The sequence below is a fragment of the Lissotriton vulgaris genome, chromosome 1_1, assembly GCF_964263255.1.
Source record: "Lissotriton vulgaris chromosome 1_1, aLisVul1.2, whole genome shotgun sequence".
Classification (NCBI taxonomy): domain Eukaryota; kingdom Metazoa; phylum Chordata; class Amphibia; order Caudata; family Salamandridae; genus Lissotriton; species Lissotriton vulgaris.
Window position 1 is genome coordinate 1,412,295,409 of NC_141685.1, and position 72,089 is coordinate 1,412,367,497.

Consider the following 72,089-nt stretch of genomic DNA (forward strand, 5'->3'; position numbering starts at 1 on the left):
CTGCGTAATTCCCATGTGAAGGAGGGAGTAAGTTGGATAGTCTTGTATGTGCTGGTCAAAGGGCATGCACTACAAGACCCGCAGGTGTAGTGACCCTGAACTGGTGGAAGTTGCCACAGGGTGGGCTGTGTCCTAGTCTTTTGTGTTTTGGGTCTCGTGTGTATCAAGATATCCCTCATGTTCTGTGACCTTTTGAAGGCGAATCTGGGCGGCTCAAACACAATGTTGCCGGTATTGAGAATCGGCCAGTGAAGTTTCAGTGCCTTTTTGCACCGCGTTGGATGCTGGTGTATATGTGGTGACACAAGTCATGGGTTCTTGTTTCTCGGGGTCTGGTATTTTCCTTTCCAAAAGGGCATCCCTGTTGTTATTCTGAGCTCTCTTTCTGGCTCTTGCTACATTAATAGTTGGATAACCTCTGTCCAACAAATTCCTAGAGAGAATATTAGACTCAGTCTTTAATAGTTGGATAACCTCTGTCCAACAAATTCCTAGAGAGAATATTAGACTCAGTCTTGTAATCAGCCAGCTTGCTACAATTATGTCTGATCCTCAGAAACTGGCCTACAGGCAAGTTCTCCCGGAGGGCTTTCGGGTGGTGGCTTTTGAAGTGGAGGAGGCTATTTCGGTCTGTAGCTTTTCTGTACATGGCGGTCGTAAGGTGCCCCTCTTCCATCCTAATGGTCAGATCCAGGAATGCTATGTGAGTGGTGGATGCTGACATAGTGAAGTGTAGGTATGGATTGAGGGTATGGATCCAATTGAAGAATTCCTTGTACGACTCCTGGTCGCCTTCCCAGAAGACCAGGATGTCGTGTATAAACCTCTTCCATAATTTGATGTTCTTGTGGTATGGGTTGGTCTGTGAGTCAATGTGCTGTCTCTCAAAATTGGCCATATAGAGGCAGGCCACACCAGGGGCAAATGTGCTCCCCATGGAAGTGCCCTGGGTCTGGTGATAGTATTGTCCATTAAACTCAAAAAAGTTTTCAGTTAGTGCCACAGTCGCGCATTCCATGATGAAGGCTGGTTGAGTTGGTGATGTCCATAGTTCAGCATTAAGTACCTCCTCAATCACCTGTAGTGTGTCCCTCTGTGGGATTTTAGAGGGCTTCCACGTCCAGAGTGATGAGGAAGTCAATGTTGGTATGCTCCTCTATGTTTGCCATCAGACGTAATACGTCTGCGGTGTCCTGGATATAGGACGGTATTTGTCTAGTCACAGGTTGGAAGAAATGATCACAGAACTGTGATAACGGTTCGAGGACAGAGTTGATGCCAGACACAATGGGGCGGCCCGGGACTGGTGAGGTCCCCTTGTGTATTTTAGGCAAAATATAGAAGTAGGGGACTCTGAGATCTTTCTTTGTCAGAAACTCTGCCTCTTTTTTACTTATCCAGTTGTGACATTCGGCAGTCTCTACCATGCCTGAGATCATGCACTTGAGACGTTCTGTTGGGTTAGTCTGGATCGGTGTGTAATATCTCCTGTGTGTTTGAGTTTGAGTTTAAAACATTTTTAAAGCGCACGTTCACCAGGCGGTTTCATGGCGCTGTGATGTACTGAGCCCAAAAGGACAGGAAGATAGGGAAGGAGGGGGAGAATAAGACGGTTATGATGGGAAAGCTTTTGAGAAAAGGAATGTTTTGAGCGCCTTTCGGAAATGCGAATATTGAGTGGAAGATCTAAGGTGGGCGGGGAGGGAGTTCCAAAAGGCAGGGGCAAGTGTGGAAAATGTCGTGCCCCCCCACATTTTGCGCCTAAAACGGGGAACTGTCAACAGTTGTTGGGAGGATGAGCGTAATTCCCTGATGGGGGCATAGGCTTTGATTTCCGAGGAGATGAAGGCAGGGGCTGCGCCAACCCAGGCCTTAAAAGTGATACACCCCACCTTGAACTGAGCTCGTTCTCGAATAGGGAGCCAGTGCAAGGACTTGAGGAGGCGGGTGACATGGTGGAATTTGGCAGGTTGTAGACCAGGCGGGCAGCCAGGATTTGGACCAGCTGTAATCGCCACATACTGTAATCGGGCATGCCGCAGTATAGAGCGTTGCCGTAGTCTAGGCGGGAGACTATCATCGCCAGGACAATGAGTTTCAGGGCAGACAAAGAAAAGAAACGGGAAACTTTGCGGATAGTGCAGATTGAAAGAAAAGAAGAGGACACCACAAGACTGACCTGGGAGTGCAGAGTAAGTTAGTCATTTAGCTTAATCCCAAGAGTTCTCAGAGAGGAAGAAGGGGACGGGGGGGACCTAGAGAGGGGGGCCAGAAGAGAGAGGTCCAGGGGCTGGAGCAACCACCTGTCAAAACCAGCTCAGTTTTGTCTGGGTTTAACTTCAGGTGGTTGCAATTCATCCAGTACCGGATAAAGATCATAACAGACTGGAACTTCACCATGGACTCAGGGGATGGGGAAAAAGTCAAAATAAGCTGAAGGTCATCCGCATAGATGTATACGGAGACCTCCATTTGCTGAAGGGTGAAAATCAGAGGGGCAATGTATAAATTGAATAGAAGAGGGGAAAGGGAGGAACCCTGGGGAACCCCGCATTGTACTTTCCGGAGGTCCGCCGAAAAGTCACCCAGGCACACTGCCTGGGTGCGGTCCCTCAGGAAGGAGGACAGCCAGACCAAGGCCGAGCCTCCAACCCCCGCCGCTCTGACACGAGAGAGTAAGATGGAATAATCAACCGTGTCAAAAGCGGCGGAGAGGTCGAGGAGGACCAGGGCCTGGGGGTGGTTAGTGTCCATGCCCTCTCTGAGGTTGTCGAGGACCGATAACACCACCGACTCCGTGGAGTGTGCGGGGCGGAACCCAGCCTGACGGGGGGCTAACACCCCATTCTCCTCCACAAAGGTGCTGAGCGCTCTGGTCACGTGGCGCTCCAGTACCTTCCCCAGAAAGGGCAGTAATGAGATGGGGCGGTAGTTGACAAGAGCGGAGGGGTCAGCGCCCAGTTTTTTGAGGATAGGGACAATGATGGCCGATTTTAGAGGTTGAGTAACAATGCCCTGGGACAGTGAACTGTTGAGGAATTTAAGAGGGGGCTGCACACAAACCAAGTAGATGTGCCTAAGGATGTGGGCAGGGCAGGGGTCTAGAGGGGAACCTGATTTGACCATAGGAAGGAGGGAGAGAAAAGCCTCCTCTGTCAGAAGGGGGAAGGAGTCGAAGCGTGCCCCGACTGACGGACACTGGGGGTCGACAAAGGAAGTGGGAGGGGAGGGATGTTTGCTTTGATATTTGAAATTTTATCCAGAAAATAAGTGTTAAGGGAATCGCATAAATCCTGGGAAGGGGAGGGTTTAAGGGTAGTTCTGTCGGAGTAGGCAAGGTCGTGAACAATGGAGAAAATTTCAGAAGGTGAAGTAGACGAATAAGAACCAGCCCAGATATGGGTGGTAAGACCGCCGTAATCAGGCAGGGACGGTGTCATGTGGAGGATAGAAAATCTGACCCACCTAAATGAAAATCCCACGGTAGTTAGCAGCACAGAACTATGTTTTCAAAGAAGGGAGACAGTGAGAGGGCGAGTTTTACACTCACAGAGAGAGTGGTAGGTCCAGCTAGGTGTTCGCCCAAAATGGTATGAAACACAAGAAGTACCAGGCTGTTCCTATTAGGAGTGGGGGTTTGGTGTTGGTGACACCCGTGCGTAGTGGTAGAACGCGGGGGTATCCAATTTGTTGGATATAATGGCCTCACACACCCTTGCAGGTGTCATGCTTCATCATCGGCAATACATCAGGCTTCGAACAGCAGCAGTTTGTCAATTTATTCCCCAGGGTATTACTGCATTTTTACCACAGTATTCTAAGGAACAACTGGAGTGCTAAGTGACAACAGTGTGGCACACCTGACTGAACACCATCTTAACCACATGGCTGCTGCGGGGATTTTTGCGCTGTGCTGGATATGCTCATATTCCATTATTCATGACGAGCTCAGCTCGTCATCAGCACACGACACCCGTGGGTGATGACGAGCTGAGCTCGTCATCAGCATCGAAAGGGTTAATTGATTCAAAGCTGCATAACTGAAAACATTTCCTTTAGAAATTAATTAACAAAACGAGGTGCTTATGTTATCAGAGAAATTATGGTTACTACTCCAGAAAGTTAAAATGAGGACACATTTTCCATAAATTCTCAAATATCTTCCACATCAATGTCAGAAAGAAAGTCTGGTATGCTGAGTGAAAATTGTACTTCCTTACCTAGCAGCAGCCTGTAGGTTGAGTTCCCAGTTTTCTATTGCAGCTCCACCACAGTGTTATAATGAACAATTAGTGTGCTAATATTCAGTATTTATGACGAAAGTGTGGCACACCTGAACACCATCTTGATGGAATCAAAGCTTTAAAACTGAAAGCTTTTCCTCCATGGGATACTGCTTTAAACAATAAAAGGAGGGCTTTATTTTTGTCATAGAAATTATGCTTAGTGCTCTAGAAAGTTTAATTCAGGGCACAATTTTTATTAGTTCTCAGTCTTCCTAACCCAATTTGGTAAAACGTTCTGACATGGAGAGTGAAGCATGTAATTCCAACATCAGCAGTAGTCAGTTAATGCTGTAGTGATCAAACTGAGTTCTAATTAACAATTTGAACACTTAGAGGCAGATTTACAAGCCCCTTGTGCCACTTTTGCGTCACTTTTCTCATGTTAAAAATGTCTCAAAAGTGGCGCAAGGGGCTTGTAAATCTGACCCTTACATTTTATACTCAAGGCAAAAGTGAGGAACTTCTGAATGTCATTTTGTTAGAATATGAGCGGTTGAACTTAAACCCTTTCCTGAAGAGCAGGCAGACGTAAATAAGCAATGAGCTGCTCATGCAGGTATGAAATGAGTTGGTTAAACATGTGAAGCAATGGTATGGGTGCTTTGCAATTTGAGGCATAATATATTTTTAAGGGCTGTAATAGTTCAAGCGAGGGACGTCTGTTTAAGTGCATCTTCCACTATCCATATATTTTTACTTACCCTACCTATCTTCTCAAGTCACTTAACAGCTCCATTATTTCAAAATAGTAACGCTTTGGTAGACAAAACCAAAAAAACACTGAAGTATGCCAGCTATAGTTTTGTCAAATAACTTTAACTTGCATTCCCATCATGCATTTCTTTTGACCTTGCATATTACATCACCCATGACATGTTAACTGACATCATTGATGACATCACCCATTCCCTTTAAAGAACAGCATTGCTAAGATTATTACAGATTACTACAGTCCCTCCAAATAATTTAAAGAATAAAGGCAATAGCTGAAGGGGAATAAGCGCATGGGAATGGTCGGGTATGTGTGTCAAGAGTGGTGCAACATTTGAGGCCATAAACAGTGCATGGTGCAGGCACAAGTTCTAGTCAGATAACTAAACTACAACTGGCGCCTTACAGTGGTTTTGATTTTTTTGCATTCGTTTTTCTAATTTCAACACTGTACTATAACATGACTTTAAATCTAAATTTTGTCTGTTTCATGTTCATATACTCTGATGTATTTGAGAGTTAGTATTCACATACATAAACCATAATGTATACTACTTCATTCCAATACGAATCACGCTTTTATGGTTGTTCAAAGCTTCTTGTGGCAGTGAATATGTTTTCTAAATTGTCATGACTTCAGTATGTCTGAAAACCATAGGGCTTAGGATCGCACATGTGTGCCTTTCCTAGCAGCTCAGTCTCACTTTCAAAATTTGGCAAGGACACCCATCACTTTCTATGGGAGAAGATCCTGCTACCTGCCAACTAGATTCGTTTTTGACGAAAGTAACACATTATGTGACATTAAGCTACATTGACTAGTATTGTGAAAAAACATATATAAACTAGTCCCTTTTTTGTTGTTATTCATTTCAACTTTAGGTTCCAACTGATATTTCTAGCAAGAGCCCTGGTCGGTTGAAATGGCAATAGGCTTTGACACTTTCCTGTGTGTGCTTCTGCTATTTTGCTGTATACGCTCGTTGGACCTAAGGCTTCCTGACGTTTTGTATTATTTAATATAGGTAGATAGATGGATGGATGGATGGATGGATAGATAGATAGATGGATGGATGGATGGATGGATGGATGGATGGATAAGGTGTATATATTTGGAGTTGACAATAGCAAAGTATAGTCAAATTAGACTTACCAAACCATACTTGCCTTGGCAATATTTTTGGAACAATATTAAATACTTAATATACTGGCCTGCTACAAACCCATTGGCATGAACAATATCTCATACAGCAGAGCATAGTGTTTTGAATTATCATATCATTACTTGTACCACTTGTGCGTCTTGAACCACACTCCAACCAATGGCCAGTGCTGCCATGGATATTGAGAGAGCGGCTTGTATAGACAGTGACCACTGAGTATTAATTGTGAGGTTTTATCTGCATATACTGAGATTCTGCCTTTTCATCTGGAAATTCTGAGTTGATTACCCAATAGATGCATACGTCTTAAAGCCCATCTAGTATGCTAAGACGATTCACAGCAGAGAACTACTGACCGCCAAGGCAAACCTGCAGCAGCAAAAATAGATAGCTGTAGGGATTTCAGAAGGTTGAAAGCAACATGTTTCACTTGGTGGCTTCCTCCAGTGTGACCTGGAGTATTGCTGAGTGTTTGTGCGCCACATCACTTTTGTATGTGTCATTTTGCACAACATGGTGGTGCACATTGGCAGATCAGGGTGGTGACCAGTGTTGATTGTGCATCATGGCGCAACGATCCCAATAGATAGACACTATCCACTACAGTATGCATGTTTTGAACAAGGACAGCACAAAAACAATGCATCACAGCTACTCTGAACATGGAGGCCTTTTACCACAGATTTGAAAACGCCAACACCGAGTGGTCAGTTTAATTGATATCCCCTGTTGAAGTGTGAGAGCACCAAATAATCAGTTCCTTACCATTTATGGCATTGCACTAGGTTTGCAGGGCACAATTTATTGTTTTCCGCAACTAATGTGAGGTTTTGATCCCTCTGGGCCTCTTCCATGCACAGCGTCATTTCAAGTCTTGTGCTACATCCACATGTAATACTCTGGTGCTGAAATAACACATGGTATCACCCCTGGGTTACTGTTTTCTGCACAAAATTAAGAAAAGGTTTGCAGAAATGACCTTGCCATGTCTGTACACAATGATGGACACAGTGTCGTCAGAAGCGATTTGTTTGATAGTAATGTACTATTACGCTGTTTGTGATGAACTACTGCCGAATTTTCAAAATCTGCTGGAGGGAACTTCAAAAAGCGGCAACGCCTGTAGCCCTATAAAGTTGACTTTCTCATGGCTTATGCGTATTGGCAGACTGGTATAATACAAGAATACTGAGTTTTAAATATTGTGCTACAAAAATATAATATCTAGAATATTGATTGCAAAAATACATACGTAACCACACATATATGAACTCTGTGACTGCTTGATGGACACCTGATGGTTTGTTTCATATTATGCGTTCTAGGGAAAGCCATATATATGGTTTCTTCCATTTCTGTCTGGATTTCTGCTTGGACGCTGTAATCCCTGTGTCTTAAACCATGCATCCATGCAAATACAGTTCCATTGTATTTTCAACATTTAGTAGGGTTCAGTGTGCCCTGCTTGTGTGAGAGCGGTACCTGTTAAAGAAAGTATGTGGCAATCTCTCTGCCTGGTTCCATTGGACCCTTTGTAGCGCTTCTTACACCTTTTACTTTGTGCCCTCGTAGTTTTCTATGCTTTTGTTTGACTTACTGTGGAGCTCGTTGGCGTCTATGTACATTGGTGCATTTTGGCTGCTATGGAGTTTGAAGCCACAGAAGTGCTGTTCTTGGCCGTGGTGCCAGAGATGGGTTTGTTCAGGGGAAGTCTCACGGCATGTGTTGCCCCTTCAATTTGGCTTGTGTGCACTATGTTTTACTGTGCAAGGGAAAAAAGAAGATATTCAGATGTTCTTTTTTCATCTGTGTATATGACTTCGCGACTCATTTACTGTAGGTTCATGCTCATTTTGTGAAGGCCTCATATCTAGAACCGAGCCTTCTTCGGAGCTGTCGGTGAATCGCCGTGCGCTGCGCTTTCACTGCTTCTGTTTGGACCTCCTTTGCCTTCTCATGAGATGTATTTTCGAAAGCTCGGCTTTGGCCTTCGCTACCGAGGTGCCGATGAATTTTTTACCCTCTCATAGACTCTCCTTCATAAGCTCCACTGCTGTTAATGTGACATGGCTACAACTACAAGCTGGGGATTCAACAATGCGTGCAGCTCACTCTTAGATACTCATGTGCTTCAAGAGAGGCTTTACATTTAATACATATAACTGTATCCAGTGCATGCCAGTTGAGCGCTTTCCTGTCACTCCTTGGCGGATCATTCATTCTGGCTGCGTGTGAGAAGAGCATTCCAGTAGCTTCCTTCTCTGTTGCTCCTGGGTGCACCTTTTAGCGCCTTTATTCTGGAATACTCTAAATATTTCAGCAATTAATTATGTGGCCTACAGAATTTCCTTGTAATGACAAAATGGTACTTCTGTAGGCTTATGACAGACATGGGACATTGTCCTTTCTATGCCAATTATTTAACCTGAACAAAACACCTGTGATTAAATTCCAGAGAACGCTGGACCCTAACCCACACATGGTGGCCTCATTCATCATGGCGTCCGCTCTTCGAACAGGAGAAATGTACATGGCGGGCTCATAACGAGCTCTTTTGATGGTTGTAGTACCATGGTTGTTTAATGGATAAACCAAGAGGGTGCCAGAGACACGTGAAGCACGGATGTCGATTCACCAAAATGCCACTCATAGCGGAAGTGACATTATTCACCTTTGACCTTACTGACTTCACATGAAGTGACATTATATAACCTTTGACCCCATCATATGACCCTTGATCCTGATTTTATTCTAGGAATGCAAGTCACATAGTCCTAATATGACAACAATTGTAGGAAGGCATGTCACATGACCCTAACATCGGAACAATTGACATCGCTGCATTTACATTTTAACAGCATGATTAATATAGCATCATAACAGAAACAAATGTCTATTTAAGATAACACCTATATTATGGTGCTGACTTAAACTTTGAAAGTTCTGGAATCTACGGGACAATACTTGCCCTTAATTGTAGTGAGCGATCAAACAGAGTAAACTGGAACCTTTAAGGGCGTTCCACAAGTATACCAGCATTTTTGCATGGGTGTCTATATGCCATGGATTACCTCCAGTATGCCTGTACTAATATCTTACAATCGGTGCCCTTTATGCCAAGAATTATCCCCAGTGTGCCAGTGGCAGCATTTTGTCTCAGTTGTCAGTCATGCTAAGAATTGCTGCCCTAGATATCTCTTTGAGATAATAATTACCTTCAGTATGCCAGGACCAATAACAAACTTGCAACATTCTCACTCACACTCATATTCACTCACTCACACTCATTCGCTCAATCACACTCTCTTACACCCCTTATACTCATACACATGTGGAGAAGTGTGGCTCAGGGGTTAGAGGCGGCAGACCCGGAAGCTGAGATCGCCCCTGGACCAGGGTTCAATTCCCCGCCTCGGCGGGTCTTGGGCTAAAAATTCCACGGACTCGATAATTCTCGCTCCGGTGCCTTCTCGACTCACGGGTTCACACTCTGCGACTCTGGGCAATAGCTTGCTTAATCTCCACAACGGCCCCTCGCGGCGGGATGCCTGGCTTTCACCTTGGGGATACCCTGCCGGGGTTATCTCACAGGGGAATACCAGGACGGGTTCCCTAAGCAAGCGCCGGGAAACCCACTGTGGGTAGCTGTGCGCTATATAAGCTCAAATACATTTACATATTCAGTCTTACTCACATTCACTATTAATATCACTCATTCTCACTCACTCATACTTACGGACTCTCGGGCCTAGTTTATCTAATGATTTGCACTGCGTTTGCATCATTCTTGTGAGGAAGGTATAGGACTAGGGTATCCTGCAGATATTGTGGTCTCCTGCCTAACCTCGCTTTGAAGGTCAGACAGAGTAAGATTGCTCTTTTCTTTACATGCAGCCAGTGAAGGGTCCTAAGCAGGGAAACAGACGGAGTGCCTGGTGGCTGTTTATTCACTTCTCTGGCGGTTGTGTTTTGCACTACCTGTTGTTTTAATAGAAGGATTCATTGGATGCTACGAGTAGCGCATTTCCATAGTCCAGGAAACTGATTATAAGTGCCTGGACAAGGGTCTTCCGGGATAGCTTTGGTGCTCTGTGTGGTGAGCTGTTCCCATGTGGTGCGCAGGTGGTTGTGGGTGGAGTCCGTTGGTGTGAGGAGGTTGCAGAGTTTCAGTGGGTTAAGGTTCAACGAATTTGTAGATGGGGGATATTTTGTTGTGTAAATAGTCTGCCAGGAAGTCGCAGTGTTCCTGGGAGGGGGCTAATGTGTTCTTGGTGGTTGATGGGCAGGAGAACTCTCTGACGATGCTGAAGTGTCCCTTGTTGTGATTGGATTTTACTGTGAGGTGGTCTGCGAGAGCGCCTCTTTTCGTGTTTTTTAGTCATTGGTGGTATTTGTTGAGGGCTGTCTTGAAGGTGACTCGGTCAGTGGAATCTTTGCTGGTGCGCCATCTTCTTTTTAGCCGCTTGCAGCTGCGTTTCATAGTCCCGAGTTCCGGTGTATACCAGCTGGCGTGTTTGGTGGGTCTGCTGATTTTGACAGGCTTGATACAGGTGACTCTGTCAGTGCAGTTGACGATCCAGGCATAGAATTCTGGGTGGCCTGTTCAAGATTGGTAGCAGAGTCTGGCTGGGAGGTGTTGAGGGTGTCCTTCCACTGGGTCTCTATCACTTTGTTCTAACTACGGTGGGAGGAGCTGGGGATTGGTGGTGGTACCTGGGGATCCTGTGGTGGTGAAGTGGACAATGGCATGGTCAGTCCAGGTGAGTTTGGTGATGTGGCAGTACTTGACTCTGTCACAGGCACCAAACATCATGTCAAGCGCGTGTTCCATGCTGTGTATGGTGTTGATGCCCAGTTGGGTGAGGCTGATGCTGCTCTTACTCTCCAGGTGGTTGGTGGAGTTTGTGTCTTTGGTGTCATCGAGATGGAAGTTAAAGTCACTGAGGAAGATGTAGTGTTTGCAGTGAATGGTGAGAGGGGCGATGAATTTGGGGCATGGTCCTGGGATTCCGTGGGTGAGGGTGCCTCTGATGGTTGTTTTGCCATCGTTTGGAATAGGAAGTTGAGGTGTTCCTTGATCAGTGTGGTATCGTCTTCGGTGGTGGAGCAACAAAGGGTTTCTCCGTGAATGATGGTGCCTCTGTGTTCGTTTGTGTGGTCCCGGTGCACCCAACTATAGCCATTGGGTGTTGTGATGGCGATGTCTGGTGTGGATGAGGTTTTGAGCCAGGCCTTTCTGATGGAGATAAGTTTGGGAGTGAGAGGGGTGGTAGTGTCCCTGATTTCGGTTGTGTGTCAGTAAGGTGGGTGCATTGAGGGCTTCCGTGAGGGTGGGAGGTCCTGGGCTGCAGGCGAAGAGGCAGCAACAACAGTTGAAAGGAGGAGATGCGATGCAGCAGTTGTTGTTGCAGTGTCTGCGTTTCAGGGCTTTGAGCTCCGTGGCGGAGTATCTGGGTGGCAGGATGGCCAGGGTTCCTGGCGCTGGACATGGTCTGGCCGTGGCTGAGCTTGCTTTCCATGTGCCCGTTGCATGGCTGCACTGTGGCCTCTATTAAGTAGGTCCTGGGCATGTGTGAAGCCTGGGTGGAGGGAAGCGGAAAGCGGGAACTGCAGAAAAAAAGGAATGGGTGGCAAGGCAAGTCTGCTCCTGCTCAAAATGGTGGGAACAAAAGAACAACAATAGTAGAAGAACAGTGGTGCACAAAGTATAACAGTGAGACTCAAAATCCTTGGAGTTAAAACAACGAGCTCAAAAACAAGTTAGTTGATGGTTGCCATGAGCAGCACAGAGGCACAAATGCAGGTAGCAAGAGAGTACAAATAAGACAATCACAATGTAATTTGGCCATCCCACAGTGTCAGGAGGCCTTCAGATTGTGGATATGCTTAATGGGATCAGTCTGAAGCCTCCTTTAAGTAGGTCCGGGTGGGGCTCTGGTTAGAGGGGGCAGGCGGGCCAGCTACTGCTCAAACAGTGGAAACAAAAGAATAACAATATTAGGACAGTGGTGCACAAAAGATTACAGTGAGGCTAAAAAACAGTGGGGCTAAAACAATGAGCCTAAAAATAACTGAAAACAAATGAGGCTAAAAATAAGTTAAAACAATGACGCTAAAAACAAGTTAGCAGACGGTAGCTGTGAGAAACACAGTGACGTAAAGGCAGGTAGCAAGAGGGTACAAGTAGCACAATCAATCAGGATTTATAAAGCGTGGCTAATCACCCAAAAGGGTATGCAGGAGCTTGCAGGCCCCAGAGGCTTATTCACACAGCCAGGTCTTGAGGGCCTTTCAGAATTCCAGCAGTGAGGCGATGTCCGGAGGTGCGTGGGGAGGCTGTTCCAGGTCTTTGCTGCAATGTGGTAGAAGGAGCATCTGCCACTTATGCTTTGGTAGATGCAAGGAGTATGGGCAAGTAAAAGGGAGGCAGATTGTAGTCTTTGTGATGGTTGGTACAAGTTCAGGTGGTTGTTAACGTAGGCGGCTCCTTGGTTGTGTAGAGCCTTGTGTGCGTGGGTCAGCAGCTTGAATTGGCATCTCTTCTGTGCGGGGAGCCAGTGGAGTTTCCTGAGTAGTGTGATGTGGGTTTATTGGGGAAGGCTGAGGATGAGTCTGGCTGCACCGTTCTGCATGTTTTGAAGTCTCTGTAGAAGGTGTGCAGTGATTCCTAAGTAAAGGGCCAGTCAGCTGGTGATGAGGGCTTGTGTCACGGTTGTGTGTAGGGGTTGCCAACTGAAGATTTTACGTAGCATGAGCAGAGTAGGAAGGCAGGCGGAGGAGACGGCGTTGATCTGCGATTTCATTATGAGCTTGTTGTCAATGATGATTCCGAGGTAACTGGGAGTGTGTGCGGGTCCTGGGTCACAATGCAATTAGCCACCAGGCAGAGTCTGGAGACTTTCTGAGGGCGCAAGGTGGAGCGGATGAGGATATACAAAGTGGGAAAAGCCATAAAGAATAATTTTTTTATGAATACTATGCTTCAGGCAACACATACACCCTTGCACTATAGCACAAGGGTATGCGTGTTGGCCAATGGCTGTCAAAAGTGCGGAAGTTCAGGAGAACAGAAAAAATGCACTATATCTTAGTAGATATGGCACTTTCTTTCCCTTTTCATTTGACACGTCAGCTCAGCAACTTTAGTGTAGCATTGCCTTGCATTAAAGAATACAAAATCTGGGCCTCAGATACAATCAACATACAATTAAAAACTGTGCATGTCACACATAGTGTAGATGAATGGTAGTCTTCTTATTATGAACTCAGAGTCTTACCCTTTGGATCGGTCATGGAATCCCATAGGTCAAAACAGAGGTTAGCGCTAACCTGCTAACTTTAGCGAAAAGGTAATGACAGTCAAATGCAGATAATGTAAAGTGAAAAGATGAGGCGGGCCAAGGCTATAACTGGACCCTAGGCCCCAACTGAGGCAGCTATAGTCATGTGGTTCTGGCGCAAGAAATGCAAGAGACCTACTTTCCTCAGCTAACCCAGATTGAGACTGAGTAGAGGAGGTGGCCCTTATATGAAATGCAGCTGATTGAGAGATTGTGCTCAGTTGTAGAGTATGCGGATGTGACAGCACAGATGAGTCATGTTAGTGTGAGCACGACAGAGGGGGTAGAAGCCAGGATAGTGGTGGCTTCAAAATCAGCCTCTCAAGTGGCAGCCATCTGATAGTGTATTGAAAGCGTGGTAGCGCAATTTATAGCAATTGGCTGGAATTAAATAAATGCTCACGAAGTGAATTAGCATGGTGATTAAGAGGAGCCAGGAGTGTAGTGGCTACAAACCAGGCTCTTCAATAGAAAGAGTGCAATACATAACAGTTTGCATGAATAAAATAAATGCTCACAAAGTGAGCTTTGTGACCTGTATGGGAGAGGGAGCAAATGCAATATTGTCGGTAGCCTATTATAGATGTTGGAGAGACTGCAGAGGCTGGGACACGTGAGTTGGTACATGATCAAGTCAATAAGAGCCAGGCTAGAGGTGGCTATATGCCAGCCTTGAAAGAGGCAGCCATTTTGTAGTGTAGTGAATGTGTGGTAACCCAATGCACTGTGATGCCCGAATACATATAGCAATGTGCACAGTAAAAATGGATGCTAGTAGAAGTGGTGTCTCAGCACCTACAGGGTTTTGTTGAAGGTTACTGAGGTACCTGAGCCCCACATTTCTTATGGTGACATTCAGGATTATCTTTGGATGTTGTCAATAATGACATATGGAGGTAGGTGCGTCATCCTAAATAAAACAGATGATGGCATATGGGTAGGGTAGTTAGCACCATGACATAAAGCCCCATAGGCAGTGGAAGAGAGTCTGATATAAATGGGCCATTAGAGGATTTCTTTCTGGATCATGTGGTCATGGGTAGCACAAGGAGGGTCTCTTAAAGTGGGTCCATGATCTCGTAACTTGTCACCCACGCGGAGTTCCCATTGGTATTTTGCATAAATGGACAAGGCTCTGGTAAATGTAACCATCCTTGGTGGAGTCATACGCCAGAGATGCAAGAAGTGGGAAGAGAGTTAGATCCCATCTGTTGCAGGGAGTACATTTCTGGTTTACCACGCCTTGAGAATTACTAGTCATGGAGTCACACTTCAAACCACAGTATTTGACAGTTTAGGCCCATGCTGTTTGTGCAAAGACTGAAGATCCATCGTTGCTCCTTCCTAAAAAATATTTGTGTTACTCCATGTGTGGCTGGCGTCCAAAATGGTCCACTGTAGGTCAATTGGAGAAAGTTTAAGATCACAGAAATTATTACACATTTTAGTAGCAGTGTGTCCACAGCGGATGGTGCTTTGGTGTTCCATAATCCTGTTTTTTACAGCCCTTGTAGTCATACCCACATTATGAAACATAATAACATAATGTTTGGCCATGTGATCAGGCTGATGCAATTTTTTTGTATTGCAGTTAGTGGGATATTTTCGTGTCCTGATAAATCTAGAGCTAAGTTTCATTGCTTTTGAGGGTTGGGCGAGTGAGCAGACCCCGCAGGAACCACATGGAGAGGGCCCTATGACGAGTGTAAAGGCCCACAGTGTGTTCTGCATGTGTGTCTGTTTTCTTTGTGGTCTGGTATGTACCAGGAGGTCCTTTAAGTTCTGGCTTCAACTGAATGCAAATCGTGCTCGTGAAGTCTCCAAGGAACCAGTGTTAACCCCTTCGGTGCTTGCGTCGGCCAGTTGCCAGCGCAAGCACTACCTCTCTGGTGCTGCGCACGTCCGTTGGGCATCGAAGCCCTGCCCGCTCATTAATTCTTCCACACTGCGGGAGAATTGACGCCGCGGTTAGGGGTTAAGGATGCCCCAATGTTTCAGAATGATGCGTTTGATCTTGTTGGAGTTCGGTAGGTCTTGTTTTGGTCCCCAGGTGGGCCTCCTGTTGGTTGTTCCATGCTCTCTTTTCAGCTTGTTTGATGACTGGCCAGATAATTCCTAGCACATAGGTTCTTACTGAGTGTCTTGGCTTGTGTATCGTAGTTCCTTAGTAATCTATAGTTCCTTCTGAGTCGAAGGTACTGTCCGTAGCGATTGGGATGGTGACTGTTAAACAAAAGAAGGCTGTTACAGTGGTTGGTTTTCTTGTAAGTTTTGGTTCGTGGATGCCCATCCTTAATGGAGATGAGTAGATACAAGATTGGTATCCCTGAAGTGGAGGATGACTGGGTGAATTTCAGGTAAGAGTTTGGTGTGTTGATCCAGCTGCTAAAGACTGGGCACAGAGTGTCATCCCTCTTCCAGAAGAACAGAATGTCATCTATGTATCGTCTCCACATCAGGATGTTAAATTGAAGGGATTAGTCTCAGTGCAAATGTGTTGCTTTTTATAGTGGAACATGGAGAGACAGGCCAGACTTCGCACCAATGGGCTGCTCATCGATATCACCATGTATCTGATGGTATCTGATGATATATCTGGGTCTTTAAGAAGTTGTTTTTAACACCATGGAGGTATATTCAATAATGAAGTCAATTGGCATAGCAGTTCCGTAAGTCTGTGCTCTGAGGCAGGCCTCAATGGTGGCTCCCTGAGGGATGTTTGTATACAAAGACTCCATGTACAGTGTCACAAGGAGTTTGATTTCCTGAAGTCAGCAATCGGGTTTAGTATGTCCCCAGTATCCTTGAGGAACAAAGGGGTTCTCTGGACCAGAGGTTGTAAACAGTGGTCACAGAACTTACTAAGGAGTTTCTGTAGGGATCCAATGCCGGACATGATAGGTCTCCCTGGACGGGGATTGGTGCACTTTTGTATCTTTGGTAATATTTAGAAGTAGGGAGTTCTTGGGGAAGGGTTCAGCACAAACTCAGCTTTATGTTTTGTGAATCAGTCCTGTGCCTCTGCCGTCATGACCATGGAATGGATACTTTCCATTAAGATGTCAGCTGGGTCCAAGTTCAATGGGTGATAATACCTTCCATCCACTAGTTGGCGTAGACATTTTAGGACATAGTTAGTGGAGTTCATCACGATTGCCCCGCCATCGTCTGCTGGCTTGATTATGATCAAGGAGTCTTCTGTTAAAGTGGTAACCACTTTGCGACACAGGACCATCCATGAAAGGTCTGAGATGAGGAGAGTACTCCCTGAAAATTCTGTTTATGGAAAAAGATTTTTGTTTTGCATAGACTGAAACAGCTCCAGCAATTTGTTTTCCTCTGCAGACCACTGCACCATTGTGTTCAACTCGTCCCCAAATAGTTTGAGACCTTCAAAGGGCAGTTTATGAATTAAGGCCTTCTATGCCACTTCCTGATGCCATGGCTTTGTCCACTGTGACCATCTACCAGCCACCAACGCCCCTGCAGAGGCCCCTGCAGAGGAGGAGAAAGCCCGCAGGATATCAAATGAGATATCAGACAGAAATTGGGCCAACACCTTCATCTGCAGCAAGATATGAGTGGGATCCCCTTGATCCTGAAGACAATGAAGCGATTTCTTGAAATGTTTAGTAACGACTTGTAAGGTATATGTGGAAGAAGTGCTTGCCTTGATCTCAAAATTAGAGGGGGTGTATGCCTGCTTCAAGGCAGTCTCCACCTTCTTCTCAACAGGATCAAGAAAGGGAAGACTCCTCAGAAGACAAGGAAGAGGAAGAAGTCTTGGAGGAAAAAATGTAGTCAACCTTAGGGACTTGCGGAAATTGGTCCTCAAACTGTGCCAGGTAATACCTCTTGGTCAGAAAGCACGGAATACCCTGCTTGTGGATATCTTTCCATTCCTTCACCAGGATCTCCTTTATGATATCATGCCCATCCACAACGAAGCACTATGCTAGGAATAGAAGCCAACATCCACCAAAGATTTAGGTTCAAACCCATGCACATTCCAAATATGGCCCAACATGTCCCAAAAAACTTTACCCTGGAAATATTTGCCTTTTGGGGAAATGTCCAATTATTCAACCTAATCCCCTTTATTATGATTTTTGGGAGAAGGCTCAGTCAATGCAGCCTGAACCACAGAATTAATCAAGTAATGAATGTCAGCCCTGGAATTCTGCAAAGGTCATCTTCTCCCAAGTCTTGAACATGGTTCTTTTTCGGAAACAGATTTGCCAGACACAGGCAAAGACTCTTCATCCCCCATAATTGTAAGTCAAGCAGGAAGTGAGCAAGAATAACTTCCTATTTATTGCTGTCTCCTACAACCAAATCTCAACCCTCACAAGACTTTGGAAGCGAAAAGGCAGCCTTGCCACCTCCTCACAGCGGCATACAATGTAGCTAGAATGCCGCCCAGATTGCTCCCAGCCAAGCGCATGTACAGGGAATGAGGTTGTGCCTTAAGCAGGGAGGTGATCTACTGAAACATGTGATGAGGACAGCGTGATCCGCCAACAGCGGCACAAATATAACATAAACAGTGAGTATGCGAAATGCTATACTTTTTAGGAAAAACAAAAGTTTTACTGAAATAGAATGCTTCCAACAGCACATCGCGTTCCAACAGCCACCTAGGGACAGGAAAACTAGTAGGCATAGAGGAGGGTGGGTGGGGTTTATATTCTAAAAGTAAAAACAGACGAGCATTTTAGAGGCGTGTCGGGAGGCGGATTCGACTCACTAATATAAGGACTGGGAGGATGAGGTCCTATGAGGGGGTAATGCAGAGGAGGCAGTTCTTGATGTACCATTATTAAGTTCACCATTGACCACAAATTGGACTCCTAAGGTTTGACTGCGATTTCTCCCATACTACTAAAGAGACTTGTAAAAAGGAGAGTGTGCAGCATTGCACTTTTGCCTCACATACCTCTATACTAGACAACGTCTTGGGTATGGGTGCTGTACTTAAACATTCAGAACGCGATTCCTGTGCACCAGTGTTACCAGAGCATGCAGCAAGAGATGTGCGCAGTTGGCTTACGTGATATTGGCTTACTCAAAATTGTGCTTTTTGTCACCTCTAGTTTACCTCTATCAATGCCGGCATCACTACTTTTACCAGAGAGATTCTAAGAAAACAAAGTCACTAGAAGACGTGCCCTGATTTGTGCCAAATCATGTGAAGGGTTCTAAGAATCCCTACGACCTATTGGCTCCCTGCCTGGCACAGCAGACAGATTTTATTTCCTGCTGCTTAAAACCTTACAACATGTGAATCACCTGGTCTCATTAACACCTGTGTAGTTTAAAAGATTCATCTATTCAAGCGTTGGGAGAGTAATGGCCTCATAAAGGATGAAAAACATTCACTATTTGTTAGCATAATCTCTGTTTGAAAATAGATTAGGGGGCCTACTCACGAACTGCATTTTGTAGTACGTGAAATAGAACTGCAGTAGTACTACTCTGTGTCTTACAAAATGCTATTCACAAAGTTAAGACCAGAAATATCTGTCTCTCATCTCTTTTCTATGCAAATATCTCTGTCAAGATAGCTGATCTCTCCACATACACAGGTATACCTGCTTGTAGTAAATGTGGGAGGAACAAAGAAGTGTGGTTGCATAATGGAGAATACTTACTCCTAAAAAGGGGTGGGTTCAAGGAATTTTGAGGAGGGGGTTTGGTAGAGACAGGCTAATACATACACCCACAATAGATTAAAACCATTGCTATTCACAAAACTGCAATTCTAAAGTTACTACAGCCCTAAGGGTGTCAATATCGGATTAAATATACTACAACACAGCCTTGGAGTAAGTAAACCACCATATATTATCACTCACATGTACTGCTACGCGCAATATCATAAAAAACATGGGGAGGCAAGGAAATAAAATAACATCCCAAAGGAACTAATGTTAAATAACTCTTGTTTTGCCACTTAATATATATATATATATATATATATATATATATATATATATATATATATATATATATATATATATATATATATATATATTCAAAGTCCGCAAAGCACCCACGTGCAGCACGCACTCTCAGCCAGCTCGCTCCAAGTGAGGGAAGGAGACGGGTACAACCTGCGTCAGCAGAGCCTGACGCGTTTCGGGCAACCGCCCTTCATCTGAGGCTTCTCTGCTTCGAAAAAGACCGCCAACACTAGGATTGCAGATAGTGGTCCCATATTTATTGCATCATCACCTGCATGTTGAATTCCTTCATAGCAAAGTATTCTGGGATCTGCAGTCCTTGCACAATGAAACCCAAGTGGGCTGCTGGCGATCACTTTCAATAAATGTCACAAATCACGGGTGTCTCGCACAAGTTCTTCCCTGTTCAAATCCTGAGCTTGGCTGCTCCATTCCGCCGATACTCATACCAGCAGAGGAGCCGCTTAGTATGTGGTGGTGCGTGCCCCGCCAACACTAAGATTGCAGATAGTGGTCCCATATTTACTTTGCTATGAAGGAATTCAACATGCAGGTGATGATGCAATAAATATGGGACCACTATCTGCAATCCTAGCGGTCTTTTTCGAAGCAGAGAAGCCTCAGATGAAGGGTGGTTGCCCGAAACGCGTCAGGCTCTGCTGACGCAGGTTGTACCCGTCTCCTTCCCTCACTTGGAGCGAGCTGGCTGAGAGTGCGTGCTGCACGTGGGTGCTTTGTGGACTTTGAATGTTAAACGGTCGACCCGACCGGGGCACGCACCACCACATACTAAGCGGCTCCTCTGCTGGTATGAGTATCGGTGGAATGGAGCAGCCAAGCTCAGGATTTGAACAGGGAAGAACTTGTGCGAGACACCCGTGATTTGTGACATTTATTGAAAGTGATCGCCAGCAGCCCACTTGGGTTTCATTGTGCAAGGACTGCAGATCCCAGAATACTTTGCTATGAAGGAATTCAACATGCAGGTGATGATGCAATAAATATGGGACCACTATCTGCAATCCTAGTGTTGGCGGTCTTTTTCGAAGCAGAGAAGCCTCAGATGAAGGGCAGTTGCCCGAAACGCGTCAGGCTCTGCTGACGCAGGTTGTACCCGTCTCCTTCCCTCACTTGGAGCGAGCTGGCTGAGAGTGCGTGCTGCACGTGGGTGCTTTGTGGACTTTGAATGTTAAACGGTCGACCCGACCGGGGCACGCACCACCACATACTAAGCGGCTCCTCTGCTGGTATGAGTATCGGCGGAATGGAGCAGCCAAGCTCAGGATTTGAACAGGGAAGAACTTGTGCGAGACACCCGTGATTTGTGACATTTATTGAAAGTGATCGCCAGCAGCCCACTTGGGTTTCATTGTGCAAGGACTGCAGATCCCAGAATACTTTGCTATGAAGGAATTCAACATGCAGGTGATTATGCAATAAATATGGGACCACTATCTGCAATCCTAGTGTTGGCGGTCTTTTTCGAAGCAGAGAAGCCTCAGATGAAGGGCGGTTGCCCGAAACGCGTCAGGCTCTGCTGACGCAGGTTGTACCCGTCTCCTTCCCTCACTTGGAGCGAGCTGGCTGAGAGTGCGTGCTGCACGTGGGTGCTTTGTGGACTTTGAATGTTAAACGGTCGACCCGACCGGGGCACGCACCACCACATACTAAGCGGCTCCTCTGCTGGTATGAGTATCGGCGGAATGGAGCAGCCAAGCTCAGGATTTGAACAGGGAAGAACTTGTGCGAGACACCCGTGATTTGTGACATTTATTGAAAGTGATCGCCAGCAGCCCACTTGGGTTTCATTGTGCAAGGACTGCAGATCCCAGAATACTTTGCTATGAAGGAATTCAACATGCAGGTGATGATGCAATAAATATGGGACCACTATCTGCAATCCTAGTGTTGGCGGTCTTTTTCGAAGCAGAGAAGCCTCAGATGAAGGGCAGTTGCCCGAAACGCGTCAGGCTCTGCTGACGCAGGTTGTACCCGTCTCCTTCCCTCACTTGGAGCGAGCTGGCTGAGAGTGCGTGCTGCACGTGGGTGCTTTGTGGACTTTGAATGTTAAACGGTCGACCCGACCGGGGCACGCACCACCACATACTAAGCGGCTCCTCTGCTGGTATGAGTATCGGCGGAATGGAGCAGCCAAGCTCAGGATTTGAACAGGGAAGAACTTGTACGAGACACCCGTGATTTGTGACATTTATTGAAAGTGATCGCCAGCAGCCCACTTGGGTTTCATTGTGCAAGGACTGCAGATCCCAGAATACTTTGCTATGAAGGAATTCAACATGCAGGTGATGATGCAATAAATATGGGACCACTATCTGCAATCCTAGTGTTGGCGGTCTTTTTCGAAGCAGAGAAGCCTCAGATGAAGGGCGGTTGCCCGAAACGCGTCAGGCTCTGCTGACGCAGGTTGTACCCGTCTCCTTCCCTCACTTGGAGCGAGCTGGCTGAGAGTGCGTGCTGCACGTGGGTGCTTTGTGGACTTTGAATGTTAAACGGTCGACCCGACCGGGGCACGCACCACCACATACTAAGCGGCTCCTCTGCTGGTATGAGTATCGGCGGAATGGAGCAGCCAAGCTCAGGATTTGAACAGGGAAGAACTTGTGCGAGACACCCGTGATTTGTGACATTTATTGAAAGTGATCGCCAGCAGCCCACTTGGGTTTCATTGTGCAAGGACTGCAGATCCCAGAATACTTTGCTATGAAGGAATTCAACATGCAGGTGATGATGCAATAAATATGGGACCACTATCTGCAATCCTAGTGTTGGCGGTCTTTTTCGAAGCAGAGAAGCCTCAGATGAAGGGCGGTTGCCCGAGACGTGTCAGGCTCTGCTGACGCAGGTTGTACCCGTCTCCTTCCCTCACTTGGAGCGAGCTGGCTGAGAGTGCGTGCTGCACGTGGGTGCTTTGTGGACTTTGAATGTTAAACGGTCGACCCGACCGGGGCACGCACCACCACATACTAAGCGGCTCCTCTGCTGGTATGAGTATCGGCGGAATGGAGCAGCCAAGCTCAGGATTTGAACAGGGAAGAACTTGTGCGAGACACCCGTGATTTGTGACATTTATTGAAAGTGATCGCCAGCAGCCCACTTGGGTTTCATTGTGCAAGGACTGCAGATCCCAGAATACTTTGCTATGAAGGAATTCAACATGCAGGTGATGATGCAATAAATATGGGACCACTATCTGCAATCTTAGTGTTGGCGGTCTTTTTCGAAGCAGAGAAGCCTCAGATGAAGGGCGGTTGCCCGAAACGCGTCAGGCTCTGCTGACGCAGGTTGTACCCGTCTCCTTCCCTCACTTGGAGCGAGCTGGCTGAGAGTGCGTGCTGCACGTGGGTGCTTTGTGGACTTTGAATATATATATATATATATATATATATATATATATATATATATATATATATATATATATATATATATATATATATATATATATATATATATATATATATATATATATATATATATATATATATATATATATATATATATATATATTATATCCAACAAAACTCCAAACTTTCCCTAAAAGTAAGGAACACTGACACCTTGCTGCAGGTTCAAAACGATGCTTTAATTTCATGTAGAAAGCTTGCACAGGTTCAAAAAAGCCCAACGCGTTTCTCCTCCTTAAGAGGCTTGATCACGGGTAACGTCTCTGCTTCCACCTTGCCTCGTGATTTAACACTGCGGTTTGGTTTCCTCCCAGAGTGCAATTGCAAACAGGTGTGTCCTTTATTTTTTCCATGAAAAGCAACAGCATGTTGAAACTTTATTGTTTTCTTTCACATAAGTGCTGCCTATATATATATATATATATATATTAAAGCTCGCATTCCGACAATCAAGTAGGAAAATAAGCACTCATGGGTAACGTCCCACTGGCTCTTTTTATTCAACCAAACAGACGCGTTTCGGCGTGCAGCCTTTCTCGGTGTTAACGACACACTGGGAAGTCACCATTTTTAAAGTCATGAACATGAGCATTACCATAAACAAGGGACCAATCTTCACAGATGAGCGCTGACTTTTTCTCATCACGTCCTACCGACACAGGTCAAGCACTGCTTCTCTTTTGAGTATTTCCTGAGGCGGGGAAGGGGGAGGGGGCGCAAGGGTCCTGTTTTGCATTGTCCTGGCCATCCACCCTGTTGGTCGATTGTTGCAATACATCAATAAAAATAATGCAGCATAAAAACACAACACCGCATAATACGAGCAAAACACATGACCACCATGTGAAAATGCAAAATAGCACCAGGCACTGCATTACCACCAAGGACTTGGATTAGATCTAGTCTCATTTTTTTGTGATCTGCCCCTTTTCTCTTTGAACACACTGCACTAACCAGCATATATCATATTTTATTTCTGTTGCTGACAGCAGTAAAATAAGCAGAGGTTCCCACCTCAAAGGAGCTTTTCTATCTTCCAGGTTGCATATTGTTTTAATAAACATTTATAGTGTGTTGTGTCCTTTTTAGGAGCAGTGTACATTTTTATGATCATTTAAGATCACAGTGGCACCTTGATGCTGAAGGAAGTGGCCTTCATTCTTTAAAGCTTGCTGCCTGTCTCTATATTTTGCACATATCTATCTGGGTGGTATGGTGTGCCATAGCTACAGTACTACAGTGCTACAGTACTACAGCGCTGGCACCAAGCAGCAAATTAAGGGCCTGATCCTGATGGACCCAAAAAAATGCAGATGCAAATTGCACACCTGTTCATTTGAGTTAACTTGGGGTGCACATATTAGTGAGTGTGCAGTTTGCTTCCGAATAAAGTTTGCGTTTTCAGGACTGTGGATTAGATTGCAAAAGATTCTACCAAATTAGCGGCTGTGCTAATTGACATTTTTAGCAATCCGCTCTTGCAGTCTATAACATTCGTATCCTGATGCAAATTGCAGGCACAAACTCCTGAGTTTAGTGCAGTTTATCCCCAATTCATCATTGCATTTTGGGTGCAAACAGACGTTTTTCCCCCAAAACAGGTTTTTCAGCATGATCATAATCAGATCCTCCATAGGTGGCGTTCCTAGCCTTTTTCTTCCACTGGTAATTCCAAACTGTCATAGGTACAATGTGTCACACTCATCAAGTTTGGGTGTGAGACAAAATGAAGGGAAATATTAAAATCACCATGTTTAAAAAAAGTGACCTGTTTCAAAAAGGAGGGTTAAACTAGTGCTTAACCTGAGCGGTGGTGCATGTGGCCCCACTGGTACTCATTTTTATGGGCGTGGTACTTGTTTTTCATCATCATCAGAACAAGCGAGAGATAGGCAGAAAGATGGACTGAAGGAGTAAGAGAAAGATGGGAACAGTGATAAAAGCCAGGGATAAAAAAGAGCATGCAGAATTGAGGGGGAGGTGCACTGAGAGTACGGTAGTGGATGCGATACATGAAGTTAAATTGAATAGAGTGCCTTGCTATTAAGCAACCAGAACATTAAACAACATAGGCAGCGGGATCTTAATGAAAACTTTCGAAACACTTACTCTTTTCCAAATTTGCACAGGGTCATAGCGAATACAATAGCAAATATTATGACAGGTTTGGTTCCTGCTCGACCTCATCATTTGGATAAATCTTGAGTCTGTACTCAAGCATTCGATCCTGCACCTCACTCTGATACAATATTCCCTCTGGATTTAGTAGTATTTGTAATCTGATTCACGTAATTACTACACTCAGTGACTCGTTTTTCAACACTCTAAATGAAAGCCTTTAATCAGACCCTCCAGCATTTTGTAATTTTCATTCCCAAAATCAGATAAGAAACACAATGGCTGCTATATTTCCAATTATGGCTGTGAAAAATGGTCTCTCTGCAGATAGCAAATAAATGGGGAGTTCCTATTGCCTATACACCCACATATGTGTTCAGAGTTCTTTTCTTGTTGGACCATCTCCTAGTCAATGCCTGCTGTTTTAGTCACATTTGCACTTCAAACATTTGCCTTTTGAGGCATTTCAGAGTTAAGTTGATGTCTGTAGTTTATATGACGTTGGTGCTTAAAAACTGTGCACAGCATCTGCAAGCTTCGTAGAAACCGACCCACATCGCCAAGTTCACGGGTGCCTTTCACATCTCCATGGTCAGGGGTGTCTCTGACGTTTCTAAGGTAAGGAGTGTCTCTGACTTCTCCATTGCCAGGGTGTCTATGTCATTGTAGCAAATAAAGTTCTTGAATCCAGTAAGTAAAATAGGTTTGATTTATTGTAGATTAATCCAAGTTAAGTTAGCATTAAAATGATCCATAGATGTAATAATAAAAACCCCACCAGGAGCAGTTCTTCTCTCGCTCAGCCTGTCTGCCATCAACTGCCTCTACTCAGAGCAGTCAGGTACCAAACATTCTAGGGTGTCATCAAACATTCTACCAGATGCAGTGGCTAAGCAATGGGGAAATCCAAGCAAGGGAAATGCAGAGCATAAGCAAGATGTAACACATCCCCCTTCCTTAGAAAACAACAAACAAAGATAAGAGAAAACATTACATTGCATTCTTAAATATATATTTAAAAACACAACGCAATATGAAAGGAACACATTACATTGCATTCTTAAATATATAACAGTTGAAATATAATAAGGATTGCATTTTCAACTATATTCACAATTACATTCTCAAATATAATTGCATTCTCAAATATAGTGACCTCATCCCCCTTCCTAGGGAAAAAAAATAAACTGATGTTCCTATAACCTCCGACAACTTCCATATCCAAAATAAATGAAATATGAACTCCTCTAAAACCTTAAAGCACTTGCGTGGTTCATATCAGCCAAATAGAGTAACTTGCGGCTTCACACACAAAAAAACCAATTGAACCCCTCAGAGTCCATATCAAGAAAATTGAGCAACTGCGGCTCTTCTCAACATCAAACAATTGAACCCCTCAGAGTCCATAACGAGAAAATTGAGCAACTTACGGCTCTTCACAGCATCAAACAATTGAACCCCTCAGAGTCCAAATCCAGAAAATTGAGCAACCTACGGCTCTTCACAAACCAAAACTAGGAAAATGGAGCGCCTCAAAAAATGAGCACCGAAGTGGCTTCCAGAAATTACATAACCAATGTGGAGCGCCTCAAATATGAGCACCGAAGTGGCTCCAGCAAAAATATACATCCAATAAGTCCCAACGGCTGAACAATAAATAATCACAGTAAGTGCTCCGATCAATTAGTACCAGAAATATCACGCACAACGGTAAAAAGGAAGATGTCAATGTCTCTCAATGCCTCCAAAAGTATTCCAAAGTGTGAACAGCAGGCATCTCCACCGTTTTTCTTTTAACTTTATTGACCTCCAGAAGCGTGAACAACAGGCATCTTCACCGCAATGAAAACTAACTCTCCCAAATGGCGTCACATCTACTGACGCAAGGTCGGGTGGCTCTCAGCACGTTCAGACAGCAGAACGTGTATCAGCAGTTCAAAGAATGCTGTGACATCAATAAGGAGACTTCGTCATTGGGCTCTCGATGACAGGTAAACACGCGCTTCTCATTTTTTCAAATTGGAGGTTCACTCTTCAATTTAAAATGTTCCCACATGTCAGAGTTTAAAATAACGAACAGCAGACTCTGAAAAGCTTACAGGGTTTCCATGCCTCCATAAATCAAATTCACGAGCACCTCCGATGTTATCTTTCACAAAGTTTAAGCAGATGGCAAGAACTTCAATAAACAATCCGATAATAACATCGCTGGTAACTTCCTTTAACATCTTTTGAGACCAATTTGAAGCTGCAGAACTTTAAACTCTTATCTTTGAGTACAGTTTTAAACACATCTCAATTCTCATAAGCAAAAGGAGTTTCTTCCCAGGTAGAATATTAACAACAGGTTACACATTAGTTGCACGATTAAAGCTGTAAAATGACAAACGCCTTGGGATGCAGGCTGTCCAGTTGACTGGGGACACTGGTGGGGCTAACCAGGGCGTTTCTGTAAATTTACCTTTTCTTTTCCAGCTTTAAGTAGTTTCTTAGTTGCAGTAGTAATCCATTTAAACAGTCTTATTTCCACGCATAGGTTCTGTTCTGTACCTCGTCGCCAATTTGTAGCAAATAAAGTTCTTGAATCCAGTAAGTAAAATAGGTTTGATTTATTGTAGATTAATCCAAGTTAAGTTAGCATTAAAATGATCCATAGATGTAATAATAAAAACCCCACCAGGAGCAGTTCTTCTCTCGCTCAGCCTGTCTGCCATCAACTGCCTCTACTCAGAGCAGTCAGGTACCAAACATTCTAGGGTGTCATCAAACATTCTACCAGATGCAGTGGCTAAGCAATGGGGAAATCCAAGCAAGGGAAATGCAGAGCATAAGCAAGATGTAACACATCCCCCTTCCTTAGAAAACAACAAACAAAGATAAGAGAAAACATTACATTGCATTCTTAAATATATATTTAAAAACACAACGCAATATGAAAGGAACACATTACATTGCATTCTTAAATATATAACAGTTGAAATATAATAAGGATTGCATTTTCAACTATATTCACAATTACATTCTCAAATATAATTGCATTCTCAAATATAGTGACCTCATCCCCCTTCCTAGGGAAAAAAAATAAACTGATGTTCCTATAACCTCCGACAACTTCCATATCCAAAATAAATGAAATATGAACTCCTCTAAAACCTTAGAGCACTTGCGTGGTTCATATCAGCCAAATAGAGTAACTTGCGGCTTCACACACAAAAAAACCAATTGAACCCCTCAGAGTCCATATCAAGAAAATTGAGCAACTGCGGCTCTTCTCAACATCAAACAATTGAACCCCTCAGAGTCCATAACGAGAAAATTGAGCAACTTACGGCTCTTCACAGCATCAAACAATTGAACCCCTCAGAGTCCAAATCCAGAAAATTGAGCAACCTACGGCTCTTCACAAACCAAAACTAGGAAAATGGAGCGCCTCAAAAAATGAGCACCGAAGTGGCTTCCAGAAATTACATAACCAATGTGGAGCGCCTCAAATATGAGCACCGAAGTGGCTCCAGCAAAAATATACATCCAATAAGTCCCAACGGCTGAACAATAAATAATCACAGTAAGTGCTCCGATCAATTAGTACCAGAAATATCACGCACAACGGTAAAAAGGAAGATGTCAATGTCTCTCAATGCCTCCAAAAGTATTCCAAAGTGTGAACAGCAGGCATCTCCACCGTTTTTCTTTTAACTTTATTGACCTCCAGAAGCGTGAACAACAGGCATCTTCACCGCAATGAAAACTAACTCTCCCAAATGGCGTCACATCTACTGACGCAAGGTCGGGTGGCTCTCAGCACGTTCAGACAGCAGAACGTGTATCAGCAGTTCAAAGAATGCTGTGACATCAATAAGGAGACTTCATCTTTGGGCTCTCGATGACAGGTAAACACGCGCTTCTCATTTTTTCAAATTGGAGGTTCACTCTTCAATTTAAAATGTTCCCACATGTCAGAGTTTAAAATAACGAACAGCAGACTCTGAAAAGCTTACAGGGTTTCCATGCCTCCATAAATCAAATTCACGAGCACCTCCGATGTTATCTTTCACAAAGTTTAAGCAGATGGCAAGAACTTCAATAAACAATCCAATAATAACATCGCTGGTAACTTCCTTTAACATCTTTTGAGACCAATTTGAAGCTGCAGAACTTTAAACTCTTATCTTTGAGTACAGTTTTAAACACATCTCAATTCTCATAAGCAAAAGGAGTTTCTTCCCAGGTAGAATATTAACAACAGGTTACACATTAGTTGCACGATTAAAGCTGTAAAATGACAAACGCCTTGGGATGCAGGCTGTCCAGTTGACTGGGGACACTGGTGGGGCTAACCAGGGCGTTTCTGTAAATTTACCTTTTCTTTTCCAGCTTTAAGTAGTTTCTTAGTTGCAGTAGTAATCCATTTAAACAGTCTTATTTCCACGCATAGGTTCTGTTCTGTACGTCGTCGCCAATTTGTAGCAAATAAAGTTCTTTAATCCAGTAAGTAAAATAGGTTTGATTTATTGTAGATTAATCCAAGTTAAGTTAGCAATAGAATGATCCATAGATGTAATAATAAAAACCGCACCAGGAGCAGTTCTTCTCTCGCTCAGCCTGTCTGCCATCAACTGCCTCTACTCAGAGCAGTCAGGTACCAAACATTCTAGGGTGTCATCAAACATTCTATCAGATGCTGTGGCTAAGCAATGGGGAAATCCAAGCAAGGGAAATTCAGAGCATAAGCAAGATGTAACAGTCATCTCTATGGTCTGAGGGGTCTCTGATGTCTTCATGGTCAGGGGTGTCTCCCTGTGCTATTGAGCTTGGCTGAACCTATGCTCCAGAATGTTACCACAAAGGAGAATATAGCAAACAAAACTCTCTTTGAAAGTTTATAATGCCTATTTCAAAGTGTAATACTCACCTAAATCAGCTTGCATTTATTTAAGGCTGAAAAGGAATGATTACGAGTAAAATAAAGTGCCACAATGATGCCGCAAAATTTCAATTTTTGTGCCACTAAATTTCCATTTTTGTGCTGCTAAATTTTCAAGTCTATGCCGCAATATCCTGGGGGGTCTGAATACTGATGGTACTGTCAGCGCCATATTGTAACGCATATTTTTACAGCATACATAATACTAAATCACCAGTTTTGCCATTTTACATAAAATTTACAGAGGTGTTTATCAACTTTTAACCAATTTCAATTACCATTCGATGTTATTACCCGTGCTAAGGCGCAACTTCATGGGAGCCCTAAGCACCACTCCCAGAGCGGAATAATTACTGCTTCCATACATCGGCTTGTATGCCGTAATAGTTACGAGAAATGCATTAATTCAAAACCATTTTCATGCACTATCTGCCATTAAGGTAAATATTCCAAATCCTCCTGTGCTTATGCGCGACTATGACTAGCCAATCGCAAACTAGTCAATGCCTCCGATGACAGGTCAACGAAAAACAACATTGCCATTTTATAACGTGCAAATTCTCTGTCTAATACATTTTTATTTGCGGGTTTGTATCGCGCTAGGATCATCTCCCGGAGGAGTATCTCCGCGCCTTTGAGAACCTTTTCAGCTTGTAACAATAGGTAGGCAGATGTCATTAATTAATGAGGAAATAAGAAGGTTTTTAACTGTTTCCTAAACGGGAGATACTCCTGACAAAGCCTCAAGGAGAGAGGAAGGCTGTTCCACAATCTTGGTCCGGCAATGGACAGAGCTCTTCCACCTTGTCTGGTCTTTCTGGCTCTTGGAACTTGTAAAAGACCTTGTTCACTGGATCTCAAGGATCGAGCAGGCCTATAGAGAGAGAATCTATTGTTTAGATACTCTGGGCCTTTGTTCTGGAGACTTCTATGTATAGTGCACCCTATCTTGTATTTCACCCTTTGTTTGATAGGTAGCCAATGTAGGGTGTTCAGAAGAGGCTTCGATGGTGTGCGGGGAGGCTGATTTAGGACAAGACGGGCCACCGTGTTCTGGACTACCTGCAATCTCGCGATAACTCCCTCGTTTACTGATAGGAGCATCCCGTTGCAGTAGTCCAGTCGACTCAGTATAAGGGCCTGCACTAACGTTCTCCTAGTTGTATCAGGGAGCAAGGGGAAGACTTTCCTCAGCATAGCGATCACATGGAAACATGAGCCCACTACTTGATTGCTGTTTTGTTTTAAAGAGAGCTCCTGGTCCAGACGCACACCAAGATTTTTTACCACCTGCTTTGGCTCTGGGACTGGGCCAAGGTCTTGCGGCCACCAGTCTGGGGACCATAGGAGCTTTGCCTCACCGAACAGCATCACCTCCGTTTTTGCCACATTGCATTGCAGGAAGTTTGATGCCATCCAGTGAGCTACTGCCTTCATCCCCAAGGAGAAAGAGTTCCTGACCGTATCCGTAAGATGTTTAAACGGGAATAGGAGTTGGGTGTCATCCGCGTATGACATAGGGATGAACCCATGGGATCTCATGATGTTTGCCAGGGGGGCCACATAGATATTAAACAGGGTCGGGCTTAAGCAAGACCCCTGTGGCACCCCCTTTGAGATCCCCAACTCCTCTGACCGGTAGGCACCCAAGGTGACGGTCTGGGTGCGGTCGGTCAGGAAACTCCTCAGCCATGCCAGAGCTACACCTTCCAGGCCGATGTTAACAAGTCTGGTGGTCATGATGTCATGTGACACGGTGTCGAACGCCGCATTTCTTGTATGCACTGAATGTTGTCTCCAGGGTACAAACTCTTTCATAATTACATGTTGTCAGAGCGTGCTCTCATCAAATACATTGACATTGCATATTGCTTTTGCCAAGTGGGTTAAGACATATCTCCTGCACATAAACATTTTGTTATCGCAGTATATCGGCATTATCACCACTTGTGTTGATCCTATTCAACCACATATTTGTCAACATGCACTTCTGACCGCATGCAACGATTTCTCTAAAGAGATTACCACCTCTGTGCTATGATAATAAAGCTGTGGATCGGCTAGGGTCCCTTGCAGACAATGACGTCCATACATGATTTAGGGCATGTCGCAATCTCAAAACCAGAACATATTTTTCTCAATCACAATTCCTGATCATCAACAGTTTCTTTTATCACAACCACTTCAAGTTCATAATCGACTCAGTTCAAATTATATTTAGTTGTCATATAGGATGTATACATTTTCATCTCTATATTAATCTTCAACTTTTACATCTCCGTAAAAAGATAAACTTTTACAGAAACAACCCCACAGTGTTCAATTTCTCACAGCCCTAAGTGGGATGCTAATTCTTCCCCACTATTCAGTCCCTTTGGAGCTTTGGTTTGCAAGTTGACAGTGTAGCGTGATTCGAACCAGCGAGGTTTCTTCAATCTGTCTCCCCCTCGGATGCTTTCCGGTACATAGTCTAACCCATAATATTGTAGCAAGCTTCTATTACTAGACTGTTTCTCTGTATAGTGCCGCGCTACTGGGTAAGATAAGTCATTTTGGGATATTGCTCTCTTATGTTCGGGGATGAATGGTACTGCCTATGTAGCCCAAGCCACATGGGCATACAAGGCAGTACACTGAATAAGATGTACTACAGGTTAGAAATTTAGTGATGAATGTCTTTTCTTTCATATCATATCAGGGATGCTATAAGATTGCACCATTTTACTGCTTGAGCAAGCCTTGCATCTACCACAAGGGTGGAAACCCCGCATTTCTCTATGGGTCCCCTTTCCGTGCGGTTCCTTTTTAAAAGTCAGAAAAGGATATGCTGGAATTTCAGGACTTATGACACTGTCTATTTTTAAAATGTGCCAATTTTTCTCAGCATCCGTATGAAATGATTAGCTTCTGCTGAGTAAGTTGTTTTCATCCTGAACTGCCCTCACAGACAAAGAAAAAAAGATCCTCAGTTTAGGATTGACATATTGCCCTCCCTGCAATTTTAACTACGCTGATGTAAGGATGGATGCCTTCCGTTTTGTTAGGAAGCTTAAACTCAAAAAATACTTTAGGGTGCAACCTACCAAAAAGAAAAAACCTGGAGAAATCGCAAATAGCCCACTTCTCCTGGAAGCTGGAGACCGGTCCGACTTTGATGATATATGGGCTCTACAAGAAGAGACACATCCATCAATATCAGTCCCTCTAGTTAGATCAAGAGTTGACCAGGCGGTTTGCGTCACTCCCTTCAAACCGAAATCTGTATTCCTCCCAACCATTCCTCATGATAACATTGATGTTTATCAGGATCTGGTCACAAAAGATTTGAAGAAATTGTACATTGCAACCAATAAAAGACACATGGTGGTCATTAATTTAAATCAGAGCTACAACATTCTAATAAAGAAACTAGAATCCAACAACAACATTGTGATCCGCCAAGCGGATAAAGGCGGCAATGTAGTTCTGTGGCCTAGACAGATGTACATACAAGAAGCAGAAACACAACTTCATGACCAGTCCTGTTATAGAAGAAGTAACTTGGGAGCGATAAGATCAGCATGGCAAGATCAAAATTCTAAACTTGTTGCATGGAAAAGTGGAAATTTGATTTCAAAGGAAGAATTTGGGTTTCTCAAAAAAGATTTTCCAGTTATACCCTCATTCTACTTGCTTCCCAAAATACATAAACGTTTGGACAATCCCCCCGGAAGACCTATAATTTCAGCGGTCAATAGCTCTACGGAAAATATGTCAACATATATTGACTACTTTTTACAAGACAGTGTAAAGAGCCTGAGTTCTTATGTGCAGGATTCATCTGACTTTGTAAGGAAACTAAGTAACTTTTCGTGGAATTCAAATTGTGTACTCATGACATTGGACGTTACATCATTGTATACATCGATACGCCACAATGATGGTATTAGAGCTGTTAACTACTACCTGAACAGATGTGCAATCAATTTTTCTGCACACAAGTCTATGTTGATTGCCATGATCAAATTCTGTTTAGAACAAAATTATTTTTTGTTTAACAATCAGGCATACCAACAAACTAGAGGGGTAGCTATGGGGGCCTGTTTTTCTCCCAGCCTAGCGTGCTTGCACATGGGCTGGTGGGAGGAACAGGTCCTCATGGTACAACATCAGGCTACCATGGAGAGCCATGTCCCTCTGTACCTGAGGTACATAGATGACCTCTTCTTCATATGGCAAGGTACAATGCAGGAAGCCAGCCGGTTTGTAGAACTTAACACCAACAACTTAAATCTTGAATTTACGTCCACAATAAGTACTTTGCAGGTATGCTTCTTGGACATAGAGGTATATATAGAATCAGGAGCACCAGCGACTAGGCTATACAGAAAGCTGACTGCGGGTAACACCGTCCTGCACGCGGCCCGCCAGCACCCCCATCACTTGATACGGAGCATCCCCTTTGGGGAGATGCTTCGTATCAAGAGGATTTGCAGTAATGAAATTGAGTGTTCCAGGGCCGTGGAAGCAAGTAAACTGCGGTTTCTGGCACGGGGATACTCAGAGGAGGTATTAGTAAAGGTGATGGAGCGCTCTAACACCATTTCTTGAGCCCAGGCTTTAGCTCCAAAAACTGTGTCAACAACATCTCAGTTAGACACCGTTTCAGACTCCTCTAGAATTATTGTCACCTTTAATCAACAACATAAGGAGATCCGGAAAATTTTCAGTCGCAACTGGAACCTGGTGACAGGGGATCCTGTCATTGGTGGTCTGGTCGGCAGAAGACCGTAATTTTCCTTTAGAAAGTCTACCTCTATGTCTGACAGACTTGTCAAGAATTACTTTGAACAGCCCATCTCAAAGACATTTATGGCACTGAGAAAGGGTTTCATAAAATGTTCAAGTTGCAAAGCATGCAAAAATGGTTGCAGTAAAACGCAATATTCTACACCATTTAAAGATGACCCTGTACCAATTACTAAACAGCTCTCTTGTAAGACTGAGTTTGCAGTCTATGTGCTGCAGTGTCCTTGTGATCTCCGGTATGTAGGGAGCACCCGACTGCCGGTTCACAAGAGGATACTGCAGCACATAAGAGCAATTACCAACAAGGACCAATCCTACCCTGTGGCACGCCACTTTCAAAGCTCTCATGAGAGTGACCCCAAATACCTCTCTAACTATGTTATTGATTGCATATTGCCTCTCAAAAGAGGTGGCAACAGGGATGCACTTTTGAGGGTCCTAGGAACTCGCTATATCTTAGAATTAGACAGTCGTACCCCTGGGGGGGCTGAACGCTACCGAGGATCCGTATACCTGTCTGTGAATTATCAACATTCATTCTAACATCTAGGAGTATCATTATACTCAAGGTAACAGATCTATTTAGCTCATCCCATTTAATTTGGCAGCCACATGTGATTCCCATACAGTCTTTTTGCTATTAATTGCCATTTGACGGAGGACCTCCACAATTTTTTGTGATCAATCTATTTATCACTGGCACATAACCTGTAGTGTATCTTTCTAATTGGCTTAAGATCTTATACTAGGAATCGTGAGGAACATACCATATCCTTCTAGGTTATGTCTATATTTAAAACTGACTCACTATATGACTTCCAAGGTCCTTACTCTAATAAGGAGTGTGTATATATATGGATTTGATTAAATAACTTAGTTGTTATCTAAAAAGTAATAATGGGGGTTCTCTGTACAGTTAAAAGGTAAAAATAAGCATACTCTGTTTATGATACTTTTATAAATCACACAAACATATTGTTTTGATCTGTTCAGCACGTTAGCAGTTTTTGCAGTTTTAAACGATGCTGCTTCCAGTAATTAGTAATGAGGGACTGTTTGAATATTCTGGTACTATGAACTTTTAAACCACGTGGATTTGGGTATTGAAAATCGTGAGTTGATTATTAACATCGAGTAGTAACATAAATTATTATTTTAAGGTCATTGTACATACTTGTTTGCATAGAAAGCTATCCTTTATATAATGAATATATTTTGTTATGGATTTTAGGCTTTTTGTATTCTCAAAAACGAATATGAATTATTTATTCTGACACTTGTCTAAACTGCTGCCCATTCATATATTTTCTATTCCAATCCGTTATGTGGATTTTCTTTTATTGATTGGCCATTATTCAAAAAGCTTTACAGTCCTCGTTATCTAAAAGAACACTATGTTGTGATTTTTGAAGGGGTCATGCAAAATTAGTCTGTTTATTATGTTTATTTCACATTTTTTTCACTTCATGGGTGTGTCTTATCTCTTTGTTTACTATTTATTTGCAATCCCCTCTGGGGCACATCATGTGACCAAGCTCCTTCGCGGAGCGAAACGCGTCATGGATGGGCATTCTTCCCTTCAATTTTATTTGTATTAAATAAATTCACTCTGCTCTTCACCTGAAAATCCGGATTTGGTGTCTTGTTTGCTGCAAGCGTGAAGGCTAGCTTGAGGTCCCTGCCTGGTTTCCCTTTGCCAAGTACTGGCGGAACAGGAACATCATTGCATATATATATATATATATATATATATATATATATATATATATATATATATATATATATATATATATATATATATATATATATATATATATTTATATATATTTATATGTGTGTATATATATATATATGCGTGTGTGTGTGTGTATATATATATATATATATATATATATATATATATATATATATATATATATATAGTTCAACAAATGATCCTTCAACATGGGCGCTCAAATTTGCTGGTGCCCACGGCGAGAGAAGGACCGTTCTCGCACTAGAATGCTCATCAAGAAAAATAAACGTGGCACTCTCCTTGGGTGGTTTAACTGGTTTATTCACGCCACCACACTCCTCTTCCTACGTGTTTTGACCCCACAATAGGTCTTGATCATGGTAGTAAACACAGTCCTTTTTCTGTTTCATACTTTTATACTGAATATCCACTCCACCCATAATGAGTCATTGTGGGATCAGTAGTTTCCTTAATATTATTTAAATTAGATTTCTTTGGATAAACATTTTTGGTGGAACAATGCGAGTCTTAGCCCTGTCCCATTCATTACAGATTTCACTTTGTTAAACAGTGTGCTAGCCAAATAACTTTATAGTTATAGTGTACCAATGGCACCGAATGGTTCTAACATCAAGTATGTAAGATTTTACACCATTACCTATGCTCCCTCCAAATATGGATTTGTAATCGAAGCTTTTGCAGGCTATTTGGAGTTTACAACACATTTTAGCTGTGTAATGTTGAATGAGTGTCACAGGTTGCATTTCCAGGCTTATATATCAAACAAAAACGCACTCCTTCTGGACTGCATGGGACCCGTGGAGAGTGGCGCACAATCCGGCGGAGCACACCAGCTGTTTTAATCCTCAAAGATAAAGCAAATACGTGCGCTCTCAGAAAAGGAAGACTCAGTAGCCGTCAATATCAACTGCTGTGTTTATTCACATCACGTTTCGATTTCCCAGAAAGCTTGAGCACGTGAACCGTGCAACAAATGAGGGCAACACTTATAGATTGTAAGTGGTAATGAAAATAAAAAATGTACAAGCAAATTGTTAACAGCAGACATGTTGGAATGGTGAAATAATGTATAACATGCATATGCACACCAATACATTGCTGTTCAAATAAATATTGTTGATACATTGCTCTAACAATAAAAGGATACAGAGCTGTGTCAATGAAACAAAATACTGACAAGTGTCAATGTTAGAACTTTTCATTATATGTGCTTGCGTGAAAGTATTGCAAAGTCACACATTGAATCTGCCACAGAAAATAAATATTGACTGTAAGTGCTGAAGAACCGGGTTTTAGAACCCAGCGGCGCCAGGGGCATGCCCAAAGTCTTCGGGGTCTCCTGTCTTAGAATACAGAGGCACGGGATACTTCTCGGTGACGTCAAAGATCAAATTTATTGGCTGCAACCAGGAACAGAAGTCTGCGAAGCACGACACGGTGGTTCGCCAGAGACGGTTCAATTTTCGTATTGCGAGACATCGTCTTTTATGCAAAAAATCACATTCCTGACAAACAACAATTATTTACAAACTATCCAATCACAAGTGACATTGCAAAAGGTATCGCATAACGACAAGCCCACTTTTCAGTTGTCCAGCCCACCATCAATTACACGGGAAAACCCAACATTCTTGCTTGGACAGGCCGGACGAACCCATAATTAAAGACAACAAACCCAAATCATAAATAGGCCATAAAAGAAGGAACAGAAACAGATGAGAAGCAAGATAGAAGGGTGTGTGCGTGTACCATAAACTCAGCAATGTCTTGCTCTTTGATCTCTATCTTGACCAGCTGCCGAACAAGGAACTGGCTCAACAAGGTTAGCTTCGGGCAATGGAGTCAGTTCGCTCAGGTCATCTAAAAGTGAGCTAAAGGTGTACGTGTCCCAAAGACTCGCTCGGCCGAAGTCATCGGCCTATGTGAGGGCAACCACAAAATGGCTGCCGTACACAAAATGGAACCCGAAGGAAATCTATGAATACATAGTGAATCCATCAATCGAACATGACGAAAACACTCATACTTGCCGCACTCATCATTTGCGGTTCACTGTTACCAAAATCGTCACGATACGACGATCTTTATGAAACGGGTTCAGAATTACGGAACCTCAGTGCCGTGTGCCAAATTAATGCTAGGAGTCTCTACGATGGCATAAATCCCCTGGTGGGAGAAGTTCTTGACTTAGTGCACACAACACTAATGGTGAATACACAGTGTAACTACTCTTTGTCAATAAAGTTATGTAATTGTGAAATAAAAAGGCTGCCCTGCACCCGGTCTCCTGTGATACAGAGCGGCTGTGTCTGTGCTCGCCTGTAAACCGCAAAACAGAATGGCAGACGCACCATGAGACAAATAAATACTTACAGAACAATATATGCACAGATACATATAACCCTCCACTGAGGGTGCACCAAAAGGTCGTAATGGAAACCCTGCAAAAATTCAAAGGTGTCCCTGTCCTTTGTGCATGTAAACATGATGTCTTTAAAAGTATACCATACTAGAACATTATCATTACCATGAACTCAGTACAAAGTTACCGACATAATACAATATGACAATGTGCTCATGAAGAGAAAAAAGGGTAGGTGGCCCGTGCTGGTGAGTACTGGTGAATGTGCCCCTTCCTTTCCTCCTGTGAAGAAAAGCAAAAAGAAAAAAAAGAAAAAAGTGATTAAAACCAGGATCACCTGACCCTGTGAAATTTACAGGTTACAACATATATTCCAACCTAACGTTCCTGAAAATTACTCAGAATTTAAATGCTTAAATGGTCATTGTACGGAAGAAAGATCAATGAACAATTGAGATAAAAAGAGAGCAGAAGAAGAGAGATGAGGGGAGAGAATAGGCGAGAGAAAAATGACCAGGGAATAGTAAGAAGGAAAAACACTCATGGTCGAATGAGAGGCAAAAGCACCTAACAGATTACACAAGTGTAACATCACCCCACACTATCTCTTGGCCACTATTGTTCTATCAAGTGTATTGAGAGTTCCTCCTCTTGGTTCAATCCTCCTGTGTTCTTGGTTTGGAAGTCTATTATGTATCTAGACTCCCTCTGTCTCAGATTCAGAACCCTATTACCACCTCTGGGATGTTTGTCAATTTGTTCCAAGATGAGGAAGCTCATCTCCTTGCTGTTGAAGAAATGTTTGTCTCTAAAGTAGCGTGCAACAGGGTATTTGGGATCGAAGTTGGTAATGGCCCTGCCGTGCTCTAAGATGTTTTTTTTGGCCATACACGTGGTCCTCCCTATATACCATAGTTTGCAAGTGCATTCTATGGCATATATCACAAACATGGAACTACACGTGAAAAATTGGGTGAGTTCCTTGCTAACACCATTGTACACAACCCGTTTGTGAAATTTGCTGTTGTTACAGGCCTTACAGTGGCTGCACGGGTTGAAACTCTTGAGACCGTGTTGCTGTCTTTGTGAATAGGTGGTGATGTCACTGTTTATTAACATGTCCCTGACATTCCTGCCTCTCCTGTATGTTATGCTGGGTCTGTCAGGAATAATCCCCCCAATAACGTTGTCACTTTTGAGGATATCCCAATTTCTGGTCACAATCCGTTTGATACTGCTAGCGTCAGAGCTGAATGTCATGATCATTCTAGACTTGTCATCAGTGTCATCATTCTCTAGTTTGTCTGAGATAGTCCCTGCTCTTTCCATATGTTAATGTTAATGTTAATGTTAATGTTAATGTTAATGTTAAGGGGGTACTTTTATAGTGCACGGCTACTCCGAAGAGTGTCCCGGCGCTGAAAGAACCTCACGGATCCAGGGAAGAGGAAGGGACGAGCGAGAGAACGTAGCTCAGAAGGAGTGGGTTATTGCATGAAAAGCAGGGTCTTCAGATCTTTCCTGAATGCCAGCAGATTGGTGCTAGATCTGAGAGAAAGAGGAAGAGCGTTCCACAGCCGGGGGGCAAGATGTTTGAAAGAACGCCCCCCACAGCGAGCACGTCGGATCACAGGAGTGACTGCCCTGGCCTGGGTAGAGGAGCGCAGGGATCTAGAAGGAAGATAGAAGCTGATCCATTTCTGGAGATAACGGGCACCTGTACCATGAAGGGCTTTGAAGGCAATGGTCAGGGCCTTGAAAGTGATCCGCTTCTTAATGGGCAACCAGTGAAGAGTTCTAAGAAGTTCACTGGCCCTGGCTCTCCTAGTGAGGCCAAAAATGGCCCGGGCCGCAGAGTTTTGCACAACCTGAAGACGCGCGAGGAGGTAGTCCGGAAGGTCTAGGTACAGCACGTTGGAATAGTCCAGGCAAGAGCCAATCAAGGCCTGTACCGTGGTCTTTCTATGCTCTAAGGATAAGAGCGGCAAGAACTTCCTCAACATCTTCAGGATCGCAAAACACCTGCCGGCCAGACCCGATATGTAACGCCCTGAACGTCTCAGGATCGTTTAACAGACACGATAATGAGGACGCAACCACTTGTGAAGGGTTAGTTATTTTAATGAAGGCAAAAATAATACAAAGAGTAAACAAAAGTTATAGTCACTGGAATCCTCCAGGCTAAGTACGTTACCAGCCCACAGCACGGATGGTCCTAACCGTCCTCTGCATATACGCCGATCCCGGCGTATGCCAACAGAGGGCAGAAATGAAATGGCCGACAATGCCAATCGGTAGGCTGTCAGGGGCACGAAGAGTGTTGGGGAGAATCGAGGAGTCAGGGAAACACCCAGCCGGAGTCTCTACCTGAAGGGAGCAGCCGCTCAACCTCTTCCTCAGACTGCACCGGGACGCGGAGTCACCTCCTGGTGATGCGTCACCGATACCCCAATCAAAAGCAAGAAGACTGAACCGAGAGCAGCCGCTCGATCGATCCTGTGGACTTCCGAGTCTGTAACGCGGCAAACACCTCCTGGTGTGCGTTACAGCTGGCAGTCCCTGTATCTCTGGTCGGGCTGGGAGTTACGACTCCAACCAGCAAAAGCGCCACTGCGCTTTGACTCAGCCGAGTCAAAAAGCGAAGCTCAATGGTTGACCGGTAGAGCTTCCGGGTCCTTCACAGGTGACGATGGGGCAAGACACGGCCCAGGGAGTAACGACTCGACCTACCTCCGTTCTTGCCTTACTGGAGCACCACTCCGGAACACTGTTCTTCACGAAGCAGGTACGTCGGTGTAAACACAATATCCGACAGCGTTGTACCTCCCGGTTCCTCCCTTTATAGGGCGTGTTTTCCTTGAGTTATGTAACAGCTCTCCTGTTTACATAAGGGCGTGTTTTCCTTGAGTTATGTAACAGCTCTCCTGTTTACATAAGGGCGTGTTTTCCTTGAGTTATGTAACAGCTCTCCTGTTTACATAAGGGTGTGTTTTCCTTGAGTTATGTAACAGCTCTCCTGTTTACATAACCTCTCAACCGCTAAGCATCCTGGGAGATGTAGTCCGTTTTCGCTGGTTACCGTTTTCCTCACCTCGCATGACAGGAATTCTTGACAGTACATCCTCCCTCTCAGCGGCTCCCCACGGGGCCAGCGCTGGCAGGAAAACGCCGATGGAACAAGGAGACCAAGCGCGGAGCATGAACCCCTTCAGCCGGTTCCCATGATTGCTCCTCCGGGCCATAGCCTTTCCACGCAACCAGGTACCACAGCTTCCCCCTGCGCCATTTGGACGCCCGTATGCCCGACACTTCATACTCCACCTCCGACTCCACGCATACCGGCCTAGGTGTCCCAGGCGGCTTGGAGGGCGCTTGTTTGAGTAATGATACATGAAAGACAGGGTGTATCCGCAATGACTGGGGCAAGCACACCTTCACGTTTACGGGACCCATACACTTGGTAATTCGATAGGGGCCCATGTACTTGGGATGGAACACACTGTTCTTTCGAAACCTCATGTTTCTTGTGGATATCCAGACGTAGTCTCCAGTGCGGTACAGTGGCCCGGGCCTTCTCTTCCTGTCTGCCGCAGCCTTGTATCTTCTCTTGGCCTCTATTAGGACAGCCCTTGAGCGCATCAACGTGTCTTTTATGTGTGCCACCCTGTCCACTGTGGCGGGAATCCTGTCCTCTCTGAACGGATGTAGAAATGGCAAGAACCTGGGATGTTGGCCATAGTTGCTATAGAACGGAGATGACTGTGTGGAGCTGTGAGTGGCGTTGTTGTAGGCTATCTCTGCAACCCATAGCAAGTCGACCCATTCTTCCCTGCCCTGGTCCACAAAACATCGCAGATACTGTTTGAGCGTTTGGTTCAGGCGCTCGGTTTGGCCGTCCGTTTGAGGGTGGTAGCTGGTGGACAGGGCGGTCTTAACATGCAGCGCAGTGCACCAAGTCTTCCAGAATTGTGCAGTAAACTGCGACCCCCGGTCCGACACGATCACCCCAGGTAATCCATGCAGTCGTACCACATTCTTTAGGAGTAGTGACGCCAATTCCCCAGCCGTAGGGACTCTCTTGCAGGGGATGAAGTGCCCCATTTTCGTCAAGTAATCCACCACCACCAGTATTGTCATCATCCCCTGGTCTACCGGTAGGCCCACCACGAAGTCCAGTGATATGCTATCCCATGGTCTATCCGGGGTTGGAAGTGGATGTAAGAGCCCTTGGGTTCGGCCATGGTCGGCCTTCATGGTAGCACACGTAGGACACTCCTGTCCCCACCTCCTGACATCCACTCTCATGGTTGGCCACCAGAAATGCCGTCCCATGCTAGCCACCGTTTTTTCAAAGCCCAAATGACCTGCGCATGGAGAGTCATGGCACCAGATGAATGCTTGTTTCCTTAGCCTAGGCGTGGGTATCAATAGGCACCTGCCCTTCAGGGGTATCCCGTCCCTCAGCTGCTATTCTCTGTGACTGAGGAGCCACCTCCGCCATGCGAATGACCTGATCCCTCTCTTTATTCCCCTCAGGAAAGTATCCGGTTGGATAACCCCCAATACCATCCTCGGGGAAATGATGGAATGCTCGGTCGCAGGCAATGGTTCCTTAACTGCAGATTGACGGGACAGGGCGTCCGCCTTCCGGTTTTCCGTCCCCGGCCGATATATGATGCGGAAGTTGAACCCCGCAAAGAAGATCATCCACCGCAGCTGCCTGGGAGAAAGGTGTCTTGTGGCCGTCATGAACTGTAGGTTCCGATGGTCCGTGTACACCGATACCACATGTCTTGCCCCCATCAACCAATGCCTCCATTCGGTGAAGGCGTCCTTGATTGCGAGAAGCTCCTTCTCCGCAATATGGTAGTTGCGTTCAGCGTCGTTGAGTTTGCGGGACATGTACGCAACGGGATGAAGCACCCCTGTGTCGTGGTTGCGTTGAGACAAGATAGCCCCCAGCGCCACATCCGATGCGTCCGCTTCCACCACGTAGGGGAGATCCGGATCGGGGTGAGCCAACACCGGCGCCTTACCAAAGGCGCTTTTCAGGGCCTCAAAGGCTGTGTTCGCTTCAGGGGACCAGACAAACTCCTTGGACTTCCTCAGTAGCTGTGTGATTGGGGCCACCATTCCTGAAAATCCATCTATAAACCGCCTGTAAAAGTTGGCGAAGCCAATGAAACTTTGGACGTCCTTCACGCTTTGGGGCACCGGCCATTCTTTCACCGCCTTGATCTTTCGTTCTGCCATCTCCTGTCCCTCTGGACTCAGCATCACTCCGAGGAATTCCACGGATGTGACGTGGAAGTCACACTTGCTGAGTTTACAAAACAGCATGTTTTCCCTCAGCTTTTGGAGCACAGCTTTGACGTGGTGTACGTGCTCCTCCACACTGGACGAATAGATGAGGATGTCGTCGATATATACGACCACGTAGATATCCAACTCCTCTCTGAATACCTCATTCAGAAAGTACTGAAAGGCTGCTGGGGCGTTGCACAGACCGAACGGCATGACGAGGTACTCAAAAAGGCCGAACCTGGTCTTAAAGGCGGTCTTCCACTCGTCTCCGTCCCTCATGCATACCAGATGGTATGCCCCTTTCAAATCCAACTTGGTGTAGATATGAGCTTTCTTGACCTGTTCCAGAAGTACACTGATGAGAGGCAAGGGGTACCGATTTTTTATGGTTATCGCATTCAATGCCCTAAAGTCCGCACAGGCTCTCAGCTCCCCATTAGCCTTCGGGATGAAGAAGAGTGGCGAGGCGGCCGGAGACCTGGACGGGCGGATGAATCCTAGCTTGAGGAGTTTATCCAGGTACCCCCGGAGATGCACGTTTTCAGGCTCCGTCAGGGCATACAGCCTGCCGCTGGGAACGCTGGCCCCTGGCACCAGGTCGATCTGGCAGTCAAACTGTCTATGTGGTGGTAGCACTTCCGCCTTCACCTCATCAAATACATCCTCAAAACTGTGATAAGCCTGGGGGAGAGCCACATCTTTTTCTGCCGCTGTAGCCACCGTCTGACTCCCGCTCTCATCTGCGTCAAGGGATTCCGTTCGTATTCCACAATGCAGGGTGCAATACGGTGACATCATTTCGATGCGATGTGTTGGCCAATCCACAGAGGGGTTGTGTTTCTGTAGCCACGGCAATCCCAATATGACGCCATATTGGGGCGCTCGGATGATGTTAAAATCGATTTGTTCCAAATGGTTCCTCCCATATCTCATCGGAAGGACCCCCGTGTGCTGCCCGATGGGCCCCGTCACCAATCGCCTTCCGTCTACAGCATAGACTTCTTCGGGTACAGCTTTGGGAAGAAGCACTAGCCCTAGCCTGCATGCCTCGTTGTGGTCCATAAACATGCCAGTGGCCCCTGAATCCACCATGGCCACAACGGGTATCCACTGGTCATGCACTCCCATGTGCACCGTGAGAAACAGGTGTCGTTGTCCCTTAGTGACCGAGTTGGAAAGTGAAGGGATGGATGAGTGACTCCGAGATGCCCCTTCTTTGGTCTGGGAGTCCTCTAGTTTTCCGCCGGTATGTCCACCACGGCTGTTACCGACCGGTTGGCCCGATAACGTGACGTCTTCGGTTTGGCAGGGCATTCACGTACGTAGTGGCCTTTTTTGCCACAATATAGGCACAATCCTTGTTTACGGCGTGACTCTTTCTCCGTGGCTGTGAGGCTCGCTCGTATTGCGCCGATGTCCATGGGTTCTCCCTTGGATGCGGTGGAAGTTTCAGGACTTCCCACCGTCACATAGGATGGAAGGGATTTTCCTTTTCTCCCATGATCCCCCTTTCTTTCATTTAGCCTATGTTCCAGCCGTAATACCAGGTTGATAAGGCCCTCACATGTCTTGGGTTGAGGGTCAATATGAGCCACGGCATCCTTGAGCTCATCGCACAGCCCTTGATGGAAGAGCGCCGTCTGTTTAGCAACAGGCCACTTGGTTTCCGCAACCAGCCTTCGGAACGCGTTGAGATACTGCACCAGGTCGTTGGATCCCTGTCTCAACTCAAGCATTTCACGGTCCGCCGTGTACGAGTCAGCCCTTCTGTCGAATACCTTCAGGAATTCCTCGCGAAAAGCACCCCAATCACATAAGATGGGGTCGTCCCTGCTCACCAGAGGTACGGACCATTGTGCCGCGTTTCCAGCCAAATAGGAAATAAGGAAAGCCACACGAGCCTGACTCGTGGGGAACGCCTTTGGTTTGCACGATAAATGTAGCGCCACTTGTGTGAGGAATACCTGCACTGTGTTAGGATCCCCACTGTACCTCTCTGGTGTTGCCAAGGGGATGGCAACCGGCATTTCCACTACTACCGCAGGGGTCTGGTTTGTGAGGGAGGTGCTGGGCTTGAGCGGGTCCAAATGGATAGCATCCAGTCTGGCTTTTACATCGGCTGTTTCTTGCCTAGAGGCAGCCAATTCAACTTGCACGGTCGCTAAAGCAGCCAGCACATCATCAAGTGTTGCCAGGTCTGTTATCGACCGGGAGACAGTTAGTGTTATTAAGGTCGGATATTTTGTAACGCCCTGAACGTCTCAGGATCGTTTAACAGACACGATAATGAGGACGCAACCACTTGTGAAGGGTTAGTTATTTTAATGAAGGCAAAAATAATACAAAGAGTAAACAAAAGTTATAGTCACTGAAATCCTCCAGGCTAAGTATGTTACCAGCCCACAGCACGGATGGTCCTAACCGTCCTCTGCATATACGCCGATCCCGGCGTATGCCAACAGAGGGCAGAAATGAAATGGCCTACAATGCCAATCGGTAGGCTGTGAGGGGCACGAAGAGTGTTGGAGAGAATCGAGGAGTCAGGGAAACACCCAGCCGGGGTCTCTACCTAAAGGGAGCAGCCGCTCAACCTCTTCCTCAGACTGCACCGGGACGCGGAGTCACCTCCTGGTGATGCGTCACCGATACCCCAATCAAAAGCAAGAAGACTGAACCGAGAGCAGCCGCTCGATCGATCCTGTGGACTTCCGAGTCTGTAACGCGGCAAACACCTCCTGGTGTGCGTTACAGCTGGCAGTCCCTGTATCTCTGGTCGGGCTGGGAGTTACGACTCCAACCAGCAAAAGCGCCACTGCGCTTTGACTCAGCCGAGTCAAAAAGCGAAGCTCAATGGTTGACCGGTAGAGCTTCCGGGTCCTTCACAGGTGACGATGGGGCAAGACACGGCCCAGGGAGTAACGACTCGACCTACCTCCGTTCTTGCCTTACTGGAGCACCACTCCGGAACACTGCTCTTCACGAAGCAGGTATGTCGGTGTAAACACAATATCCGACAGCGTTGTACCTCCCGGTTCCTCCCTTTATAGGGCGTGTTTTCCTTGAGTTATGTAACAGCTCTCCTGTTTACATAAGGGCGTGTTTTCCTTGAGTTATGGAAAGTGAAGGGATGGATGAGTGACTCCGAGATGCCCCTTCTTTGGTCTGGGAGTCCTCTAGTTTTCCGCCGGTATGTCCACCACGGCTGTTACCGACCGGTTGGCCCGATAACGTGACGTCTTCGGTTTGGCAGGGCATTCACGTACGTAGTGGCCTTTTTTGCCACAATATAGGCACAATCCTTGTTTACGGCGTGACTCTTTCTCCGTGGCTGTGAGGCTCGCTCGTATTGCGCCGATGTCCATGGGTTCTCCCTTGGATGCGGTGGAAGTTTCAGGACTTCCCACCGTCACATAGGATGGAAGGGATTTTCCTTTTCTCCCATGATCCCCCTTTCTTTCATTTAGCCTATGTTCCAGCCGTAATACCAGGTTGATAAGGCCCTCACATGTCTTGGGTTGAGGGTCAATATGAGCCACGGCATCCTTGAGCTCATCGCACAGCCCTTGATGGAAGAGCGCCGTCTGTTTAGCAACAGGCCACTTGGTTTCCGCAACCAGCCTTCGGAACGCGTTGAGATACTGCACCAGGTCGTTGGATCCCTGTCTCAACTCAAGCATTTCACGGTCCGCCGTGTACGAGTCAGCCCTTCTGTCGAATACCTTCAGGAATTCCTCGCGAAAAGCACCCCAATCACATAAGATGGGGTCGTCCCTGCTCACCAGAGGTACGGACCATTGTGCCGCGTTTCCAGCCAAATAGGAAATAAGGAAAGCCACACGAGCCTGACTCGTGGGGAACGCCTTTGGTTTGCACGATAAATGTAGCGCCACTTGTGTGAGGAATACCTGCACTGTGTTAGGATCCCCACTGTACCTCTCTGGTGTTGCCAAGGGGATGGCAACCGGCATTTCCACTACTACCGCAGGGGTCTGGTTTGTGAGGGAGGTGCTGGGCTTGAGCGGGTCCAAATGGATAGCATCCAGTCTGGCTTTTACATCGGCTGTTTCTTGCCTAGAGGCAGCCAATTCAACTTGCACGGTCGCTAAAGCAGCCAGCACATCATCAAGTGTTGCCAGGTCTGTTATCGACCGGGAGACAGTTAGTGTTATTAAGGTCGGATATTTTGTAACGCCCTGAACGTCTCAGGATCGTTTAACAGACACGATAATGAGGACGCAACCACTTGTGAAGGGTTAGTTATTTTAATGAAGGCAAAAATAATACAAAGAGTAAACAAAAGTTATAGTCACTGAAATCCTCCAGGCTAAGTATGTTACCAGCCCACAGCACGGATGGTCCTAACCGTCCTCTGCATATACGCCGATCCCGGCGTATGCCAACAGAGGGCAGAAATGAAATGGCCTACAATGCCAATCGGTAGGCTGTGAGGGGCACGAAGAGTGTTGGAGAGAATCGAGGAGTCAGGGAAACACCCAGCCGGGGTCTCTACCTAAAGGGAGCAGCCGCTCAACCTCTTCCTCAGACTGCACCGGGACGCGGAGTCACCTCCTGGTGATGCGTCACCGATACCCCAATCAAAAGCAAGAAGACTGAACCGAGAGCAGCCGCTCGATCGATCCTGTGGACTTCCGAGTCTGTAACGCGGCAAACACCTCCTGGTGTGCGTTACAGCTGGCAGTCCCTGTATCTCTGGTCGGGCTGGGAGTTACGACTCCAACCAGCAAAAGCGCCACTGCGCTTTGACTCAGCCGAGTCAAAAAGCGAAGCTCAATGGTTGACCGGTAGAGCTTCCGGGTCCTTCACAGGTGACGATGGGGCAAGACACGGCCCAGGGAGTAACGACTCGACCTACCTCCGTTCTTGCCTTACTGGAGCACCACTCCGGAACACTGCTCTTCACGAAGCAGGTATGTCGGTGTAAACACAATATCCGACAGCGTTGTACCTCCCGGTTCCTCCCTTTATAGGGCATGTTTTCCTTGAGTTATGTAACAGCTCTCCTGTTTACATAAGGGCGTGTTTTCCTTGAGTTATGTAACAGCTCTCCTGTTTACATAAGGGCGTGTTTTCCTTGAGTTATGTAACAGCTCTCCTGTTTACATAAGGGCGTGTTTTCCTTGAGTTATGTAACAGCTCTCCTGTTTACATAACCTCTCAACCGCTAAGCATCCTGGGAGATGTAGTCCGTTTTCGCTGGTTACCGTTTTGCTCCCCTCGCATGACAGGAATTCTTGACACGATACCTGGGCCCTGAAAGAGAGGCTGTTGTCAATCTGGATACCCAGATTTTTAGCAGCCCCTGAATCGCTGGCAGGAGGGAACATGGCAGCAGGCCACCACTCTTTCCATCTGGGGTCTGCGGGCCAACAACCCCGCTCTGTCATAAGCTCTCTTCTGCACCCATTTGGGGTAACCCCTCTCTCTGAAGCACTCTACAATGTTGGTACTTTCCAGCTGGTACGCTTCATCTGTGTTGCAATTCCTTTTGGCCCTCAGCAGTTTCCCATAAGGAATACTCCATTTGAGAGTCTCGGGGTGACTGCTGATGGCATGTAGGACACTGTTGCCAGCGGTGGATTTCCCGAACAGAGATGTGTGTACTGTTTGACCTCCAGTTTAACATCAAGATACTTAGCCTCAGTCCTGCTGATGTTGCCACTCAAAGTGATATTCTGATCATTCACATTGAGTTTTCTGATGAACTCACGTGCCTTATGTTCAGACCCTCTCCAAATGATAAACAAGTGGTCGATGTAGCGAAGCCACATCAACATATGTTCAAAATTAGATTGGAGAGCAGGATGGGACAGAATGCTCTCCTCCCAGCATCCCATGAAAAGGTTTGCGAAGCTGGGATCAAAGCATGATCCCATTGCTGTACCAGTCACCAGTCGGAACAGAGTACCGTTGAATATGAAGATGTTATTGGTCAAATAGTACTCTGTCATGTCCAACAGCATTTGTGTATGTTCACGTAATCTCACCGGTCTGGCACTCAATTAGTGTTTGCATGCCTCCAACCCCTGTTGATGATTAATGATGGTATAGAGTCTGTGCACGTCTAAGGTAATGAACAGTAAATAGGCATCCCATTCTAGATCTTTGGTCCTCTTAAGGAAATCCTTGGTGTCCCTGATGTAACTGGGAAGATTGGTCAAGTAGTCCCTCAGGAAATGGTCAATGTACTTAGAAATATGCTCAGCTACACTGCCTCTGGATGAGACAATAGGGTGCCCGGGAGGTCTGATGGGGTCCTTGTGAACCGTCGGGAGAAGGTAAAGTACTGGGAGGACTGGATAATATCTTTTGAAATAACCAAATTCCTCCTATGTAAGAATGCCTTTGTCTTTCCACATTGTGAGCGAATCCTAAATGGTCATGATACTAATGTTATATCTGTCAGTTGTGACAGGTTCATAAAAATTCCTATCGTCAAGCTGTCTGCCTGCTTCCATGATGTATTGTTCTCGATCGAGGACGACAACATTGCCCCCTTTGTCCGACGTCAGTGATAATGTCCAACTCAGCAAGAAATTGTAACAGGTGATGTCCTGGTCCTTTGTCCGACATAACTCTGGCCTAATTCTAGAATGGTATTCAAAACATCAATGTCCCCAATATTGAAATTACAGTTAGTGTTGTCAGTATCCCTACACGCACCTCCACTGTTGTCACTGCCTTTGAATTTATGCCACTTTTTAAGTTTTCTCACATATTTTAAAAGATCAATTCTTATATTCGTATAGTTCGAGGAGTAAGAGGGACAGAAGGAAAGTCCAAGACATAAAATCCTTTTCTCCATGTCATTCATAGATCTTGTTGAAAGGTTAATTATAGTTTTAATAATCATTATGTCATCCATCAGTAGGCTCTACTAGCATGTGTCTTGTTGTTTACCATGCCGCCACGTCCGCTATCTCTTCTGCAATCATTGTCGAATTCTTGCTCGCCGGTTTCTACGTGTCCTTTTTCTCTGCCTCGTCGCCCTCTGGCCTCTTGTCTTTGGTGTTGGTGTTTCTCTCGTGGTCTGTCGACCCTTTCTCAATGTCTGATACTCGTCTAAAGAAGTCAGTTGGCGGGTGTTGCGCTCCTCTGGTACTGCACTATTTACAGATGCATCCGACTCGCTCTCACTTGTTGTGGCGATCTCAGCTCTTGATGTTTCTTTAATGGTGTTGTCATCCTCACCTTCAATTGATCCTTGTTTGTAGAGATGGTCATACTTATGGATGAAGGTCAGTATTCTTCCACTGTCATAGTCATTATAATCACGATTAAGTTTTCTCTGTTTTCCTGCCTTTATGTCTTCTTCAAGTTTCTTGAGACGTTCCTTTATTATTAGGGATTTGTTAAATGTTTCCGTTTCCACGCGTTTTCTGAGGTCATCCATCAATTCTTTAATTTCTTCCAGGATTTTATCGCGATCCAACCAAGCATACTTGATCAGGATCTCAAGCATTCTCCCGGAGATAATGGAAGAATTCACTGACCATTCTTCTAACAATTTTGGATTCGGTTTCTCATATGTAGGTGTGGTAAAAATCCTTAAGCCTCTAGGTACCATATCTTGGTCCACATAGTTTTGCAATTAGGTCGCCTCCCACCACTTAGCAATCTCAGTTCTCTTCAGTTTCTCGTATTTACGTAGTTTTTCCTCAATGAGTTGTATCTGGGTAGTATTCTCTTTTGTACTAACAATGGGCCCTAACTTCCTAGTGAACATCGTACGGGCCACCGATCTACGTTCTTCATCTTCTTCCATATTGCACCAAAGCAAGCAGAGAAAAAATATCAAACACACAGAGTCAACCATTCCCCCTACTAATTGTAGGTTCTCCCTGCCTTTCAACTTTCCAGAAAGGAAATGTCAATGTTTCACCGAGGCACTGTTGCTAATGCAACCTGAAGAGATGTTAGAGTGTGGATTACGTTAGTCAATTAGCCAACGTGCTGGTGTTGGGACCGTTGTGTAGAAAGCAAGACAGGCACCGCAGTGTTTCCATAATCTGCGCTGCCCCAGGAGTGAGGAAATGACGCCCAGCTGCCTTTGGGCGTCCCACCCTTCTTGCACTAAAGACATGGAAGAAACAGACACCCGTTTACCTCAAAGTCAAACACCTCCTGTTGGGTCTACACCTTCCCCCTTCCTCTCGTTGCAATGTATTGTGGCCAGTCCAAGTGTAGTCCTCAATAAATAACAAACAAAAACACACTCCTTCTGGACTGCATGGGACCCTTGGAGAGTGGCGCGCACGCCGGCGGAGCACAACGGCTGTTTCAATCCTCAAAGATACCACAAAAACCGAAAAGGAAGACTCGGTAGCCATCAATATCCACTGCTGTGTTTCTTCACAATGCGTTTCGCTTTCCCAGAAAGCTTGATCACGTGAACCGTGCACAAAATGAGGGCAACACTTATAGATTGTCAGTGATAATGATTATCAAAAATGGACAAGCATATCGTTAATGGCAGACATGTTGGAATGGTGAGGTAAGGTTCACCTCAGCAAGAATAACCCTCTTCCTAGTTAATTGGTACAACTCCCCAGCACTGATGGAGAGGGGAAAAGCCATTTTTGAATTAGAGGAATGCTTAAGAAACTTAAACCTTTTACACAAGACACCAAATGAACTGAGCGTAATACAAACGGGAGATTTTAACTGTCATTTATGCGACAAACTAAAACCTTTTAATAAAGACTGGTCAAGATGCACTTTAATGAAAGGCCCGCATTTTGCACATACAAAAGAGGGATGGGATTTGGAGAGATTAACGAAAAGGAACAACTTAACCCAAACGCTAGACCTTGTGGCATTGGGCGAACTAGGAGAACTGACACCAACGTACAAAGGAAGAGGGTGCCACTCCTACATTGATTTTATTCTAGTCTCGCCCATCCTAAAAAGAAACATTACCAACACTAAAATAGAGGCCAGCAGTTTTAGTGATCATAACCCGGTCTTTATTGCAATCGAAGGTTTTGATTTTAACACATGCCCAAAGAAACCTGACACCGTGGAAAAAGCTGTGGATCAGGGAAGAAGAATTAAATGGGCAAAAATTGATGGGGTCAGTTTTTATAAAAAATTACTAATAGATGCTTCAGATGCAATTGACAAATGCTTAGACCCAAGTGTATGCGGGGACCGGGTGGTCAAGGCTTTCGAAGAAATCGCACAACACGTAAATAATTCACTAACGACCACGGGATCTAATAAAATGAACTCAAATCCCCGCTGGTTCGATGCGAACTGCACCAAGGCGCTTAAAGAACTGAAGGATAGCCTCCACTGTAAACCAAGGGATAAGATCAGGGTGACAAAGAGCAGAGCGGAGTATAAAAAGGCCCTGAAAATCCGCAAGCAAAACCTACAAAACCAGGCCTGGGAGGACTTAAGGGACGCCGCCGAAAGAAAAGACATTGTTAGCTTCTGGAAAGTGATTAATTCCCCTTGCTTCCAGGACCAAGGGGCTCCAAAAATCACAAACATCATCTTACCGGAGCAATGGCAGACCCACTTCCAGAGCCTATATAACCACTCAAATCACCTAGCTCTGGAGGACACATCGAGGAAACATCAGCCGGCAAAGCTAGACTTCTCTTTGAAAGAAGTCAAAAGGGGAATAATTGGACTAAGTAAAAATAAGGCCCCGGGCCCGGACGGAATTCCACCAGACCTGTACCTGAGTCAACCTGACTTGTGGGCACCGTTACTCACCAGGGTTTTAAATGAGGCGGTGGTGGCAGGTCTACCCCAGTCCTGGTCAACGGCGACCATAGTCCCAATTTATAAGAAAGGGAACCGCGATGACCCCCAATGCTACCGACCCATATCGCTTATAGACGTGACCGCAAAAGTGCTAGGGCGAGTCATCCTACAGCGATTGCAAGATTGGGCCGAGGAACATCAAATCCTTTCAGAAATGCAATACGGCTTCAGGAAAGGCAGATCCACCACTGACCAATGTTTAAACCTTTACCTTCTGATAGCCAAATATACCATCGCTGGAAAGGGGTCCATTCACATGGGGTTTATGGACCTTTCAGCGGCTTTCGACTGTGTAAATAGGAGAAAGCTCTGGAGCATGTTAGTAGAACTAGGAGTGGACCAACCGCTAGTGGACACCTTGCAAAATCTCCACCGGAACACCACTGCAAGTGTAAGGTACAGCCAGGAGGGTAAGAAGACCGACCCCTTCACTTGCACAAGTGGAGTAAGGCAAGGGTGTATCCTTGCGCCCTTTTTGTTCTCCATTTACATTAATTCGCTGGAAAAAGACCTGCTTAATCTCAAGGTGGACTCACCCCAAATTGGTCATCGTGCGGTACCTGTGTTATTATACGCCGATGACGCGGTTCTGCTTGCTAGAACCCCCCTAGGCCTGCAGAAACTGATTGATGGGTTTGTCAGATTTATGGACAAACTAGACCTGGCAACTAATCTGGAAAAATCCTACATCATGTCCGTCGGAAAACCTACAAAAGGATCTTTTTCCTTTCACATTGGGTCGCACAAAATCGACAAGGTCCAGACCTTTTCGTATTTGGGGGTACTATTTGATCATCACCTCACTTTTAAACCCTTGGTCGAAAAACATTCTATGAAAATTGCAGCTTCAGTAGGAGCTATCATGGGATACGGGCAAAGACTGGGAAAATGGTCCCCGGAACAAATCTTGAACCTTTACAGGGCAATTTGTTGCGCGAAAGTCTCCTATGGCGCAGAAGTGTGGGGCTTCTTGGACAGTAAAGCCCAGCAGATACAGACTGAAGAAAACAAATTCATGAGGAGAATTTTGAAGGTCCCTCAGAGTGTATCTGCCCACATAATCCATGAAGAACTAGGAGAACTCTTCATAGAAGATAAAATCAAAATGAAACCCCTCCTGGCATGGGTCAAAATATGGACTAACCCAGAGGCCGCCCTCACAAGACAAATCATCGAGGACTGCCTCAAAAAAGATAAAGGTGACATCATCCCTTGGCTGAACTATGTAAAGAAATCCCTAGCCGAAATCGATTGCATAAACTTTTTCACATCCCCAGACTCCATAACACCTGAGAGTAAATCATTGGTAAAGAACCTCTTCTTGGCACAGCTCAAGCTATTAAGAGCAGAAAAAGAAAATTGTAAACCCACAAATTCCACCTATAACGAACTCACAGTAAAGCATGGAATGGAACCGTATTTAAGAGTCATGTTTAACGCCCAGGACCGCTTTGTCATGACACGGTTCAGACTAAACATGCTACATCATATTCTTGCGGTCCCGGCAGGGTTTACTCACACACTGGCGGAGAAGGGTACCTGCGGCTGCGACCACAGGTCTCCGCAGGATACCCTTCATTTCGTCCTATTGTGCCCATTTTATACTATGCCTAGACGTAAGTTCCTGGTGGGGATTTTGAAAGACATAAAACCTAAACATGCAAGAACGGCTCTGAGATTCCTACAGGAAGCAGAGGACGCATATACCCTCTTTTGCACCATAAATTTTATTCGTGTAGCGATAAGACTAAGAAATACTAGAGAAAATTGACCATTGACATTTGCCTGTTCCCATGATGAGTCAAATTGCACGAACATTTTAATCAAGGACTCCCGTATTTAGTGATTTATTTATGTGTTACACTAAAAGCTTTTTATGTGTGTATTTTATGTGTGTATTTGGATCTGTGCTTTTATGGTGTCTTTTTAAGAACCGAATAAAGATTATAAATTGAAAAATTGTATAACATGCATATGCACACCAATACATTGCTATTCAAATAAATATTGTTGATACATCGCTCTAACAATAAAAGGATACAGGTCTGTATCCTTTTATTGTTAGAATGTATCAACAATATTTATTTGAACAACAATGTATTTGTGTGCATATGCATGTTATACATTTTTTCACCATTCCAACATGTCAGCCGTTAACAATATACTTGTGCATTTTTTATTTTCATTTCCACTGACAATCTATAAGTGTTGCCCTCATTTTTTGCATGGTTCACGCAATCAAGCTTTCTGGGAAAGCAAAACGCATTGTGAATAAACACAGCAGTGGATATTGACGGCTACCGAGTCTTCCTTTTCTGAGAGCGTGCGTATTTGCGGTATCTTTGAGGATACTGTAATTAGAGTCACTTCTGTATACCTGTGTGACAGAGGAGTTTCAAAACTCGGAAATAGTGAAAGTAAAGTAATACTTTGGTGTATATTTACAATGTGAATCAGGCCGAAAATGTCCTTAAAATGTACCTGTGATGAGATTCAGTGATCCCATGTGTTCAAGCTGTTAGGACTCTCTGGCAAAAAAAGTGTGCATATAGATTGGTCAAAATCGCTGTGACGCTCCCCCACCCCTCTCCCCTCCCAATACCCAAATACCTGTGACAGTATGCCATTACTACTTCACCAGCAAAAAACAAAAAACACACAGATGATGGACGGAATGCAGAGCAAATTAAACATTCACCCCCGGTCAATAGATCTGGGTTAAATCCAGCTATATGGTTTCACGCACCTAAAACCACTAGCTGGTTTCCCATAGCACCAAACTCTAGTTGGTGGGGCTGTATTGGGAACATGCATCTGTAAGCTGGATAAGAAGTCTGAATGTGCTGCCAGTAAGACTAAAATGCAGTTGACTGAGAAACATTCACTGGGCAAAGACATTACTTCCAGCCAACTCATGCCAGTGGAACTGTAAAATATAGGAATCATACAACACTTTTAAAACGGGAGGAAAAAAATTATTTCATTCCACAACACAGCAACACTTCTGCCATGGATCATGGGGAAACGGTACACATGGGGCGACAAAGTAAACTGGTGGGGTTGCAACGGGCAATCAGGAAGATTGTGCGCACGTGTGTAATACGCGTATATATTTATACACACATACAAATTCATTGAAACATTTTAAGTAGACTAGACTCTGCTTTAACATTATTAAAATCTATGGAAGGGGTAGTAGTCTTCGAAGTATATCAATCACTCCTCTTCCCCTCTTCCATCACTCCTCATCTATTTGTTCTTAAGCAACCTTTTTTCACTTTCTCCTTCACGCAGATCCTTGCGTCTCTTTCTATTTACCTCACACAACACACTCACTCACCTGAAAGCACAGCATTTTGTTTACCTTTAGCTCTGTCTGTATTTGGCAAATTTGTGCCTCTATCACACACTTTTACATACAATTACAATTGCAATTGGTGCAGATGGCCATTGCTGAGTGAGTTCTGCAGACAGGTCAAGGATTGGGCGATGGTGTATTCTGAACCCTTTTATGACCAACTAATGGACACTGTGAGGAATCCACGACGCTGTCGGCCTGAACTAGACAGCTCTCAATCGTGGCCAGTTATAAACAGCCACCCACAACCTGAACTCACACAGGTACAGAGAGTGACTTTGTTACAGTGTCTACTATAGCCTTTAAAGGCCCCAGCCCAGGGGAATGCAAGAGAAGGTTAAATGTAAAACATAAACAGGAACAAGATCACTCTTCCCTGGCTGAGAAGGCCGTGTCTGATGTGCCAGCTGCTGCTATTGCCCGGTGGTGTGTCTCAAGGGGTACAGTACAGATAGGCCTTCGCCGCAGGATGCCCCACTCTAGAGACGTCACTGCTGTTGAATCAATCTTTGTAATCGAAGGGAGGGATGCAGCTCCGCTCACCATGCCACAGGCCACCAGACTGATGCCTCACACCCAGGGGCACCAGCCAAGGTATGCCCGCAGCAGCCACAGAGAACCACCAAACTAGTGTGAGGAGAGGAGCCTGACTACCAGAGCGAGACATTACACCTATTTGCAAACCGAGATTATGCTAACGAGAAGTAAAGAGTTCTTTTTTTCGTTTTCCAGCCTCCTATCTGCCAAACTTTGAGTAGATTGATCTTCTGAGACACTCAGGTGTTAAGTGGACTGCATGACTCACAGTTTGCAAAGTATATCGCACGAAATATAATCTGTCTGCTTCCCTGGCCATAAAGCCAACATGTCACATGGGTTATGAGAACCGCGACTTCTCAGTACTCAAAAGACGCTTCAAATCAAATTCTTTTCTTAGTGATCCTATTGTAAAAGTAGAAATAATGGCAAAGATACAGGTGAGCTAGAGGTGACAAAAGCTCAATTCGGAACCACGCACACCCTGTGCCTTGTGCACTGGCATCACTGACGCACAGGAGCCTCATTATGCATGGCTGAGTGCAGCATCCAGGCCCTGCAGAACAACTGGACAGAGCTATGAAATGTGCACAGTGACAGGATACACCTGACACTGCCTGCATATCGCCTGGGACGACTCCTGGTGGCCCCCCGCCCTGGGCACCGCACCCAAACCGACAGACCACGCACGCAACCTGGGTTTCATCCTGGACTCCTCGCTCTCCATGACCAGACAAGTCAACGCCGTCTCCTCGTCCTGTTTCAACATACTGCGCATGCTACGGAAGATCTTCCGGTGGATCCCCACCGAGACCAGGAAGACGGTCACCGAGGCCCTCGTCACCAGCAGACTGGACTACGGCAACGCCCTCTATGCCGGAACCACCGCCAAGCTCCAGAAGAGACTCCAGCGAATCCAGAACGCCTCAGCCAGACTCATCCGCGACGTCCCCAGACGCAGCCACATCCCCGGACATCTGAGAGACCTGCACTGGCTCCCCGTCAACAAGAGAATCACCTTCCGTCTCCTCACCCACGCACACAAAGCCCTACACGACCAAGGCCCGAGCTACCTCAACAACCGCCTCAACTTCTACGCTCCCAAACGCCACCTCCGATCGACCAATCACGCCCTCGCCGCCGTCCCCCGCATCCGAAGAGTGACAACAGGAGGAAGGTCCTTCTCCTACCTGGCCGCCAAGACCTGGAACACCCTCCCTCCCGACCGTCGCCTGACCCAAGATCACCTCTCCTTCAGGAAGAAGCTCAAGACCTGGCTGTTCGAGCAGTAGCGGCACCCCCCCCCCCCCCCAAGCGCCTTGAAACCCACCGGGTGAGTAGTGCGCTCTATAAATGCCTTGATTGATTGATTGATTGATTGATTGATTGATCTCATACGCATCAGAACTGAGGAATCGACTCTGGGGGGGCGGAATTACACAAACAGCACCCCACGCTGGCCACCAGACTGACCACTATCCCAGTATGGGGGTTTTGTTGGCAAAGGAATGACTTGCCAGCTGGTGGTGCCTGTGAAGTGTCCACCAAGGCGAGTTTTCCATCAAGGCCCTGGGAATGTAACAAGAGAACCAGACATCCCCCTTGATAACCTGGTCCCAGATGGACACCGCTGTCAAACTTGGTACATGGAACAATCAGCCTTTTATGTGGTTGACAAACAAATGGCTGGGGGCAGACTCAAGACCACGCACTACTGGAAGGGTGGCATGTTCGAAAGCGTTTGTGCTAGGCCCAACTGCTCAAATGGTGTGCACCTTGAAGCAGACAATAAAGATTTATTATTTTGTAATTGACAGTCCCTCTACATGTTATGTGAAAAAATACTGGTATTCAAAGTGCAATGCAATTAGCTGACAATCATTATATTCCCTTTTTTGTCAATCTTATGGGCAAGTCATTAAGCATGGTTCCCAGTGTTTGCGCTCCAAGGTTAACTGCACTGGGGTCAAGAGAGCTCTGCACTGTAGTGCTCAAGGTGACAATCTGTGGGGCCTGCCCTTCACAAACTCTGCTCTACCTAAAGGAAGGGGCAGACCCAGTACAACTCTGTGCTCTCTACTTCCGTGAGTGGAACTGATGCCCACTTGTGTCCTGTGATCCACAAGAGCCAACAGATATAGGGGAGGAAGGAGAAAAACTTTGCTTCCTCCAAGAATGTGTAGAACATAATTCAGCTCCACATGTGTCCTGTGCGAAGACACATACGTATGACCACCAGAACACTTCAAGACACATGAAAAGCATGAGAGTGGATTATAATTTTGATATTCTACTTTTAATGGCTTTTTGTCTCTGTACTTATTTATATTTACTTCTGGTGATGATGGTGGTGGACTCCTCCTCCGATTATTGAGGGTCACTGTCAGGACCAATCTAATGATACCTTTACACACTTCAGCATCAATATTTGGTAGAGTGATGATACACAATTATGGTTCTGAAGAATGCCTAGAACCTCCCTGCAAGGACATGAGTCAGGTATAAAGCTGTTGACCCCTCTCCTATTGGGCTGAAGTCTTACTCCCCTTTCAATTTTAATCTATCCTTTGGGGCACCAGAATAAAAGGAGGATGTGTTAACCACTTCTAGGACACACCTTGTACTCTACACTACTCACCCCCACCATGGACCCTCATATGGCCCTGATTATCCAAAAACCTCGGAATCCCTTCCTCGGTTAAAAGAGTTGTAGTCCACACCAGATACCACTTGTCCTGGTGAGAGGAGGGACTCAAAGATTAAGCATTCCACCTAATGGCGGATGTGGGTGACACTCCTTAAACAAAAAGTCTTGTTTATAGTGCAGAACGCATCCTCCTTCTGTGGTGACTCTTCAGACAACAGTACCTATGATTGTATTTCAGAGAGATGTACATATTTAGTCTGTTCAAAACCTCCCACTGGTCTCTCTTTGTGAATCACATAAACTGTATAGCACCACAGTTTTATAAAGAAAAGGGCCTATGCTAAATAGCTGAGATCAATCACCAGGAATTTTACACAGCTCCTTGAATTTCTGGGGTTAGTGATACAAAGCACTGACCAGCAAACATCAGGAAAGTTTAGTTACCACCAACTGTTGTTAACACCAACATATTTTCAATCTGTCATTTGTTGGCAGTTTCTTTACTTTCATAGTCAATGTAAACAGGTAGAAGCCTCAAATATGCATATCTTGAGGTTGGTATGTGTAAGGATGAGCCACCTCTTAAGAATCCCCTGGACCCCAACCCAGCACCAGTAACCCATTCAGACTTCCCTTTCCATCTCCAGACCGACGACCTGTCCCATGGACCCGGTGTCTATGAAGAAAAGAAAAAAAAGGTCAAGACATACAATGGAGAGGCGTGGACAAAGAAGGAAGGCGGAGCCAGGAACACAGAAGACCAATCAGCGACGAGCACGGACCTGGAGGGTCTGACGCTCGGACCTGGAGCAGAAGGCAGAGGAAGGCAGAATCCAGAAGACTCCAGAAAGGAAGGATGAGTCTGGACTCAAGGGTTTTAAGGGGAGGAGGACGAAGACGCCGGGGTAGAGGAAGAAGACGGATGTCCAGGTTCAGCAGCCGAAAACTGGAGAACAGCGCAAGAGAATAAAGAGGCTCCTGAAGGGTGGAGCGACGAGTGGTGGTTGCCGTGGGAAATCTGAAGTTCCTGCCGCAACTCAGGGGAGAGTTGCAGCATTACCCGGTATGTGAAAAGGGGTTGGGTGACAGTAGCCTTGGGGTTGGACAGGGTGGAGAAGGGAAACAAAGGGACTGAAGCTTAGAGAGACTCATGACAAGTGGTGTGTAGGGATCAAAGAGAGATTCCCTGATTCAACACCAATTTAATGATTGAACTCAAAAGAAACAGGCAGACTTAAAGGAATATAAGCAAAAGACAAACGTATATACAAAGAGTATAAGAAGAAAGGATTAAGCAGTAGCTTAAGGGAAGTCATAGAAAGGGTTCAAGAAGACTGAAAGAAAAGTCCACGTAATTAGTTGGAAAAACAAAATAAACGGACAAAGATTTAGTTATATGCATGTATTTATTTTCTCTTTCTCTTCTTTTTGCACAATATCTTCCCATCTTTCCCCAATCTTTTATTAGAGGGTTAGATGCTATTAGAAGGGGTAATAACTCAAGAAAAGTGTTTTTAATGTACACCTGGGTGTGGTGATGGTCTCTGTCATTATTGAATTTAATAGACAGACCATTTTACTTACCTCGACTTCCTTGTGTTCTTTCTTGGTACCCGGGGACGACGCATCACTGGAGACCGGTCCTGGGACCTAGGAAATAGGCAAGAAGAAAAGAGTTTCACTAAGAAATTAAGAAGGCCTGACAAACCAAGAACAATTATCAGAACCAATTCATATTTTTCTTGTGTTTTACTCAAATTCCTCTTGTTACATTGACTTCTCAAAATAAAAACGCCAAGATTAAGAAACACATACAGCCTCCCAGATTTATTTTCTGCCCAACCCTCACAGTATGATTGGAGATTTACAGGGTCTTTTAGACCCTGGCAACAGCGCACCAGCCCTTCAGGTCCTTGCACCAGATTAACTGAAGATGGAGCTGAATGCAGAGCAGTTATCAGGATTTTAACAAAAAAGCAGTAGTTTGTGAAAAAAAAAATAACAATAGTCCTTATTTACAGGGAGTCTTCCACCGGTGCGTCGGTGCCATTACTACTCATGGGAGGTGAGAGAACAGGAATAGGGGGCAAGGCCAAATTACGCAGGAGTCAAAGATGGCCAAGTAATGCGGTCAGGCCTGGAAACCGTACATACCCTGTTTGAAGGAGACATGCAAATGCTGCATAAGAGCAGCTTCTCAGTAACAGCCCATGTAGGGCACAATCATTTCAATAACACACACCTAGTGGGCTCAATTTAGCCCATTGAAAATCTGGGAAATAAAAAGGTGATAAGTGGAAAATGTTAATTAATTACAGCTACTCATAACTATGCTGGACCACTAAGCCAATCCAGACAGAAAACAGCCATGTGCAAATCAAACTATGTCCTGCTCAACTCGGAATAGTGCAGTCAAACCTCCAGATCAGTTCCCCGTTGAATGAGAATACAAGTAACAACAATCAGTTTCTCCTTTCTTGGGCCTCATGAATGATTTGCAGCTTGAGTCCTATTGCACAGTGAGCACAGGACACACGTCTGACACAATTCCTGAAGAAGAGTATAAAGGATCCTTGATATATTTGAGAATTACACATATTAAGCCTCTCCCAATTACTTATTTTTTTCATTTTGCAATGAAGAAATCAAATATCTGAACCAAATTAAACAGTTATTCTGCTATAAAAGTCTCATAATACCTAGCTGGTATATTGTCAGGACAAGCTGTCTTTCTGTTCTTCAGATTTCTTAATGCATTACATGTTTCATCTTCCAAGAGTTATTACACCATTTTATATATCTGTGTTTGTAAGAGCCCTGGCAAATGGAAAGAGTCAAGTAAATGCCGATTCTCAGAGGTTGCACTGCATAGAAAATCATGATTTTATTAAAGACAAGGAGGCTAACATTATGCATTAAACCTTTATTGCCACTTCCAGCAGCAACCTTAAAAGTATTCCAAACAGAACTTTACAACCCAACAATCGAATAGAACACTCAGTCCAATAAAAGCTCCTTGTCCGCCATTTTCTTCCGCTTTTGTTCTCACTTCTTCCCCTTTTTTATCCTTTGAAACAAAATCCCATCTTAAATTTCTGACTTCCACTTGCCACACCCAGGGAGGGTGGGCAGTATAATGCTAGCCTCCATGTCTTTATTTATTTACTTATTATTTCTTATTGTCAATGAGAGGGTAATGAACAGAAAGCAAAAATACACAGTATTGAATATGTACAGACATCAAAAACAATAGTTACACACTTAGTAAAGAAGAAAAAAAGGGAGGCAATTAATAAATTAATGTATTCATGAACCGGAGAGGATAATTAAACCAGTCTGGACTACCACCATATATTACTGCTTATACCACCTAAAACAAAGATCCCAAGATTGCATTACATTTGACAACAGAGCGAATGCCTCTTGTCTTAGCCAACGCTTGTTCCATATCAAACGTTTGTCTTACTAGCAACCACCAATCCATGACAGAGGGGGTTTTTGGTAATGTCCACACCCTAGCAATTGTTAATCTTGCAGAAACTAGTAGGATAGCAAGCAAACCATTGCATTTAGAGCTCACAATCCTGCATCCCATCATAATTTCAATAGTCAACAAGGGTATTTCTATCCCCAGCTTCTGAAACAGAACATTACCAACCTTCTGCCAGAATATTGTGAGTTCTGGGCACGTTATAAACATGTTTGATTTCGGCCGCATATAGAGAACATCCGAGGCATTTTGTTTGATCGCTGATTGTGTTACTATTAGATGACCATTTAGCTATTCTTCCTGGAGTATAGTATAAAAGACCTGTCGTACGATATTGCTGCAATCACAGATTAGTAGAGTGCACAACCTTGTCTATAGTACTGAGAGCTTGCGATATAGTACCAGCCGCTACCGGCATCTTCAACACCTTGCTCCAACGATCAGCTAATCTCTCACAGTCATCTGATCTATAGCTACTTAACCATTTGTTCACCCTCCTAATCAGAGATTTTGACTCTACAGCTTACAAAAAGTCCCAAATATCAGAGCCGGTTATGTTTTTCAAATTTAAATCTCGTAAAAAATAGTCCTGGATCCTCCTTTTATTTAATAAAATTACGATTCTCTATGCAGTGCAACCTTTGAGAATCAACATTTTATGGCAAGACAGGAGGCTAGCATTATGCATGTTCAAAGCTTTGCAACACCCTGTTGGAAACATGTTCTATGTGTCTAAAATAAAATCTCCTAAATATATCCGCATTACTCCAATCTGCCACTTTCAATATCTCTTCCAATCTCGCACCATTCAAATAAGCTTTACTAACCATAGCACTTCTTACAGATTGTGCTTAAAAATTTGAAAGATTTACTCCTGCTTCTTTCAAAGCCGACTTCACCCATCTTGCTATCGTTGCAGAAGAAACCCCTTTAAAGGGTTTAACATATGAAATCAAAAATTGCTCCACTCCATAACACCTTTTCTCTTCCACTCTTGCTTCATATTTATGTAAACATTTTACAAAGCACAATTTTTAATTTTGTCAAAACTTGGATAGAAAACAGATTCCAACATTGTTTTTGTCCTTTTCCAAATCTCAAAGTGAACCCCATCAGGTTTAAAAAATCGTCTACTTACCTCAAAAAACCTTTACATCCGACACTCTTTTAGTTGAGATTAAACACAACAAACTTGCTAATTTCAAGAAAGCTTTTTCAAAGACAAATATCTACTCCCTGGCCAAGACTCAAAAAGATTTAACACCACGTTAGCATCCCAAACAGACTCATACCTTGAAACTGACCTTAACCTAATACCTTTCATGACCCTACAAATCAAAGGACTCCTACCAACAGAAACACCATTAGCCAGAGAATGACCAGCTGCAATTGCTGACCTATAACAATTTACTGTTCTGTACATCATACCTTTTTGAAACAGTTATGCAAAAAAAAAATTTGCCATCTTCACCTTATCAACTTCCACGGGATTCAAATCCCTTGCCATGCACCAACAAAGCCAGACATTCCAAGCACTTTTGTGTCTCTTATGTGTTCCTGGTGTCCAAGACTCATTGAGCAACTCTGAAGCTGTCCCATAAGGATCATTGAATTTTCCTGAAATCCTCCAAACTAGAGGTTTGAGCGAATTTTCTTCTACCAAATGATGCTCTACTCCTTCCACCCCTACCAGTAGTCCCTTGCGACACATTTCTACCACCAGTTCCAGAATAGGCGAGAAGCAAGCTTCGATGTCCAAAAAGACATCACCAACACCAATTGACACTTCTGCCTCCTCACCTGGACTAGCATTCTCTGTACCAATCCAAACGGTGGAAAGGCATAACCTTCTCTTCTCGACCAGTCCCGGGTGAAAGCATCCACCGCTAACGCACCCGGATACAGTCGCCAGCTGTAATATGCTTCCAGTGGATCTGTCAGCCTGGAAGCAAACAGATCTATGTCAAAGGCCCCAAAAGTTCCTGGATCAAAAGAAACACATCCTTGTTCATCATCCATTCGCTGAAATCTATCAAGTTTCTTGAATTCCAGTCTGCTATCCAATTCTCTATCCGTGGTAAATACTGAGCAACCAACCAATCTTGTGCTCCAGAAAAAACTCCCCCATCTCCTTTAAAATTTACGCTAATTTCTTCAATCTGCTTCCTCCTAACCTGTTTATATAAGACACAGCTGTTATATTGTCCATCCTCAACAAGACTGATTTTCCTTGAACATGTGACTTGAAACTCTGTAATTATTAAGGAGAACAACGGTCCTTAGGGTTAGAATTTTTAACAATTCAATGAAATATGGACTCCAATCAGTACTATATCAGAAAGTTTTTCAGTACCCTGCCGGGCCTGAATTTTTATTCAAGTATAAACATAAATAAAAAGACCACCAGAGAGGTCTAATTCAGAGACTGATAGGGTACAAGCCTGTACCTATCCAGAGCACACTCGAACAAGGTTCGGGGGTGAGAAAGGTAAGGAAGGAAAGAAGGTAAAGAATATCAGGCAAAGAGAACATGGGAGCCAACTGTCCCTTGCATCATTAACACATTTGCAAAGCAAGTTCAGACAGACAATTACTGTAACAATATTGACACAATAGAAAAGTTACAGAATTGTAAAAAGTGTCGACGGCGTTTCGATCCCTGGCTCCTAGTGAACTGGGATCATCATCAGGACTTTATAATATATTGCCTGTTTGTACTTTTTGAAAACAGCCTGTTAATAGTGGGGAAAAAACAAGATGGGAAGAAAAGAGAAAAAAGAGATTCTTGTTTAAATACAGCACTTGTTTCAGGTACTATGCACATGGATTCACATGTTATTCTTCCGTACCATGCCATGGTGCTCGCCGATAGATTATACCCATTCATATTAACATCATATTTATGGTGTTCCAATCTCATGCTTTCCAAGAGAGTGCACGCGGATTTTAAAATAAAACCGAATCGATCAATTACACTGGGAAACTGTCGACAATATCGTGATTGTGGCTAGAGTGTCGATTTCAAGTTTGGAGCAGGGGTGGCTGCGTTGTGTACATGCTGAACGTGAAAATCAACGGATCAAGCCGGCGAGACTATGAGACTATCTAAGTGCCTATTGTGATTCCAACGGTGTTATTGTGAGAAGGGGACAAACCTTTCAGAGCAATATTCAATCTGCTCCAGTGGGTCGAGAGAGAGTGGTTGGAATCGGTGGAAGGAGGACTGGTGCCTGAAATGAAGAGGGTCAGTTACGATCGGACAGCGTTACATGCAAGGCAGGCAGTGTGTGAGGGGGAAGTGTAGTTACCTCGAGTTTCTATTAGGTAGACATGTTACTGTCAACCGCTTATAATGATTCATCCAAATCGGAGATGTACAATAAAATTCAATCCACACGTGGGTGGGCACTCGAATTATTTCAAGGTCTGGAAAAAAACGGATTCTAATTAATTTAGAACAATTACTGCCTGTGAAAAGAAGGCAAAGGGAAGAACCTTTTAACCCTTACCTTTAGTACACAGACGATACTGCCTTGCTCACACTTCGAGCAAAATTCAGTCGGCGTGCTCAATGGCACTGTGCCGACTCTACGAGAATCCGGAAGTAAATTACTGACCGGCATGGTGCATTTAAGTGAACAAGGAAGAGGGAGTGAGGATGTGTGTCACTATGGCGGCCATCTTAGAATGGTGTCTATTACATAGACCGTCGGGCGACACAGGTGATTCAGTGCTCGCATTCATACATTTGGATTGTTTTAAGATTCATTGTAAGGTACAGTCAATAAACAATGCACTCGGTTGTCGATTATTTGGAACAAGCTTATGAACATTTTTGCACATTTTGGAATTGTTTCGAGATTCATCGTGCAATTACAATCAATAAACAATGCGCTCAGTTATTGAGTATTTTGAAAATGCTTGTGAACAGCGTTAGGCATTATTTGAAACCACCTTTGAAACAAATTTTCTTTGAAAACAATCTTTGAAGCCATGCAAGGTTGTCATAATTGTAAAGTATTTGGGTAGTCTTTTGAGTCTATTTATATTTTTAGACTTTTAGACAGTCTTTCAAACAACCATATGAGGAGTTAAAGCAGTCCAGCCCAATCTTCAGTACGATTCAGGCCATTCTGTATTGTATCCAAAAGTATTATGCATTTCAGTTCCTCTTTGTTAAGAAGTTGGGTCATGCTTCCTCCTCTAGTAGGCAACTTTAATGCCTTCAGCACAGTCCAGCGTAACTCATCTTCCTTGTGCTTGGCATTGATGAAATGTTCCACAAGAGGGGCATTGGGAGTTTGGCAGCGAATGCGGCTCTTTTGCTGGCAGATCCTTGTTTTTACCTTCTGCGATGTTTGACCTACATACATTTTGTTACACGGGCATTGAACCATATATATAACATTACAGGTGTTACAGTTTGAAAGGGAAGAACTAGTGAAAGTGATATTGTTAAATACTCTTGTCTTTCATTGAATTGTTAAAAATTCTAACCCTAAGGACCGTTGTTCTCCTTAATAGTCGATTGCCCAAGGTCCCTAGGTACTTGTTGGGTTCCCTTGTTTTGTTGAAAAGACTTGAAACTCTGTAAAGCAAAATAGCCTGCTCTCTTCTCTAAAAAATTGATATGATCCTCTCTTTCTTTCAAATTCCAGACACCACCTGTCTCCTGATCTGAACACAATGCACCCCATCCTAAATTGCTTGCGTCTGTTTCTAAAACAAAATCCAGTTTTGTTCCAAAAATCGCTCTTCCATTCCACGCCTGCGAAATTTCTAACCACCATTCCAATTCCTTTTGAGCTTCCATAGAAATCTCCACCATGTCTCCATACCAACGACCCTTCGCAAGTTCCAATCTTTTCATCCTCTGTAAGGCTCTGTAATGGAGAGGACCTGGAAACACAGCCAATATAGAAGAAGAAAACAGGCCTAATAACCTTGCTATTTGCCTCAATGTGACCAAAACTTTCCTCAAGACAAATCTTACCTCCTTAATTATTTTCACAATTTTTTTCTCTGGCAATAAAAGATGACCCTTCACTGTGTCAACAACAAAATCAATATAGATTTACCTATATTTATCATGAAAACCAAGGATTCCAATATGATCCTCACCATGACCCTCTGAGAAGACAAAGCAAAAGACAATCACCACTTTTTTGAAGGAAACCTGCCACCGCTCTCATTACCTTGGTGAAAGACCAAGGGGCTGAGGCGAAACCAAAAGGTAGGCACAGAAACCGAAACAACTGCCCCTTCCAACAGAATTGTAGAAATCTTTGATTTACTTCTGCAATCGGAATTGAGAAATAAGCATTCAAACTCTTTAGATTTATTACAGGACGCCACCCTTTGTCCTTCTTTTCTACAACAAACAAAGTGCTTACATAACCTACCTCCTCTTCGCAAATCATTTTATTACACCCTTTTTTACCATAGATGCCATCTCGCCTGCAATCACTTCCATTATCTCTCCCTTGAACTCCAGCTCCCTTTGCGCTTGAATCTGGAAGGCATTGTATCGAACTCTATTTGGTAACCTGCAATATTAGGGAGCACCCATGCATCACTCGTGATCTTTCACCAGTTCTCAATATGAAACCTCAAACTTCCTGCCACTTTTATGTGGATAAAACCAATGACTTTTTTCATACTCGCCTGTTTCTGACGATGATGACTGACCTCTTCCATGAGCTACTCTTGCTCCAGAGGGTCTTCCTCTTTGAGGATAAAAACTTCCAACGCTCGTACCTTGTGATCCTCTAAAGGAACCTCTCCCTGCGAATTTAGGCTTATAGAAAGTACAGCCGACAGAGATTGCCCTCTTCTCCCGGCCCTGCCATATAAATTACTTTGGCCAGAAAAACCTTCTCCTCATTGAATAATGAGCCTTATCCAACACAGTAAAAGATTGAACATATTTACTCAAACTCTTCACCATCCCTTCACAGAATAGAAAACCTTTAGCCTCCTCGCTACTTTCCTTTTTCACCAAATCCGCCAACTTAGGATTTATACGTAACTGCCTTCCTTCTCTCTTAAATGAATGCAGCATTTGCATTACCCGGAATACATATTGCGAGTTGGCACCAACCTCTCTATACATTGATATCCATATCAGAACCCTTAACATAGGATTCTTCCAGCAAATCAAAAATTATGGGTAAAGGACCTAGAATGTTCAATAGATTATCTTCGCACTATTATAAAAATATTTAAACTACAACTTACCTTTACATTTCTAAATAATTAAAAACATCATATCAAAAAATCAAAATACTAAGTGTAATCCATGAATTGAATCACACACACACTTATACTAAATAGACCAAACAAAACACATCACACAATAATACAAAGTTACCAAATTATCATACTTCATAACAACAGTAAAAGACATGTACTCACCTGCCAGAAGCAGCAACAAAAGAGGAAGAAAATGGCTGACAAGGAACTTTTATTGGACTGAGTGTTTCTTCTATTGTTTGGTTGTAAAGTTCTGTTTGGAATACTTTTAAGGTTGCTGCTGGAAGTGGCAATAAAGGTTTAATGCATAATGAATGCTAGCCTCCTGTCTTGCCATAAAATCCTTTGTTTACATGGATTAGATGCTACTTTGTGGGCATAAAGCTTTGTTTGAATTTTAGAGATACAGGCATAGAACTTCTGTTGTGATGACGAGGCAGAACCATTGCAAAGCTGACAGAAGTCAGATCACTAAATGTCCCCAAGGGTTATGGACATTACTCTATAACATGTTTTCTAAAAATGTACATGGTAGACGTCAATTCTGGGCAAAAATGATGTGTGACTACAAGTCCACCCGGCTATAATCATCAATTATAATGTTAATGGAGATAGACTCCTGAAGTGGTGGCTAATTTACAGGACTAAGAACTAATGTTGCTCAGGCACTGGGGATGTCTTCCCAACACATGGGGGCTTTACAGAGCTTTTACTGTCTAGGACTTAGATGACAGTCTCAGACAGATAGGATGCCATTTCCCCTGGCATACAGTCCAATGTAAAAGTGCTCCTGTTAGCAGAACAAGTGGCAGCTCTGCCATCTGGACCTCTGTGTTCCTCTGGCCTATAAACAAAGTTGGGGGCACAGTCAAAAGGGTGGCAGAACACCCGCCTTTTTAAGAAATGTATTTTTACTGCCTTCCTCTAATTGAGAATATCGTATCTTAGATTGGTGCATGAAACAAAATGCATTCTATGTGGTTGAATGTCACATGGTCATTTATCGCATCAAACACCTATGCTACAAGGTTCCTAATGATGTCTTTCTTTCTATGCTAGACCACAATATGTTCACCTTTTTCATTCCATTCGTATACTTGTTGCTTATTTCCTTTTCACATGGCTTGATGATCTCAAAATATTTGAAGGGCATCCTCATCATTAAGTTAATACCTTTAGTTGCTCTTAAATCACTCCTCTGGTGTTCCCAGAGCAGCTTGTTCTATCATTCCAGCTACTCCCCCACTTATCTGATTTTTACCTTCTTTATTTGATAATGCGATAAGCAATCTTCTAGCAAAGGCTTTGTTTACATCCCATATTTTTGCTATACACGCTCCCACCAGCTTGTTTAATTATCGTTTTTGTAAAAAAAAAATTCCCTTGTTTGTAGCCTGATTGATTCGAGGAGGCCTCAAACGACAACCTTGCATTTGTTAAGAACAATCACGTATTTTTATTAACCGTTCTTGCAGAAGATACAGCTTTGCATTTTAAGGTATTACCTCCCATTAGTTATTGTGCCTCCGCTCGTAATTGGCAAAGCGTTGTAGGTGTTTATATTGTTTGGTATGTCCCTTGCAGGAATCAACTTGCGATATTTATTGGTGTTCGAAGACCCTAACAAATCTGTTGAGATTGTTGTGAATACAACAAATAGAAACTTGCTGCCTAAGATACATTTTATCAGGTATGCAGGCGCACGACTCTTGCGTGTTCTTCTATCTTTCCTAACCATAGTACAACTTTATTTTGAACCACTTCCTCTGTTTCCATCTCTTTCTCTCTAGACAATAATCTATATCCAATATCTGCAGAGAAAGTGGAATCTTCATCTAGCAGGTGACAGGCGGTATCTATCAGGTACATGTCCCGA